This window comes from Haliotis rufescens, unplaced genomic scaffold (genome assembly GCF_023055435.1).
Source record: "Haliotis rufescens isolate VD_foot unplaced genomic scaffold, xgHalRufe1.0.p SCAF_31, whole genome shotgun sequence".
Lineage (NCBI taxonomy): Eukaryota > Metazoa > Mollusca > Gastropoda > Lepetellida > Haliotidae > Haliotis > Haliotis rufescens.
In genome coordinates, this window is record NW_025964013.1 from 5,469,116 (window position 1) to 5,530,063 (window position 60,948).

The 60,948-nt window shown below is 41.1% G+C and overlaps 7 protein-coding genes and 1 long non-coding RNA gene across 13 annotated transcripts in view; 5 read left to right on the forward strand and 3 right to left on the reverse strand.

The window, feature by feature from the left end:
• LOC125371785 overlaps nt 1-5,117 on the forward strand; it is a 9,574-nt gene extending 4,457 nt beyond the window's left edge. Inside the window, exons 2-4 of one of the 2 annotated variants that reach the window (XM_048380554.1) lie at nt 106-172; nt 661-776; nt 3,037-5,117. In XM_048380554.1, the coding sequence (XP_048236511.1) occupies nt 674-776; nt 3,037-3,860 (927 nt within the window). In that variant the 5' untranslated portion in view covers nt 106-172; nt 661-673 and the 3' untranslated portion in view covers nt 3,861-5,117. Of the gene's footprint in view, nt 50-105; nt 173-660; nt 777-3,036 lie in introns of both variants that reach the window. The other variant, XM_048380555.1, reaches the window with a different exon arrangement.
• Nucleotides 5,118-7,921: 2,804 nt separating this feature from the next.
• On the reverse strand, nt 7,922-9,801 carry LOC124126491 (vegetative cell wall protein gp1-like). Its single transcript, XM_048380557.1, has 3 exons — nt 9,223-9,801; nt 8,738-8,876; nt 7,922-8,209 (listed from the first exon to the last, which is right to left on the reverse strand). The coding sequence occupies exons 1-2, from the start codon at nt 9,782-9,784 to the stop codon at nt 8,743-8,745; spliced, it is 696 nt and encodes a 231-aa protein (XP_048236514.1). The 5' UTR covers nt 9,785-9,801; the 3' UTR covers nt 7,922-8,209; nt 8,738-8,742.
• A 5,961-nt stretch (nt 9,802-15,762) lies between these two features.
• LOC125371777 lies at nt 15,763-16,704 on the forward strand. Its single transcript, XM_048380500.1, has one exon. It carries the CDS (start codon nt 15,763-15,765, stop codon nt 16,702-16,704), a length of 942 nt encoding a protein of 313 aa, XP_048236457.1.
• A 1,599-nt stretch (nt 16,705-18,303) lies between these two features.
• On the forward strand, nt 18,304-27,028 carry LOC124128682. 2 transcript variants are annotated; one of them, XM_046492119.2, is made up of 4 exons: nt 18,304-18,631; nt 22,711-22,854; nt 24,787-24,928; nt 26,240-27,028. In XM_046492119.2, the coding sequence occupies exons 2-4, from the start codon at nt 22,725-22,727 to the stop codon at nt 26,925-26,927; spliced, it is 960 nt and encodes a 319-aa protein (XP_046348075.2). In that variant the 5' UTR covers nt 18,304-18,631; nt 22,711-22,724; the 3' UTR covers nt 26,928-27,028. The 2 variants fall into 2 exon arrangements, with proteins under 2 accessions (XP_046348075.2, XP_046348076.2); XM_046492120.2 differs by having other exon boundaries at nt 18,304-18,626; nt 22,708-22,854.
• A 3,981-nt stretch (nt 27,029-31,009) lies between these two features.
• Nucleotides 31,010-42,956, forward strand: LOC124126487. 2 transcript variants are annotated; one of them, XM_046489930.2, is made up of 3 exons: nt 31,010-31,211; nt 40,298-40,424; nt 41,381-42,956. In XM_046489930.2, exons 2-3 carry the CDS (start codon nt 40,316-40,318, stop codon nt 42,214-42,216), a joined length of 945 nt encoding a protein of 314 aa, XP_046345886.1. In that variant the 5' UTR covers nt 31,010-31,211; nt 40,298-40,315; the 3' UTR covers nt 42,217-42,956. The 2 variants fall into 2 exon arrangements, with proteins under 2 accessions (XP_046345886.1, XP_046345887.1); XM_046489931.2 differs by lacking the exon at nt 31,010-31,211 and adding an exon at nt 39,045-39,422.
• On the reverse strand, nt 32,869-38,779 carry LOC124126488. 2 transcript variants are annotated; one of them, XR_007217774.1, is made up of 4 exons: nt 38,245-38,779; nt 37,594-37,766; nt 36,832-36,960; nt 32,869-36,040 (listed from the first exon to the last, which is right to left on the reverse strand). It is a non-coding gene; the product is annotated as an uncharacterized LOC124126488 (long non-coding RNA). The 2 variants fall into 2 exon arrangements; XR_006859787.2 differs by lacking the exon at nt 32,869-36,040 and having other exon boundaries at nt 36,588-36,960.
• Nucleotides 42,957-44,710: 1,754 nt separating the features above from the next.
• On the reverse strand, nt 44,711-51,504 carry LOC124126493. The gene is made up of 2 exons (XM_048380553.1): nt 51,396-51,504; nt 44,711-50,733 (listed from the first exon to the last, which is right to left on the reverse strand). The coding sequence occupies exons 1-2, from the start codon at nt 51,496-51,498 to the stop codon at nt 49,823-49,825; spliced, it is 1,014 nt and encodes a 337-aa protein (XP_048236510.1). The 5' UTR covers nt 51,499-51,504; the 3' UTR covers nt 44,711-49,822.
• Nucleotides 51,505-55,640: 4,136 nt separating this feature from the next.
• Nucleotides 55,641-60,640, forward strand: LOC124126498. 2 transcript variants are annotated; one of them, XM_046489941.2, is made up of 4 exons: nt 55,641-55,836; nt 57,926-57,993; nt 59,275-59,392; nt 59,526-60,640. In XM_046489941.2, exons 3-4 carry the CDS (start codon nt 59,290-59,292, stop codon nt 60,332-60,334), a joined length of 912 nt encoding a protein of 303 aa, XP_046345897.2. In that variant the 5' UTR covers nt 55,641-55,836; nt 57,926-57,993; nt 59,275-59,289; the 3' UTR covers nt 60,335-60,640. The 2 variants fall into 2 exon arrangements, with proteins under 2 accessions (XP_046345897.2, XP_046345898.2); XM_046489942.2 differs by lacking the exons at nt 55,641-55,836; nt 57,926-57,993 and adding an exon at nt 58,570-58,583.
• The last annotated feature ends 308 nt before the right edge of the window (nt 60,641-60,948 follow it).

Below are 60,948 nucleotides of genomic sequence, written 5' to 3' on the forward strand. Positions count from 1 at the left end.
CTATAAAGTTCATTATCACATCCCATCCTGTTTACTGGCTTGAAGTATGGTAAGGGTTAGAAGATATATGTTGAAACTTGCGATTTAAACTTTGTATTTTACCAGTTTCAACGGAGCTCATGTGTTGCACGTCTGAACCCGACATTCGCTAGGTGGCGCCCCCTCTTTCAGGGTGAGTTGTATTGAACAGAAAATCAGCCTGGAACTCGAATAATTAGCAAATCAGATTGTAAACATCATGTTTAAAAATCGAGTCTTGATATATCAATTATGTTGTACAATGCTCCGTATATTGTCCTCAACCCAAATGTTCAAATCAACTTATAGAAATTAGTGATGATCACTCCAGCAAATCCTCAACTTGATGTTTTGCTACTAGACGATTGCAACGCCCCTCTCTGGCAAGGGAAGTAAGTCGTCATAGCTGACCTAGGTAATGTGTAACCACCAGGGTTACCTGCAACTCATCGTTTACTCCCCGGGGCGGTCGGGTAGCCTAGTGGTTAAAGCGTTCGCTCGTCACGCCGAAAACCCGGGTTCGATTCCCGATATGGGTACAATGTATGAAGCCCATTTCTGGTGTCCCCCACCGTGATATTGCTGGAATATTGCTAAAAGCGGCGTAAAATCAAACTCACTCACTCACGTTTACTCCCCAAGGTCTGGCCACACAATGAAGGATGATCACGCCACCAGATCGGCTCTCCACGCCATCGTTGTCGTGGTCTTCATCTCTGCAGCGGTGTTCGGTGCAGCGTTTCAGCAAGGTGTACCAGGTAACAACAGTAGCCACAGCACAACACTTCCAGTTCCACATGACCAGTTTACAGATATGATTGCAGAATTATTCAGAATCCTGCTTGTATCTAGCAAAGGCAGTATTACTAACAACAAACCTTCATTTTCCCTAACGCTGTTATATACCTTAGAAACGGTAAACAGTCTTGAAAAGGACTTAGATTTGAAAGTAATTGCCAAAGCAGTATATTACATGAAAAATAACTCTTTTGAATTCTTTATATAAAGTAATCAATACTTGCATTACAAACAGGCTAAAAGTTACTTCTGATATTCTTGTTCATGAAAATCAAACTGGTTTTATTCCTAGGACAACTATTAGTGAAAATACGCGACTTTTTTATGATTCGATTTTTGAACAAGAAAAATAATGTTATTACTACTTATTGATTTCGAAAAGGTATTCGACACTGTCTCTAAACAGTTTATTCTTAGTACTTAGGAAATATAGAATACTAAACGTGCTCCCGTGTATGTCTTGGACCATTTACAAACATCCTGAAGGACATATTCAGGGTTGAGAAATACATAGCAATGGATAATAATAGCATTCCCAATTTCAACAATAGGTGGCAAGCACTGATGAACAGATTATAATGCCTGAGTATATATCTAGTATAAAACAACATTCTATCATGCTATAATTTAACATCTATTGCACTAGATCGTATAAGATGATGTCTACAATGTACAGTATCACATGCCATGCTTGTTCTGTAAATGTAACATATTGCTGGAATGAATAAACAAAGTGAAAATAACCTGTAACATAGCTGTAACAGACCTCAGGTTAAAAATCAGACATGATCACTCACTGAACTTTTCTTTACGTTATGTCAGAGTATTCGGTGTGAACATTTAACACATGAAGATCCGGGTCAGAATAGGTCTTCAGTAACCCATGCTTGCCGTAAAAGGCGACTATGCTTGTCGTCAGAGGAGACTAACGGGATCGGGTGGATAGGATCGGTGACTTGGTTGATGCATGTCATCGTATCCCAATTGCGAGTATCGATGCTCATGATGTCAGTTAATGGATTGTCTTGTCCAGACTCGATTATTTACAAACCGCCGTCATAGAGCTGGAATATTGCTGAGTGCGGCGTTAAACAACAAACAAACAATAAACAAAAAAACAATTGCATAGTTGTGAGTTCCCTTATAGGTGTGCAAACTTTGCCGTCTGTGTGCTAGGGCATCACGTACGCGTGCTGTTCATGCATGATGTGTAATTTCATTGTTATTGGATGATGAGTTCAGTTGCAATGCCACGTTTTTATATTGTAAATGTACCCCTTAACGAAAGTCACATTCAAATAATTTTTCCCTTAGTCTTTGTCTGTAGTTTGCATAATAGTTACTGAATACACAAACTGTTCCAATCACAACTCGGACAAAACACAGATACACATAATATGAAATGAAATATATACAGTCATTTATTAATTACCTACTGTGATTTATATATCATACTGCATAAATACAACACAATAATAACTTAAAAATACTGATCTTGTCTCTTCCAAGAGTGCGTGAGTTGGATTGAACGCCGCTTTTAACTGTATTCCAGTTATATCACGGCGTGTCAGCTTAATTTGGGAGGAAAGCCCGAAGTGATGCAGGTCTCAGACGTTTACCACTTCGGTGAAACCCACGGGCACGGGTATGGTGCTGACAAACCTAGAAACATAATCTGGGCGAACCGGGATTTGAACCCACAATCATAGGTTTCTGGCGTGCCCAAGGGACGCAACTCTGCACAGCGAATCGCGGCGCCTTAGACAACTGGGCCACCAGTGCCCCCCTCTTCCAAGATGAGCGTGTGGTGTGAGTGGGAGGTACAGTGAATCTACTCCACCAAACTTCAAGATTACCACGAGCAGAGCTTAAGAAAAGACTTCACTAATGATGCTTAGGTAACAACCACTCGAACATTTACGCAGCCTGAATGAGAAATACAGTTGGTGTAGGTTCATCAGTGAAGATGATTGCTTCATAAATCTGAAATAAATGCAATAAATAAGTTTTTGCATTATCTGAAATATACATAATAGCAGTATTTACAACATACTGAAGTGAAACAACTAATCAATAAATCCAGAAAATACTATCTTCCACAATATCACACTGTCAGGGAGAAAGCGGCAATACTTGGTGTACTTGTGCCCAATCCCCTTGTCTTTATGAACAATAAATTATGTTTAATATAAGACTGTTGACAACCTTTCTCGGTTATAGGCTTATTCCTGGCGCCCTTCCAACCTGAAATGTTCCGGACTGAGTTGACACAGGGAACGTGGTCAGCGTACATCTTCATCGCTGTCTTTGCCTGGCAAGCTTTGTGGATCCTCTATTCTCTAACCCTCCACTGCAGGAAGGGTCCTAACGGTTCACACATCGACCACCCTTACCTCTTCTCCACTCTTTTCCTCCTAGTCTACATACTGGGGCTTCTCCTCTACATCAGCTGGCTCTTCCTCCTGGATAGAGAAGCTTTAGAGTTGGCCTTTATTGTTATTTTGGGGTCCACTGTTTGTTTTGCTATTTGCATTGGAAGGGCCCACCTGCAACTCTACAGATCCAGGTTTGATCTGGCGAAACAAGGCAGGCGATATGATGATGTCCTGTTCCGATTGTTTGTAAGCAATGGAGTGTCTGCGATGTTTACATGGAGTCTTAGTCATGCAGTTAACTCGTTGAGTAAAGTTATTGCTTTCAGGTCCGTTTCACCTCTTGGTCCTAGCACCGCCTCGACAATTGCATTTAGTATTATGATACTGACAGTTGTCGTCCTCAGTATGATTGACGTTGCTTGTAATGAGCTGTACACCCGTTATACCTTTGGGTCAGATATCACAAGAATAATTATATACAGTGCCATCACCGACAACAATTTCGGTATTACAAAGGTAAACACTATCATGTTTATTCTAATTCTCGGGATCACATTGGGAATTGTAGCAATTAAGATCGCGCTCATATTACTGAGGTACAAGACTGACCCGGTATTCCCATCCGAGAAATATGTCCTCGAGAAGGATACATCCTTGTGCGAGATTTAAACTTTTGAGACATGCATCACTTCGGGCTTTCCTCCCACATAAAGCTGACACGCTGTGATATAACTGGAATACTGTTAAAAGCGGCGTTAAACCCAGCTCACTCACCATCTTGTCCTACAGGAAAACTAAGGAGAATACAACATAGCCTTTCTTAGCCAGCAGAAACCGAATAAAAATTACTTATGCTGAAACACTACATACCGCCACGATTGGTCAAACATTTGTTCATACGGAATGGCATGGTCCAAATCAATCTTCCAATGACAAATTGAGAGAGTCCTGTCAACTCCTCTTGCAGCGCCTGGCCAAGTTCTGCTAACGTAGCGGATGGCCTTTGACATCACCGCGCACGTCTCCGGATCATGTCCCAGGCATACTCTGTTTGGGAAAGGTGAGGACTCTGGCTGGCCATTGCATCCTAGTAATGTTTCGCTGCTGGAGGTACTCAGTTATTTGCGCCTTGTGCGGAGCCGATTGTTAACATATTGTAACTGCAGAAACCTGTTCCAAATTCCAAGGATAGAACTAATGTGTTGCTGTGTATAATAAAAGTTTACAATACCAATTGCTCAGAGCAATTGGACGATTTTCTCTTAAGTGTCAAAATTAAGAATGACCGCCTAACAGGGTGCACGGAGGAAGTGCATGGTCCATGTGTAATGTTAAGATTTGGTTCCGAAACCGTCCTCTGGTAGTCGTTTTTCAAAGCCGATCTTCCTTCTGATGACTGATCATAAAATTTATATCTGAACATCCCCTACATTTTGTAGGAGTATATGTTTAGCATTCTATCTACAATCTAAACACATTATCAAATCTAAATGTGTTTAAAACTTAAATAGGACTCCGTAGCTCGGTGGTAGAGCGTTTGTCGGGAGAGCGGAAGGTCGGGGATCCGAAACCCGGACGCCTCATTCCAAAAGATGTTAAGAGATGGTACTTGTTGTTACCCTGTCTGGCGCTCGTCATTAAGGGACTAAAACAAGGACTGGCTGCTTGGAGTCAGTATACTGTGTCTGAGTGGGATATTATGTTACACTGCGGCATGGTATCTCAGTGGTCTAGCACTATAAAACCGGACTAGTACAAGCAGCCACACATACGTCATGTAAGTGGCTAAAGTCAGAAATCAGGAATGCGACGTTACACTCCATACCACCTCACGTCTTTGTGTGATAGCATTTTCAGTGATTAATCGGATAACCATATGTTAATCACATCTTCCAGTCGAAATACGTTTATGCATTAAAACTTAAGACACTGAATGTGTTTGGTTTTTATTTCGCTTTGTTAACTACAGATGCACGCACGTGTCATGGTTCACTGAAGTGGTACATGGTGAAACTCTTATTGTCTTACACAACCTAGCAGAGAAAATATACGTGTCGGTGACGTCAAGTGCCATTATATCCTGGTAGTGTTAACAAACTTTACACTTATCACGTCAGTGTTATATATACCTGGAGAACAACACAGGCGCCGGGACCCCGTTTGACGACGCGATCGCAGGGGTAAGTTAGTCTATGTAAGCCTGTGTTGAGCTATGGGAGTAACGGCAGCCGTAACTTTACGATTGCTTCGTGAAACGGGCCCAAGGCCGTTGGTTCGTTGGCCTTGAGTGGATACTGAAAAGTGCCGTTTGTTCGAGTTGTTCACAATATACACTGATATAATATCCACGGAACTCCAACATTCGGCTGTGATTTGAGACAGAGAGAGGACTCGTGACAGTACGTCATCAAATGGAACAACTGTGACAACAATAGGGCTCGGCCTTGCATCGCCCTTTGATCTCGCTCTGCACCTTTGTCAAGATAAAGTATTGCTGCGGTTACCGTGTCACTGTGCTGCTGCCCATAGACGAGTTTGACCTGACTTGTTGCTTCACAGACCTTACGATTGTAAGGATAAAATATATAGATGAACAGCTTATTTATTACAATTAGGAGCGAGGTTTTTGAGTAGGTTCTAACACCATTATCAAGCATGTACATGTACAGAGTATATTACGATTGTGAATACGTTGAGCCTAAACACGTTTAAATCCTAAGCACATTTATGAACGTGTCATTGATTGACATTAAACATCACAAGGTGTGTATGTTTGTGGTGATGTTGATCACTTCCATAGCTCGATGTCATCTCTCACAAACGTTGAGTGACTCAACAACACAGAGTATCCTTGCTCGGGAACAACGTTTTTTTCCAGTTTTCTATGAATACACGATGCCGTTTAGAAAGTGGTCAGATGTAACTGATGTTACATTGGGATAACACTTCCTTAGTAAAGTACAATCCTCAAAAGTATTAGAGTGTGTACTTTACTAAGGAAGTGTTATCCCAATATAACATTTGTTACAGTTTTCTTTGTTCACAAGAAACATTCAGAACAGAACTGTATTTTACTCAGGTCGAGAATCTCGGTATTTGGCAGACATTCATGTCCGTGATTGGCAGACAGTAGTTAACAGGAAAGTATACATATTACATACCAAAAACATCAGAATTTACCTTATTTCTATTAATTGAAATAGGTGTTGAAATCATACCACGTTAGCATGTCGTCGCCATTGCCCCAAACTGCACATCAAGATACTCGGGTGAACAATTGACTTGCCTTTGCATGTGTTTGTGACGGGTGCCACCGGTGGGGCAGGATACGCATACCTTTTCGCGAACACCTGGTATCATTACTCTTTGATAGTGATTAATAAACACATGCTCATGATATAGTCGGAATTTTACAATCGACTCTGCTTAATGCAGTGTTTTCCATTGATTATGGAAAGGGTTTTGTCGCTTTATTTTTATGAATATGGAAATGGTTTTGTTGCTGCTTTTTTTTTATATGGCGACAAACAATTATAACCATTATAATATATTAAGTAAATAAGTAAACAAACTTTGTGTTATATAACACACATTGTTTTTGTTACTCACTGACACAACCCCTTTACTTATCTGAAAGTGACAAACACTTTCCAAATATGAGTCCATTGTTTGGTTCCGACTGTGCCTTGAGCATGTGTTTATGAAGCATAATCAAATTGTGAGGATACCAAGTGTTCGTGAAAAAGTGAGCGGGCACCGGTCACAAACACAAACAGTGGCAAATCAATTGATCACGGAAAAATATCAGGCACCAATGATTAGTTCACAGGCTGTTTATTTAATCATAAACACGAAACACAATGTAGACAACGAAACGAAATGAGTGACGTTCAGTGCAGTAATCTAATTTTATCAATTTATATAGCGCTGAAGTTTCTGAGTACCTGTTCACAGGCGCTTTTAGTTCCCCGACCAGTGAATCCGTTTGTATTACCGCCTCCGTGGTCTAGTGGTAGAGCGATCACCCGGAGAGAGCAAGGTCCGGGGATCGATCCCCGGCCTTGTCATATCGAATATACGTTCAAAGATGGTACTTGTTGTTACCCTGTCTGGGGCTCGGCATTAAGGGGCAAAAACAAGGACTGGTCTGTTCGAAGTCAGTATACTGTGTCTGAGTGGGGTATTCATGTTAAACTGCGACATGGTATATCAGGGTGCTAGCTGTATAAAATCGGCATTTGTATATAAGTGCAATAATCTTGGACGCGACGTTACACCTCACATCCAGTTATCGTTCTCAACTCCCTGGGGAGTATGCACACCTGTGCAGTCAGTCGGGTGCTAGACATTTGCACGCAAATCACCATCTCTTGCCTGCGTGGACGCCTCGCTATCAACACCGTCACCACGTGACCATCATGTGACAGGAAGTTACTAAACGGTTTGATGTGAGGTTCCTATCAACAGAGTTAGGAACGTCATGATGACATTGCTTCATCAACATAACTGCTGATCAATCAAACACGGCTTCACTTCCACAGCTAAATGTGCTCAGTGATGTGTGGATTCCAGAAGCGTGAGGGTATCTTGGATTACTGCTTGTTTAGCTGGACATAATCCAACATGAGATTGCACATATTGTACCCATGTGGGGAATAGAACCCGGCCCGCGAACGCTTTAACCTTCAGGCTACCCTACCGCCAATCACGAAGTGAAGACAAAACACAAATTGCTGGAACATCAGTTTATTTACATTTAGGTATAGGAAGGAGAAGAATCTATATCCAACTGATATGTAACATTTTGTGTACAACCGTGATAATTGATAATTGTGCATACTATTAATATTGACAGTACCTTCGCAGAGAATCTTAACTAAACTGTTACCAAGGGCAACTGATGCCCTGTTAACCATTATAATCGATCTACCACACACAGGGGTTGAACTTGGATTCCCCTCCATACCAAGACACTATTTCACCGAGTTCCGTATGCAGTGGAGATGTTGCGACGTCCGCTAAAATATAAAAACAAAACTGTGTCTGAAATTACGCTGGTGGTAAGTCATGGATTGTTGTATACCTACTTGATTGGGCACAAAGGGCCCATGTCGTGGCGTCAGGCAATAAATACTTACATTTCTATGCAAATTGTTTGAATGGCGGATGCTTACCCTTTTCGGTAGCACCAGTGGTCATCCCTAATTTTCAATTGTTCATTCATATAATTTTCAAATGGAATCTGTTTCGTTGGATAATCCGGTTATTCTCTTGCATTGACAATTTATATTTGTGAACTAATTGAATTACTCTATATGGGCATCAACATATTGGTGTTAAATTTACTGGCAAAGCCATAAATACTCTATAAGTCGTTGTTTAACATGGCGCTATTTCAGCTGTCTGAATTGTTTGAACTGATACACTGATGCAAGTATTGTTTAGATAATGTGTTGAAACAGAAACAGTTCTATCCAATTTACGAAAGGAATGTGTTTGCCGGCATCACAATTATGTAAACATTTGCAATAAGGTCTGAGGCTTACCTGTATTAACCTGAACAGCAGGTATACGAGCCCACATAGTCTGCAACAAGAAGATTGTCACATTTCGCCGCCAGCGTCCCAGTACTACACAGTGAAGCCACTAGGTCGCTGCGGACACATCGTTGCGTGCACCCAGTTACTGAAATCAAGATAAAAAACAATTCAATAAACACCAGTATGCATTCAACATTCTCACTGTAAGACTTCTACCTCTCAAAGGAACACTTCTCTATTGTGAAATACCTACAGGCCTACAGTTCTAAATAAGTGTCATGAAACCAAAACCATTTATAAGATTATATTTGAGATTATGACCTGTCTTATTGCACCACACCAAGGCTCTTAATATCATTACACGTGGAACAAATACTAGTGTATCGAAGACCGACCCAACACAAACGTCTCCACGTTTCTAAGGACTCAAACCATCTGACATAATGTCTACATGTACAGCATTGATATCAAGGGAAAGGAAAGGTTCATACAGAAGGTTTTATCCGCGACTGTCGGCATTGTTGATTCTGCTGGTGGTGGGGTCGGTGGTGCTGTGGTCGGTGGTGGGGTCGGTGGTGCTGTGGTCGGTGGTGGAGTCGGTGGTGCTGTGGTCGGTGGTGGGGTCGGTGGTGCTGTTGTCGGTGGTGGAGTCGGTGGTGCTGTGGTCGGTGGTGGGGTCGGTGGTGCTGTTGTCGGTGGTGGGGTCGGTGGTGCTGTGGTCGGTGGTGGGGTCGGTGGTGCTGTGGTCGGTGGTGGAGTCGGTGGTGCTGTGGTCGGCTCTGGTTCCTTTGATTTGGGTTTCCTTGATTTGGGTTTCCTTGATTTTGGATTCCTTGACCATGGTTTCCTTGGTCCTCGTGTCTGCTTCCCGGGGTTTCGGACTGGTGCGGGTCCTGACGCTTGGTTGACTTGACAGTAGTCAGAATAGTACTTTTTAGCCAGTGTACACATGAAGTTAATATCGTATTTGTCGACGTATGTCGGACGTCCATGCGAGTACGATAGTTGGACTGAGCACGCGAACAGCAGGAGAACAAGCACGAAGGACGCCATCTTGGATCCAAAGAACAAGTAGTGATATTCTCCTGTCGACATTCTCTTTTATAGACGTGTCCTGAAACACATTTGTCTTATTGCTGACACCGATACAAGTGATAGTCTCTAATCTGTTATTGAATGTATCTCACATGTCTTTAATATCAGAGAATTAGAATATTCGGTTACAGAGGTAACCTTCTCAATGGCAAGCACCCAGTAATAGATGCCTATGCGATTAATTCATGCAACTTATTAAAAATACAGGAAATTAAGTTAATATGAGAGGATTGTCTTTTGACAACCGATTGAAGATGAGTTAATCGTCAGCATTTGCTCTTGATGGTAACCTCAATGTTTGACACTAGTTCATAGTTCTCAAAACGAGATACGTCCCTCCATGTGTAATAAAAAGGACAATCAGTCCAAACCCTTCCACAATGTCAGCTCAAACGCTAAAACCACATTTTGGGGTTTAGTATTGACTTCGTCGAGCTGGCGGTTCATTTTATCCACATAGTGTCACGTGACACCTGCCATACTCTACATTCATTTCAAATTAGCTGAATTTCATTTGAGTTACAGTTCAAATTAATATTTCCAATATGTAACTCATTCTAACAAATGATGCGTATTTGAACCAACTTCAACGTAGCAAAAAGAGGACATAAGATAATCTGGGCAGCAAAAGAAAGTATAGGTATAGGTCGAGTTCCATGATCAACCAGAGTTTGAATGAAATTGTGCAATCACAGGTAATGTAAGCTCGAGCAAAACAATGGTGGGGTAAGAAAATTCATTTTCAAAAGTTGTCTGAAATGTCACCAAACAATTGTCAGACACACTACAAGTTCATTGCCAACACAGTTGCCTTTAATAGCGTGTATGACCTCCAGCTGCCTCAATGAATGCTGTGATACGCCGCCTCATCGATGACGTGGACTGTAATCCGTTGCCACTCGTCTCTAAGGACCTGCTGCAATTCTTGTCTGTTGACGGGAGACGGATGGCGTGCTCTAATCTGTCTTTCAGATAGTCCCACGGCATTGTCGTGTTGAAACAATGTCCCCTGCTGTTGGTTTTGTAAGAACGGAAGCACAACTGGCTGCAACACTTGGTCTCTGTACTGCACAGCGTTCAGGTTTCCCTGTATAATCACCAACTCAGTCTTCTGATCTCCACAAATACCGCCCCACACCATGACACCTCCCCTGCCGAATGGATGGACCTCTAGAATACACGCCGGAGCCAAACGTTCCCTTCTGCGTCGATAAACTCGTTCACTGCCGTCATTTCGAAACAAGTTAAACCGACTTTCATCAGTAAACAGCACCCGACGCCAATTTCTCACTTGCCAGCGTCGAACCTGCCTCGCCCATCGTAGTCTCAGGCGCCGATGTTTAGCAGTCAGTACCATTCCTCGGAAAGAAGTCGTCGTAGTACTGTACGTTGGCTTATGGGATTTCCAAACGCTGTTGCTGCCGTCGCCGTCGCCGTTACGAATCGGTTTCGCAGGTGAATGAGACGTATCTGACCGTCTTCCGGTGGTGTTGTCACTCGGGGTCGTCCGGTTCTAGGCCTGTCCTCCCTGTCTGCCTGTACCGTTGAATCAGCCTGGCTACTGTCAGTGGTTTACAACCAAACCTTGCAATTTGGACCTGTGTTGCCCCAATTTCGGCCATACCGATGGCTCTCTCTCTCTCTCTCTCTCTCTCTCTCTCTCTCTCTCTCTCTCTCTCTCTCTCTCTCTCTCTCTCTCTCTCTCTGCTCCTGTGACAGTCGTGGTATTTATTTTGTGTGCTTTCGTCAAGTGTGGTTTTACCCTGCAGACGAACGCATTTATATAGCTAACATGCACGTGCAGTTTATGCCATAGGCGGGAAACCTGTTTCACCACTTTATTGTCAACGCACGAGCGCCGTCAAAAGTGACGCGCACGGGTGAGATGTTTTTTGGTACCCGTTCCTAGGCAGTCATATTCCCAATACCCACTTTCCACCAGTTATCGCTGTTTTTTTGGAAAATTACAAATTGCCAACCTATACTTTCTTTTGCCGCTTAGTTTACTTAAATGTTTCTACATAATTGTATAGATGCAGATGAACACGCTGATACTGAGATGAATACATAACAGCTAACTGTTAAGAACGTGAAACATAATTCTTTTACTCTGTTTCTGAACGCGGCACTCGACATTATTCAAGAAACAGGAAAATTTCATTAAACTTAAATAAAATACTGCGTTGGTTCATAATTTTGAATTATGTTCCAAGATTGAAAGTATTGAGGGAAATTAACCAATGTCCAGATACATACGTTAATTAGTAATATATAGTAGTTTGGATAAAACACTTTAATTGTCAAGCGGGTTAAATGTGTTCTTATTTTCCTGTCAATGATCCAAGTCACTTATTTGAGATGACTTCATGATCAACTGTACGATTAATCCCTGGTAGAATGTCAAAAACGGCAGCTTCAGCTCTTTCACAATTTCCGAGGTACAATCGAGCATGCTCCTTGTACCAAGATTCCAAAGAGCCTGAGACGTTGTTTAATCAAGATTACAGTAAGGCCTCAGTAAAGCTTTCAAAACGTTTTAGTGTTGACATGTTTGTCACTTTCATTCACGCCACTTTGAACAGCATTTCATTTTTGTCACGGAAAGGTCTGCGTAATGTGGGAGAAATGCCTGAAGTAATGAAGGTCGTAGACGTTCAGCATTTTAGTGGATTCCATGAGTACCGTTAGGCACTGGAGAACTTCCCTGGAGGGATGTGACCCTGTGATGATCAGATTCTGAAATGACTGAGGGATGCACCTGTTCACGCGATCTACCAATCAATAAGCGGGTATAGAGTTTCTTAATAATGAAAGGTTGTCCAGGCGAACACTGTCCATAGACCTAGTTTCCCTTTGCACTTAAGATTAAATAGTTTGTTATTTGTTTTCTATTTATAACTTATTCACTAATTAAGTACTGGGTAACTGATAGCGAGGTCGGGAGCGACATGACAATACTGGTGAGTGACACACTCATATGACTAATCTTGTCATCTCATTCTCGCTCACAGTAACGCGGCGAAGCCAGGAAACGTCCAACCATCCTAAAGTAAGTTTATTTATTTAAAATTGGAAATGTCGAATCGCCAGTTTGTTCATTATGTACTGACAGTTGTCGTCCTCAGTATGATTGACGTTGCTTGTAATGATCGTGTTTATTCTAATTCTCGGGATAACAAATTAGATTGTAGCAATTAAGATCGCGCTCATATTACTGAGGTACAAGACTGACCCTATATTCCGATCCACGAAATATGTCCACCAGATGGATACATCCTTGTGCAAGATTTAAACTTTTGAGACATTCATCTCTTCGGGCTTTCCCCCCACACAAAGCTGACACGCTGTGATATAAGTGGAATACTGTTAAAAGCGGCGTTAAACCAAACTCACTCACTATCTGGTCCTTCAGGAAAACGATTTTAAAATAGTTCCTTTGATGAATGTATACATCCAGCGTGCTTGCAGGATACGTCCGGCAATTTCGGACAATACATTAAATAAGGAAAATACAACAAAGCCTTTCTAAGCCAGCAGAAACCGAATAAAAATTACTTATGCTGAAACACTACATACCGCCACGATTGGTCAAACATTTGTTCATACAGAATGGCATGGTCCGAATCAATCTTCCAATGACAAATTGAGAGAGTCCTGTCAACTTCTCTTGCAGCGCCTGGCCCAGTTCTGCTAACGTAGCGGATGGCCTTTGACATCGCCGCGCACGTCTCCGGATCATGTCCAAGGCATACTCTGTTGGGGAAAGGTGAAGACTCTGGCTGGCCATTGCATTCTGGTAATGTTTCGCTGCTTGAGGTACTCAGTTATTTGCGCCTTGTGCGGAGCCGATTGTTAACATTTTGTAACTGCAGAAACCTGTTCCAAATTCCAAGAAAAGAACTAACGTGTTGCTGTGGATAATAAAAGTTTACAATACCAATTGCTCAGAGCAATTGGACGATTTTCTCTTAAGTGTCAAAATTAAGAATGACCACATAACAGGGTGCACGGAGGAAGTGCATGGTCCATGTGGAATTTTATGATTTAGTCCCGAAACCGTCCTCTGGTAGTCGTTTTTCAAAGCCGATCTTTCTTCTGACGACCGATCATGAAAACAACACAGGCGCCGGGACCCCGTTAACAGGAAAAGTATACATATTACATACCAGAAACATAAGAATTTACCTTATTTCTATTAATTGAAATAGGTGTTGAAATCATACCACGTTAGCATGTCGTCGCAATTGCCCCAAACTGCGCATCAACGTACTACGGTGAACAACTGACTTCCCTTTGCATGTGTTTGTGACGGGTGCCACCGGTGGGGCAGGATACGCTTACCGTTTCGCGAACACCTGGTATCATTACTTTTTGATATTGATTCATAAACACGTGCTCATGATACAGTCGAAATTCTACAATCGACTCTGCTTTATGCAGTGTTTTCTATTGGATATGGAAAGGGTTTTGTCGCTTTATTTTTATGAATATGGAAGGGGTTTTGTTGCTTATGTTTTATATGGCGACAAACAATTATAACCATTATAATATATTAAGTAAATAAGTAAACAAGCTTTGTGTAGTATAACACACATAATTTTTGTTACTCACTCACACAACCCCTTTACTATGAAAGTGACAAACCCTTTCCAAAATCATGTCAAAAATGAGTCCATTGTCTGATTCCGACTATGCCTTGAGCATGTGTTTATGAAGCATAATCAAATTGTGAGGATACCAAGTGTTCGTGAAAAAGTGAGCGTGCACCGGTCACAAACACAAACATGGGCAAATCAATTGATCACGGAAAAATATCAGGCACCAATAGTTAGTTCACAGGCTGTTTATTCAATCATAAACACGAAACACAATGTAGACAACGAAACGAAATAAGTGACGTTCAGTGCAGTAATCTAATTTTATCAATTTATATAGCGCTGAAGTTTCAGAGTACCTGTTCACAGGCGCTTTTAGTTCCCCGACCAGTGAATCCGTTTGTATTACCACCTCAGTGGTCTAGTGGTAGAGCGTTCGCCCGGAGAGCGCAAGCTCCGGGGATCGATCCCCGGCCTTGTCATATCGAATATACGTTCAAAGATGGTACTTGTTGTTACCCTGTCTGGGGCTCGGCATTAAGGGGCAAAAACAAGGACTGGTCTGTTCGAAGTCAGTATACTGTGTCTGAGTGGGATATTCATGTTAAACTGCGACATGGTATATCAGGGTGCTACCTGTATAAAATCGGCATTTGTATATAAGTGCAATAATCTTGGACGCGACGTTACATCTCACATCCAGTTATCGTTCTCAACTCCCTGGGGAGTATGCACACCTGTGCAGTCAGTCGGGTGCTAGACATTTGCACTCAAATCACCATCTTTTGCTTGCGTGGACGCCTCGCCATCAACACCGTCACCACGTGCATAAAGTGTCAAACGTGCTCCTGTATAGCAAATTGCAACACTGAACTTTCTTCACTACATATCATCAACTTACAGGTAGTCTAAAGACCCGCTATTTATGGTGGGAACCGCTGGTCATGGGGTAGGACGATAGGGTAGTCTGTCGCCACCATACCTTTCGTTGTAGGTTTCATGGCATACACTTGTACTACTCCTAGCGTCCTTCCAGCTTTTCCTTATCACTTTTTAAGGACTTGTAACTCATCACTTTGAACAGTATTTTAGTTACATCACGACGTGTCAGATTAATGTGGGAGAAAAGCCCGAGTTTACTTACACGCCACGTTTCCCCCTTGTCTGACAACCCTTAAGACTGGTATTTTGCTGTCAACCCAAGGAACATTGCCACGGCGCAGGGGTACCTCTTACCGAAGGTAGCCATGACAGCCAGTGTCCGGCACTGATGAATTCACTTGGATTTGTAATATATACTACACAAATTAGATATTCGGGGGGTGAGGGGAGGGGGCTAGTATGTTTACAGCTAGTCTAAAGCATAATTACTTTTTTTCTCGACGGGCCGAGACCAAAAAGTTGTCAATATTGAAGCAGAAAACTGACATTGTGCTGTTGCTGTATATTTTAGAGCTCTACCCAAATACGATTGCAAACATCTCGGACAAGCTAATGCTCGAGATCACGCCCTCTGGTCCCACCTTTAGCATCTGGGGGGCCATCTACGTGTGGCAGGCTATCTGGACTATCTACGCCCTCGTCAACATCTGCCGCCGTGCCCCCGACGGCTACGTCTACAACAGCCCCGCCCTGCTCACATCGACCTTCTTCAGCCTCTCCATCCTCAACTGGTTTATCGTCATTTCTTGGACCTTCCTGTGGTGCTGGGAGCTAGTATGGGCGTCGTTTGTGTTTCTGGCTCTCGCCGCTATTTCCATATACACACTCATTGGTCTTTCTTGCAAAGCCCTGGCTGAGCACTCCGAGACACTCATCAAACAAGAGCGGAAAAAGGAGATCTGGCTCATCCGGGCATTTGTTCAAAACGGACTGGCGTTTTACGGAGCCTGGTGCACCATTGCTACTCTCCTGAACGTGGCCACTGCCCTGACCTACGGCGAACACCCCAGATTTGACCAGAGCACGTCCAGCACAATCGCATTAAGTATCCTGGCCGTGGAGCTTGTGGTATTCTCCATCTCAGACTGGACCGTATTGGACAGGTATACGAGGTATATATTCAGCGAGTACATCGTCGTGATTATCGCCCTTTCCGGGAGTATCATTAACAACTGGAATCCCGAGAAGCGGAACTCGATCTTCACTGCTGTATTGCTGGGTATGGCGGTGTTTTGTTTAGTCGTGAAGATGATCGTGATGTTGTGGCGTCACTTCCGGGACACAGGCAGACAGAAAGTGTTCATTCCAACGACAGAGTCAACGCAAGGCGGAACAGCGTGAAGTCACCAAGTTAAAACACACATGATGACAATATCTGAATATCTCCCTTTACCTCAAAACGGGCATTATCCCTTATGAGCGAGTACATCACCATGGACTTTGTTTTTTGTGCACTTCTAGGATTGATACAATCCCCGGCTGGTTAACCTTCTATGTTATAGTGAGGTTGCTATGGTGACCCATTGGACAATGATGCTCACCCTGTTGGACACTGGTGTGTTCCTGCACCGCCATTCCAGCCTCATTCACACTTCAAAAGACATTACTGCAATTACTGACTTTGTAATACTTGACTCAACACTCATCCATCCTGTAATGTGTGCCTGTAACTTGCCTGTGTTATGTGTTTTTCATGGTATTATTTTTTTTTCATTTTAATGTAAATATTACGTCAGCGTATATCACCTACCTTTGATAGAAATAAAGGTCTTATTTTTCCAAATGTTTCACAATTTGCGTTGTGGTGTTCTTCGTGGTAAACCCGTACTGCTTCCCTCCACTTGCGAGCCGCTACGGCCGATTACACATCACGGTTGTATATCAATTCGTACCAGATATAATCCGATTATAGATCTTTATGTAAGAACACACATCCTTCCGTTGCATTTAATTTGTACTAAAATCTCGAAAGCAAAAGGAAGGAAATGGCAACATACAGTTTAGTCTTACAAAGGGCCGTGTTCTGCATCGCTCCAGTGAATGCGATCAACCCAATTCCACCCAGAACAGATATTGTATTCAACTGCTACGACTGTGAGCTTAATGTCCTAGTTACATTATTGTCATATTGCAGGGTAACTTATTGTTAAACAATGTTACAATTGTAGTATATAAGTTACATTTACTGGAAGTTTACGGCATTGTGTTTGGACAATAATTAGTTGTCAGGAATGTAGCACTACGTAATCAGCGTTGTGGAAGTTGCTATATTTAGATGGTTGTGTGGTCAAGAGTGATCTAGAATCTTCTGTAATGTTCCAGTGCCTCTAGACTGGTCTGGCACTTTGTGAAAATTTCCAGATTGGATTTTTGGAAATAAGAGAACAAGAACGTGCTTGACCACTGTTGCTGCTTGGTTAATATTATCATCACTGATATTTTCTATCACCACTGCTATCATATTTAATATTGCTATTGTGCTTGTACTGCCATTGAATTGTGTACTGTCTTTCAATTGTGTATAGTAGTTTTGTTCACGATGGCTGTCCATTATTACATGAACATAACATTGTTGCACTGTAGCAAGTACATTGTGTACGCCAGACAGTATATTGTGAATGACACAAACACTAACAAGGATCTCTCCGACAGTTTGCATGGGCGACAAACATGGCTATGTGTTGGATGGTGTTCACATTTGATGTTGATAAAAGAATATTAAAATTATGAACAGAGGGTTGCGCAACATAATTATTAGGTATACATATTTTACGAAGAGAATCATACTAATAAAAAAATAATGATCATCTTCTACATGATTATTTTACTATTGATACACAACCCTTTTTCCCGTGAACGAAATCTTTCTTGTGCAAATGTATATTTAGAAAGAGTTATACATTTTAAATAGAGCGTAAACACCAATTGAAATTGGCGAGGTTTAACGCTGCAGATATAGCTGAAAGGTCAGAAGTCTTCCCTTCGGCAAGTATCCTCTCCCTGGCAGACCCACGGGTGTGTATGTATGTTACAGCGGAGCATACTCCAAGACAACTGGCATCCGGTTTACTACACTCTGGAAATCATTGCTGGATTGAGAATATTCACAGTACACAACCATACCATATTCATACGAAATGTCCACTAAAACCGGTCGCAAAACAGCTTGTTTGATTCTTCAGTCGTAAGCTGTAATCCCCACCTCAAAGCGAATGTTAGACAGTCCATCTGCCACCTGCTTCTCATCGTCTGCGGCCAGCAAACACAGGTAAGTTCCCAGTAGCCTGGTTCCCTGTCACGTATTGAAATAACCACAAACACAAATTTAGTTTTTAAAGATTTATTACATCCCTTAAGTTACGTTTAAACCCCAATAACAACACTTAAATGCAAACTAATTCTAAATTAACTAACACAACTAACTAAACTAGCTTAGTGGGAAAGCGCCGGGCTAGCAACCGCCAGATGCTGAGATCAATCATATCCCGCTGGTGGCCGGGTTGTTATTCAGCCTGGGCAAGTGACTTAGTTCAAATGTGCCTCTGTTCCCCCAGCAGGGAATGGGTACCCGATATGTGAGGTGGATGTAGAAACCTTCTGGCGATCCTGGCCAGCATGGGCTGATTTGTTTTCATGTGCAAGCAATAGCTGCAGATATTCACTCGTTCGGGATAATAACTTTCCTCACTTTATACACGATCCGTGAAGATTCCGGGGTAGAATAGGTCTTCAAAAACCCATACTTGCCGTAAAAGGCGACTAACGGGATCGGATGGTCAGGCTCGCTGACTTGGTTGATACATGTCATCGATCCCAATTGCGTGGATCGATGTTCATGATATCAATCACAGGATTGTCTGGTCCAGACTCGATTATTTACTGACCTCCGTCATATAGCTGGAATATTTCTGAGTGCGGCGTTAAACAACAAACCAACCAACCACTTTATACACTGTGTACAATTGAAAAAACATTGAGTAGAAATAGTCTTGCTCGGTGAGGAAAGTAATTATGGAGAAATGGGAGGAGAAAGAGAAGGAGGGTCGTAAGCAGGGCGAATATAAGATTTAAACTATTAATCAGTTGATCCTTGGGACCACTGTCCTGGTCACCTCTTCGTATGAGTCCACATTTGGAATAGTATATCAGTATATAGTATATTCCTGATGATAGTGATCCGGATGGCGGACTCGTTCCACCTTTCACATATACCCGTACTCTAATGTATTTCGTTTTAACTTACTTACTTACTTACTTTGGAGATTTAACGTGCGCTTTCCGACTGATGCGTATTTCGCACACGGGCCCGGCCAGGCCATTTAATGTGTTTCCGAAAGGGGCGAAAGTGGTGTGTGCAATCCAATAGGGGGCTTTAGGGGTTGCTTATATAGAATTTGGGAATTTTGAGATTTGGAATAGATGTCGATGGGATTGGGGAGGAGAACTAAGGGAGCTGGGTATGGTGGATGTTTGTTTGTTTATGTATTTTTGATTTGGTAGATTATAGTGTTTTTAGATGCGTTATATTAGTTCCGTTTTGATTAAGAATACGCCTAAGGCCTTGAAGTTTTCTAGTTTATTTTGTGGGTTTAGTATTGCTTCTAGAGTGAGAACCTTGTTTAGATTGAGGGTGGTTTGTAATGCGGTTCGATGTGTTAGGTAGTGTGTGCAGTTTTAAACGTTGAAGTCACATCTGTACCACCCGACATCTCGCGTTCACAAAGAATCGGAATCCCGGGCTATTGTTTGTACTTGATGTTTACACCGATAAACAATGACAACAATATAAACAATGTGGGTGTTTGTTCAAGAGGTGCTAATTAAGGAGATTACTGTGAGGGGTCCAACTCCACGAAGACAAGCTTTAGTTACTGTTGTTATTATACACAATTGTTTGGGAAACAATGAACTTACTGAAAAGGAAGTAAAGCGATTAAATACGACAAAGTGGGGCCAACCCAAATAACAAGGCACACACAAAAACGTAACTTAGGAATACCTGAACAAAAGAGTCTTAACGTCATTGTCTAATGACACTGTGTTGTTGTTCTGAAGACTCGCATACACAAACCACTAATTGACCTGGCGGGCCCGTGTGAGAAATACGCATAAAGTCGGGAAAACACCATCTCTCTCTAGCACTGGTCCATGACACCATACAAGCAGACACAGGTGACTAGTTACACAGTTTGGTTTGACGACCCGTGAAGATCCGGGGTAGAATTGGTGTTCAGCACCCCATGCTTGGCATAAGAGGTAATATTCTTGTCGTAAGCGACGACCAACGGGGCCGAGTGGTCAGACTCGCTGACTTGGTTGTTGCATGTAATTGTATCGCAGTTGCGTGGATCGATGCTAATGATGTCATTCACTGGATTGTCTGGTTCAGACTAGACGGGGGCGGTCGGGTAGTCTAGTGGTTAAAGCGTTCGCTCGTCACGCCGAAGACCCGGGTTCGAATCCCGACATGGGTACAATGTGTGAAGCCCATTTCTGGTGTCCCCCGCCGTGATATTGCTGGAATATTGCTAAAACCGGCGTAAAACCATACTCACTCACTCACTCAGACTAGACGATGTACAGACCGCCGACATATAGCTGCAATACTGCGGAGTGTGGCGTTCAACAACAAACAAACAAATATACCTGGTGCTGACGTTTTATATTTCATGATTATGGAAAAAAAAGATTTTTGTTACTAAGTTATTTGTTCGGTTACTGCTTTAGGATGTTGTTTTCATTAATAGAGAGAGCCAAACACAGTGTTCAGGACATCCAGACAATCATTATTGTTATCGTTGTTGTTATTAATAAACCCGAGTAATTTTGCCATAAAGCACCATGTAAATATACTGAGTCAAATTAAAAACTTCACATTTTAAAAAGTAATCCCTTATATGATATACAATGGACAAATGTATCAGAGAAGGTAATTTTTAATCATTAATGTCCAAAGAAGGATTTTAATTAACGGTGGTAACCATAATTTGTTCCACGCACCTACGGTATTCGGTAATAACATCAACAGTTTAAATCATTAGTCCCAAGCACGAGAATCTGATGGCACACAAGTTCAGTAGCGTGTATGGCCACCATGTGCGTTGACAACTGCCACACAACGCCTCCGCATGGACCTTGTGATGCTTTTGAACACATGATTGGGAAGACACGCCATCGTTGCTGCAAAATGGTGTCAAGATCTTGCAAATTCTGTGGTTGGTTCTGGAGAGTACGCAGACTTCTGCCAAGAGCATCCCAGACGTGTTCGATGGGATTGAGGTCGGGAGACCTTGACGGCCAGTCCATGACGTTGACTCCCGCATTTTGAAGGAAATTCCTCGTCAAAATTGCTGTGTGGGGTCTGGCATTGTCGTGTTGGAAGATCGAACCGGGTCCATGTACTGCCATAAAAGGCAGAAGTTCTGGTGCCAGTACCTGGTCGCGGTAAGCAGCAGCGTTGAGGTTGCCACGGATGACAAGAAGCCTGGAACGTGCATTGCCACAGAAAGCACCCCACACCATTATGCTTCCGCCTTCGTCTGTGTAATTGAGTCAGAATCGGCCCGCAGTATGGCCGTCGTGCTTGAAGGTGAACAGTTCTCAGACGGTTTCGAACAGTTTGCGCACTCAGTCTACCCCTAAACAGTTCATTTCTGGTTGATGTAGCCGTCAAAAATCGGTTACGGGGGTGGCGTAAGACAATCTGACGATCCTCTGCATGTGACGTCACACGTGGTCGACCTGGCCGAGGGCGATCAGCGTTGGTACCCGTTTGCTGTAGACGCGTCTGTAAATCATAAACAGTCCGTCGACAGCCCATCGTCCTTGCGACTTCAGCTACGGACGTTCCCGTCTGCAACATGCCGATGGCACGTTCACGTTGCACATTTGAGAGGCGTGGCATGACAAATGGCCGTAAAGACTTTTGTTTTCTTGTGTTTTTCTTTTTTTGTTAATGACCGCTAACAAGTGTGGCTGAAAACACGTGCGGTATTATGGCCACGTGACCAGTTGCACGTGAAAAAACACCTTTGCCACTATAGTGCTGTGCACATGATTTTGATCGATTCACCTGCACAAAAACGGGTGTTATCTGAAGACAATACGTGGCCATTACTGTTTAAATACACAATAAGGGTCCACAATGATCACTGGTCAAAATGTTAAAATTTTAGGATTGTGAAGTTTTTAATTTGGTTCAGTATACATCATGCTTTAAAATAATATAACATAAATCTTTCCTCCGTCAGATTTCAAATCGAGAGCTTTCCTTTCAAACGTGTCAGTATTGGTAGCATAATATATGATTCTAAGACAATGATATGATATGTTTCTGTTATCTTCCAGGGTATCCAATTACCATGGTTACCGAGACGCGTGGACACTCTCCTGTTCTTATCATGAGCTTGCTGCTCAACTGGACAATGCTTATCCTCAACTTGTTGATTTTCTCCCTTGGACGGACGCCACAGCTGGTGGGTGGCTCCTATAGTAAGTAAACACTCCCACCTGTCTGGGTTGACAGCGACAAGAAGAGGGAAACACTCCCACCTGTCTGGGTTGACAGCACCTATAATAGATAAACACTCCCACCTGTCTGGGTTGACAGCGACAACAAGAGGGAAACACTCCCACCTGTCTGGGTTAACAGGCCTGTAGTAAGTAAACACTCCCACCTGTCTGGGTTGACAGCACCTATAATAGATAAACACTCCCACCTGTCTGGGTTGACAGCGACAAGAAGAGGGAAACACTCCCACCTGTCTGGGTTAACAGGCCTGTAGTAAGTAAACACTCCCACCTGTCTGGGTTGACAGAGCCTGTAGTAAGTAAACACTCCCACCTGTCTCGGTTGACAACGCCAACAATAAGTAAACACTCCCACTTGTCTGGGTTGACAGAGCCTGTAGTAAGTAAAAACTCCCACCTGTGCGGGTTGACAGAGCCTGTAGCAAGTAAACACTCCCACCTGTCTGGATTGACAGCGCCTGTAGTAAGTAAACTCGCACACCTGTCTGGGTTGACAGCTCCTGTAGTAAGTAAACACTCCCACATGTCTTGGTTGACAGCGCCTGTAGTAAGTAAACACTCCCACCTGTCTCGGTTGACAACGCCAACAATAAGTAAACACTCCCACTTGTCTGGGTTGACAGAGCCTGTAGTAAGTAAAAACTCCCACCTGTGCGGGTTGACAGAGCCTGTAGCAAGTAAACACTCCCACCTGTCTGGGTTGACAGCGCCTGTAGTAAGTAAACTCTCACACCTGTCTGGGTTGACAGCTCCTGTAGTAAGTAAACACTCCCACATGTCATGGTTGACAGCGCCTGTAGTAAGTAAACACTCCCACCTGACTTGGTTGACAGAGCCTGTAGTATGTAAACACTCCCACCTGTCTGGGTTTACAGCACCTGTAGTAAGTAAACACTCCCACCTGTCTAGGTTGACAGCACCTATAATAGATAAACACTCCCACCTGTCTGGGTTGACAGAGCCTGTAGTAAGTAAACACTCCCACCTGTCTGGGTTGACAGAGCCTGTAGTAAGTAAACACTCCCACCTGTCTTGGTTGGCAACGCCTGCAGTAAGTAAACACTCCCACCTGTCTGGGTTGACAGAGCCTGTTGTAAGTAAACACTCCCACCTGACTTGGTTGACAGAGCCTGTAGTATGTAAACACTCCCACCTGTCTGGGTTTACAGCACCTGTAGTAAGTAAACACTCCCACCTGTCTGGGTTGACAGAGCCTGTAGTAAGTAAATACTCCCACATGTCTTGGTTAACATCGCCTGTAGTTAATAAACACTCCAACCTGTCTGGGTTGACAGAGCCTGTAGTTAATAAACACTCCCACCATTTCAGGTATACATCGCAAGTAGCGCCTTGTAAGCCCATCTGCATGGGTGGGTGATGCTTGTAAGATGTGAACACACATGGGAATCCCACCTTTATGGGTGTTAAATGCTTTTCTAGATGAACAACCACTGTGAATCCCATATTGCCTTCAGCAATGTTCAGCCTTCAGCAATGTTCACAGTCCTATCGCTTCATACAGTGTACCCATGTGGCGAATCGAACCCGGGACTTCGGTAAGAAGATCCGGGATAGAATAGATCTTCAACAACCCATGCTTGTCGTAAGAGGCGGCTAACGGGTATCCTGTGGTCAGGCTCGCTGATTCGGTTGATGCATGTCATTGTTTCCCAAATGCTTGGATCGATGCTCATGATGTCAATCACTTGATTGTCTATTCCAGACTCGATTATTTACAAACCACCATCATATAGCTGGAATATTACAAACAACACAATTCGGTATGATAAAGAATGCTTCAACCACTAGGTTAGGTTTTCATTTGTAGAGCCAAAATGTACCTCCTGTTTATTCACACATGACGATCTAATCTTGTGTGATGTTCCATAACAGAACTACTGATCTACGACATCAAAGACATATCTGACAAGTATGCTGTAGAGATTACTCCGGCCAGTCCGATGCTCGCTATCTGGTGGGTCATCTTTGTGTGGCAGGGACTGTGGATGGTGTTCGCCCTCATCAACATCTGCAGGTACGTCATCCCACGCGCTCCCAGAAATACACGCCCCATGACAGGATCCGCTGATAGGGGGTTCGAATCCAAATCTGTCCCAATTCAAAATTTGACAGTACCATACCCGTACTCGGGGGTTTCACCAAGGTGGTAAATGTCTGAGACCTTCACCATATTGGACCGTTTTCCTACATTAAGATTAAGTAATATTACTTAAATAATACAGTGATATTACTTAATATTACTTAAATAATGCTTGACAGATTTAAACTCACTCGCTCAGCAATACAGCGTAAATGTGCTACAAGCTGCCCTCTGCAATATACACCGTGTTAATGGAGGCACTATTGTTACGAGGCGATTTCCAAATTGAAACAGGAAAAGCCAGATTCGGTTCGTACAGAACTAAATTGTGAAATCAGTAAAGGATCACACAAGATCAATGAGAATCAGCACGTGATATTAAAACACAGGTTTAGGGTGACAATACAAAGGCAATACAATGGGTCCATTAAGTATAAGGGGCGGTCGGGTAGCCTAGTGGTTAAAGCGTTCGCTCGTCACGCCGAAGACCCGGGTTCGATTCCCGACATGGGTACAATGTGTGAAGCCCATTTCTGGTGTCCCCCGCCGTGATATTGCTGGAATATTGCTAATGGCGGCGTAAAACCATACTCACTCACTCACTCACATTAAGTATAATTACGAATGTTCCTGGGTTTTTTCTGTGGAATGTCTTGAACCTGACTCTTGAGTCCCAAATAGTGTTGGAAGCTTGCAGGAATTCGAGGTTTTCTTATGAGTATCAAATCTGCACTTGAAAAGTACTTGACTCAAGTCGGGTCGAAAAAGACCTGGGTTCAGTGTCATGTAGCTCCTATCGGTACAGCCAGTCTTCTAGAACCACCTTAAACAAACCAGCAACAATCGCCACACCACACTATGCATTCATGGTCAGCAGTAAAGCTGATAATAAACCTGGCACAGCAGAGTGCTGTGCAAAGACTCGGTTGTGGATGGACTGTATTATAGCCGTGGTGTTGGCTCTTTTAATAGCTACGAAGACACAACAACAGTCTATGTACGATAACCTGGCCACATCTGGCCCCGGCAACACCTATTTTTCTTTTTTCTCATAACAATGATCGTCTAATGTATTTAAAATTCATATTATCTGTTTCGCCTGAATACGTCGCTCACTCACTCATAGCGGAAAACGCTTATACGAATATATTAATAACTTTCAATGAACATAAAATAATACATCAGTAAGTTGTTTGGCGCATCTACTCATGCACTGGAAATGAAACCGAATCTTTATTTTTTCAGGAAATCCCGCCACGGCCCAGTGTACGTCAGCCCGGTATTACTGAGTCCTACGTTATTCCTGACCTCCGCCCTCAACTGGGGCGTGGTCCTTGGGTGGAGCCTCCTGTTTGACCGGGAGTACCTATGGTTGGCCTTCGCGTTCCTGCTCCTCACATGCCTGTCCACGTACATCTGCCTGGGTCTGTCCTACCGGGACATGGCCGCCCACAGACCCACCCTCGTCAAAGAAGGCAGGAGGGTGGATGTCTGGCTGGTGCGGGTGTTAGTCCAGAACGGCCTTGCCATGTATGCAGCTTGGTGTACTTTTGCCACGTTGCTTAACCTTGCAGCAGCACTCGCCTATGCAAGAGACTTCGGAATCTCACCAAGAACGAGCTCAACCATTTCGCTTGGCATCCTCGCTGGTGAGCTGGTGTTATTTGCTATCTCTGACTGGACATTTCTTGATAAGTATTCCCGTTACACCGTTTCTCCCTACCTTGTGTTGATAGTGGGGCTCACTGGTAGCGTGGTCCAGAACTGGCAATTAGGGGCAGCTAACTCTATATTCACCGTGGTGTTGCTTGTCGTATCGGTGATCGCATTTTTGGTGAAGATTGGACTAACAATTCTCCGACATATTCGAGAGACCGACAGAAGAAAGGAAGCAGTGACAACGCTTGATGATAACTTTACATTTCGCTTCTGAACGTCAACAAGCTGTGGTACATTTTCATAACAATTGTCAATACGTGTTCATTTTACCTGTTTTTGTACGCTTTTGTAATAAAGCACATGATTGATTTTCCACCACTGTCCTTATGTCCTCCTGTAGTATCAAGATCTTAAATCGTTTTTGACTGAGCTCGTTGTTGTGGTAGATAAAAGTTAACTCTTCGTTTACTTGCCTTCAATCGTTGGACCAGATATATGATATTATGTATTGAGAGAGAGTCTATACAATTCTGTCAAGAGCTGAACCTATCTAAAAGTATAGCTCCTCCTTGTAACATGACAATCTGTACCATAACATATTACATAGAGGGTGTCGATACTTTTCAACAGCTGAACGTGTTATATTGAGGATATCGACCCTTGTCAACAGCTTAACGTATTATATAGAGCGTGTCGTTCCGTGTCAATAGCTGAACATGTTATATAGGGGGTGTTTGTCGTTGACAACGACTGGACACGTTATATTGAGGGTGTCCATCCTTGTCAACAGCTGAACATGTTATGTAGGGGGTGTCTGTCGTTGACGACGGCTGAGCAAGTTATATAGAGGGTCGATCCTTGTCAACAGCTGAACACGTTATATGGAGGGTGTCAGTCGATGTCAACAGCTGAATATGTTATATACAGGGTGTCAGTCAATGTCAACAGCTGAACACGTTATATAGAAGGTGTCAGTCGATGTCAACAGCTGAACACGTTATATAGAGGGTGTCAGTCGATGTCAACAGCTGAACACGTTATATAGAGGGTGTCAGTCGATGTCAACAGCTGAACACGTTATATAGAGGGTGTCGGTCGATGTCAACAACTGAACATTATATAGAGGGTGTCGATCCTTGTCAACAGCTGAACATGTTATAGAGGGGGTGTCTGTCATTGTCAACAGCTGAAGACGTTATATAGAGGGTGTCAATCGATGGCAACAGCTGAACACGATATATAGAGGGTGTCAGTAGATATCAACAGCTGAACATTTTATATAGAGGGTGTCAGTTGTCAACAGCTGAACGAGATAACAACACGTCTTCACCTAGCACAACAATAGCGTCGCACTGTCTCTGTCGCCAACCTGTCTCTTTGTGTTAAAAGAGTCGGTGTCAACACAAGTGAATAAATGGTGTGTAAATTACCTATTAAATATTTTCGTAAATTCGCATAATCCTTAAAAGCTATAAAATAATTCATAGCTCCATATCAGAATGATTAGATCTGATTGGTCCACATGATCTTGATAAAATACTGTGTAACCCGCCTTGGAGGGTAAGAAATTTCTTATCGGTGAAATAATTCTTTTATAACCCACCACGAGCAATGCAGACTGCACTGCATTTCTGAGAGACCGAATAAATCCCTTACACCCCGGGGGGCACCGGTGGTCCAGTCGCCTAAGGCGCCGCAATTCGCTGTGCAGAGTTGCGTCCCTTGGGCTAGCCAGAAACCTATGATTGTGGGTTCGAATCCCGGTTCGCCCCGATTATGTTTCTAGGTTTGTCAGCACCATACCCGTGCTCGTGGGTTTCACCGAAGCGGTAAACGTCCGTGACCTGCACCACTTCGGGCTTTCCTCCCACATTAAGCTGACACGCCGTGATATAACTGGAATATTGTTAAAAGCGGCGTTAAACCCAACTCATTCACTCACCTTACACCCCGCTTCAAAGCAAAAAGCGTGTCACGTCACATCGCACAAGTTAACCTCAGCTCAATCGAAATCCGCGGTAGGATAATCCCCGTTTTTACATGGTATAAAACCTAACGAGGGAAGCATAAAACTCCATGTACCCGGAGTGATCTTCCTACAAAGAATTTATATTACCGACAAGATTTAATGTGATATTGTAAAGGAACTAACACAAATTTTAAAACTGAGAGAAAACAGCTGTTCGATTTTACATGGGATTTACCGCGTCCCTCGTTAGGTTTTATACTACTCGCCTCCGGCTCGTGTTATAAATCCTACGCGGGACGCAAAACACCGTACCCATGTACCCCGAGTGATCATGCTACAACTTATAATATATATAATGCTGTGTTACAGAGGGTTACCTATAACAGACTCACATATTTATATTAGTAGATAAACCTTTGGCGAGAAAAAAAATCAGGTAAACATAATAAAACATTATGTATCCTTGTTCAGGGCTGATATTTCATAGAGTCATGTGCCATGTATTGTAAATATCAGCTCGCGGCGGAGCTTGGTGCACGTGCAACCGCGATAGAGAACGCATTCCTCGTGCATCACGCAATGACGACACACCTCGACAAATACATTTTTCAAACATTTTCTACAAGATAATGTTTTGTCAAAGTATAAGAGTTGGGATGTGTTTTAAATAGGGGAATATCCTCGTAACTCACCATTATTTGTAAGGAATGGAGAGCTGCTCGGACATTTCCCTCAACATACAGTCTGTCACGGTGACTATTGTATTTTTTGCCCTGACGAACGCTCTGTTCTGAACTAGCGCAGTTAGGTAACACGGCTCGGTGGTCACGTGATCTCGTATGCCGCTGCTTCTACCCTGTTTGCTTGTTTGTATCCACCTCGCCCAACTTAACCCATGTCCAACCAAGATGTAGGTCAGTGCACTGGGTTATGCAAGATCGGTTTTATAACTCATGTTGAAAGCACGTGCAGTATAATGTGTAAAACTCTTGTCCCAAGTGAATATGTAAAGATAAGCTTTGTTAAAACACAACATACAAATACATGTAAATAGGTATTTAATTTGACGATTTTCGGTTTAGCTGTAAACCAGGTGTTCGCGACAAGGTGAGCATATCCTGCCCAAACGGTGGCACCCGTCACAAACACTTGAAAATCAAGACAAAATAAAGAAATGCATCGGACATCATTTTCGTCACAATTGAGTCAAATTTGGAAATGCCCTTTACATCACTTCCATTAAACGTTTTGAAAGCTTTATTGAGGCCTTAAATGTTATAATCCTGATCCTATAAAGTTTTAGCAAAAGTCATGTGACGTACACGTGTGACGATGTTATATAAGCTGTATTAACCTTGTAACAATGGAGACGTTTAGGGAGTCAAACGCGTCAATCGTTCCTTGAATCGAGACGGGCACAAGACAAATGTTTTCTGACGTTAATATAAATAGTATTACTTCAATTTTGGGACACATACTATTAAGAAATGTACAGACACGAGAACGTTGTGTTGCGTTCGCCATCAAGACACACTTATATTTGGATTTATGATACCCTGATTATTTGCATGAATATTTTTCCTTTCAGTCTCATAGGTCTTGAAACTGTGTTTATTCTACACATGTGAGGACACATGTCCTTATATCACCAAGTGACCTGATGTCGTGACCCCGTTTCTCCAAAAGTAAATACAACATCAAGACTGTTGCTGGCCCGGGCAGTGGGCGTAACCTGGTGCGTTTGGGCGATCTGCACACACACACACACACAGAACAACGCAAGAACAGGGCAAGCGACGACGCCTAGTGATAACAAAACACCCTCTTTCAATAATAATGACGTGTAAGTATTGAATTAATGGTGCATATTCTTGTTTGTTGTGCTAGTGTCTGTTCATGTCGGACAAAACATGAAGTGAGATTCAAAGACGTCTGATGAAACTTATGGTTAGTGAACTTGGTTCAGTTAATACTGCCGTGTAAACAGTTATAATAATAATTTGTACTTCACTGATCAATAGAAGGATAATGGTGGCAGGCATTTAGCACAGTGTCATCCATGAACATCCATCATTTTAGCATGGACTACCATATATAAGAGACGAACAATGACGAACACACACACACACACACACACACACACACACACACACACACACACAAATACCGAGGAAAATGCATGTACCTGATATTTTGTTTAATATTTTATTTTCATTTACATCACAAAAGACTTCTTCAGATGTATATATAAATATTTAAAATGTACCTGGTGTAATAAAGAAGTTGCTCATCCATAACAATTTTGTCTTATTTACTATGTATGTTAGTGACACGCGAACAGCTCACCCAAACGCAGCCCATAGAAGCTGAATTCTTCCCGAATTGGCTGTGACTGAACTAGGGGTGGGCTTGTTCAACAGTGCGGATCACACACGAAGTCACGTTGCATCTCGTGCTCGAGTACATGCACCGACGGAGGTTCAGAGTTTAGGAGCGTTGTGTAAGCGCTGACTTTAAGAACGCAGGACGCCACAAGTCGCCACAATTGTATCAACACTGCTGCATGTACAACGTTGATTAGTGTGAAAGGTGAGTAGAGTATTTCGGGGCTACTTCAGAGGGATAATGTAAAGCGACCAATTTAATATTGAGTTTATTCGTTTAATAATGTGGCCAAAAAAGTTCATTGTTACTGCCCCCAACAATCACCTGATGTGATTAATTACCACTACCGATATTAGTTAACAGATGGTTTTCCAGTATATGTGACTATGCGGAATGATGTCTGAGAAAGCAGATGTGTTGTAATTTCTTCTTTTAAGTCAGGATAAGAATTTATGGATGAACAACTTCTTTATTACAATTGAGAGCGACGTTTCGGTGTAGGTTCTAACACCGTTATCAAGCAACACACAAATTCTTATCCTTACTTGGTACTCCAACTTCTAAATGCCCATCAAAGAAGTTCTTTTAAGTCATTAGGATTCCGATGTCTTGTCAGTCAAGCTGATTACTTCACTTAGGTTTGGTTGCAAAATAAGATACATAAAATCACTCCGATGCATGTTGGTAGCAATGATAAAATCACTACACTGATAACGACTTTGTTTACAAGGTAAGCGTCAGTATGCTGAGATCAGGGCGGTAACGACACACTTCACTGCATACACTGGATGCATCGCGTCAGTGATGTTGTTCACACCCAGTCAGTAATGGTGTTCACACCCTGATAGACACGTGTATAGCAGGTAAATACTGACAGATAAATAGTTTATTTATGTCTCAGGTTACATAAGCTAGGTATATGCCCAAAATAGAATGGACATGTAATTTAAAAGTAACATTCAGCCACAATATCCTACATACATTGTAATATACATGGTACGCCAGTATACTGTTCATGAATTAAATAGTTGTTTTCATTTATAAATTTTATAAAGCGTTCTTGCTTATAATACTTGACTTAAATACAAGTTGGTTTAAATCAGTCAATAAAAGTAGGATGTAATAACATACATTATTACTCTGTCGCCGAAATACCTCTGTTCAGGTATTCCCTGTATAATGGGCAGTGTTGAATATCATGAAACACTTTCTTTTATTATATCATCTACATCCTTCCCTGGATTTAATTCTAAAGTTTTATCAGTATTTACCTTTCAGTTAATCTGTTTCATTAAACAGCAGGGAAACCATGTAAGTTTATAAATATAAGCAGTAAATTCAATGCAGAAGTAGTTTATTGAGGCATTCAACATGTGAACTTGTATTTAGACTTTAGAAATGCTTGTTTTTTCCATGTCTATCTTCAATTGAGACAGTGTTGTTATTGCTCTGGAAGTACAAACAAGACACAGAGATATGAAAACACTTCTCTAAAAACGTCTGAAGTGACTATAAAATAAAAACAAGACATAAGAAAAACAATTTACCATTATTTATTAGTATTATGACCCCAATCCTAATAACCCCCCCCCCCCCCCCGTGTGTTTGCAGCAGTTCACATAAAAAAACACACCAAGTCTCGTGTGTCATTTCACCCCGGAAATGTTATAATATTGCAGCATGGAATGAAGATAAAGATTAAATGAATAATACATGTGAGAATTACATATTATTTACTTCAAATAAAGAAAATCTCTCACAAAGCACTTGGATTTTCCCCCTGTATTCTCAACTTGTGAAAAATTGTCCTTTACGATAATGACAATACTACTCAAGAATGTGAAGTTGTGGGGATTATTTTGGAAAATTACACAATTGAAATGTCAAACCCATGTACATGTCAACGAGTTTTTTCTACTAATCGAGATAAAATGATTAAACTTAACTTTGAAAGCAAAATCTTTGAAATTGAACAAACCACCAAGAGATGGATGAAAAGAATTATAACCCCATTAGGCAAAATTACAATTATCAAATCAATGCTCATTTCAAAACTTAATTTCCTTTTCCTTACCCTTCCTAGTCCCCCAGATGAATTCCTTAGAAAGATAAATACTATTCTTTTCAAGTTTTTATGGGATAATAAACCAGACAAAATAAAGAGAACAGTTGCTTGTAAACCTATTTCCCTTGGAGGACTTGGTATGATAAATATTTTTGCATATGTTGATGCTTTGAAAATAATCTGGATAAAAAAGGTTACTAAATGTTGATTTGGAAAAGAAATGGAAAATTTTAATGACTAATACTACTCCTGAATTTCCTGATTTACTATTTATGGGAAGTGATTTTCCACTTAAGCTTGCTAAAAAAAAAAAAAACAATTTTGGAAAGATTGTTTTACTGCCTTTTCTAAATATAGCAATAAAATAAAACCCAATAATTATGAAGAGTTCCTGAGGGAACCTCTGCTATACAATAAAAATATTATTATAAATGGCAAATCATTAGATAACAAAACCTTTCATCTCAATAACATACACAGCATACATTGCTTGCTAAGCAATGATGGAAATTTTATGACATTGCAACAATTCTGTAAGAAATACTTCAATATAAATTTTCTTGAATTTTATGGTATTACAAGATCAGTAAATACATACAGGATACAATTAGGCATTAATAAAGACCTGCATCTGGAAACAACAAACAATACAAATATATCTATTGCCAATCTCTTTTCATGTAAAAAAGGCTCAAAGAAATACTACTATGTAATAAGTCAAACCGATGAAAGCTTAAAAGTTATTGACAAGTGGGAAGAGGAACTTTTAATGGATATGAACTGGCCTAGCTTATTTATCAGAGCACACAAAACTACTCCAGGCCCTAAACTTAGATGCTTTCAGCTTAGATTGCTCCACAGAATTCTACCTGTTAATACTTATCTACTCAAGATGCATATTGTTGACAACTGTCTATGCACTTTCTGTAATGCCGAGCCAGAATCTATCCAACATCTGTTTTGGGACTGTAGGCTAAGCAAAAACTTCTGGAAAAGATTTTCACAATGGATTGAATCCAAGTGTCCACATACTGGCAAGATAAATCTTACTTCAGACCTAATTCTTTTTGGCTTTTCAAAACATTTCCATACCGATGATATTTTTTATCTGATACTCTTATTGGCCAAATTTCACATTTATAGATGAAAAATAACCAACCAACCATTACACATTTCCAAAATGAGGTTAAATATTATTACCAAATAGAAAAATATAGACACTTTAATAAAGCCAAACAGACTGAATTCTATACGGAATGGGCTCCTTATGAAAACCTTTTGAAAATATAAACATTTGCTATTCCAAAACGTTACTAAATATATATCCTGCATTCTGTCTTCATAAGTACTAAAGCTTCTAGTGAGTGTGAATGTGTGTATGGATGTGTGTGAATGATATGTACTTTCATAAAAAACCCTGGTCATGTATTTTGACTCTTACCAAAACATGATGTACTTTTACCAGTAACAATGAGTCATCTCTAATAAAGATATGAATGAATAAATACATTTCTGTATTACTAACAGATTTGAAAGTGAAGATGATAGATAGACAAATACACTCTTTACAACACATTATCTATATTACGTGACCATATACACTGAAAGCATGCAATACAGTACTCATGAATACACAATTTACAATGTACAAATTGGGAGCAGAAGAGCGTATGTGTCTAGTACATATATATACATAAGGTGTTTCTCTAAAATTCAAAGAGACAGTATCATGTATTCCCAAGTATCATAATCACCTTTTTTTGGTCATGAACATCTGCACCCAGAGACAACAAAAGCATGTCGTCAAGCATTTCTATTTTCACATATACATCAACATCAAGTTTATCAGTCAGACCTGCACAGAAACAATTTCTGACTAACATAACCATCAGAAGATGACAAATTTGAAAGAACAAATCATCTGTTTCCATTTAATGTGTCTGTCCGTATAAAAGAGTAGTTATTGTGCTATCAAAACAATAAGATGGAATTGGGATTCGGAACTTTGTATTTCTGTGTCAGGTACACACCACTATGAGTCAAAATCAAACTTGTTGCCATGGAAACAAAAAATATATAAAAAAATAAAAAAGGTTTATTAGAAAAAGGCACCTGTTGACAACCTGGTCTTTGTGTGTGCACAGTTTTAAGCCTAGTTTTTTACCTATTAGTTTTAGAGATATGGGCTGCACAAACAAACCACCATAAACCATGCTAAACAGAGTCAAAGTAAAAAAACGTGAAAACAGGAACAAAAAATTTTTTAAAATAATTATTCCCTAAATAGCAAAAGGCAGCACTTAATCCCCTTGTTAATACTTGAACCAAATTCGAATAAAACATATCTCACAGTCTTCAAGTATGCTCCGAAAATATGGATGGACAGACAGATCAGATGACAATATCCAACCGCATTATATGCAGAGGGGATAAAAATGAATATGTGTACTATAATGAGAACAATACATGTATCAAATGCATGTCACCAAACCATCCCTTACACACAACCAGATTGTAAGCTTGGTATAGTCCTTGTTGAGAAAGAGGACTAATTTCGGAATGACATCCGCAAGGGTTTTCTTTACATCTGTATTGCCAAGACCATCTTCTCTATCACGCTGAAAATTTTTGCGCAGGTGACCAAGATTCAGTCCTGATCTGGCAATTTTCTCGGCAATTGACATTTTCATGACCCCTTCGGCTAAGAGAGAATGGAGTGTTTTGATGTGTTTGGCCTTTTCTTTGTTGAAGAGAAGTAGATTGTGGACTGCTGATGGTGGGAAACTAAACCTAGCAAGTTCCTGAATTTTCATCTTTGTATGAGATTCAAGCTTACCAAGGACCTTTACATCTTCTATGGCATTGTGTGCTTCATATGATGAGTGCAAAAAGGTCTTGGCTAGATTTTCTTGCTTGTATGATGATTGTCCAGGAACGGCCTTGAAGACAGGTAGGCTATCAATAAGACCTGATACAGTTGAAAAATTGTGCTTCACACTGGATGTTTAGCAATGCAGATGAAAATACAGGAACATCAAATCTTCTTCCATTATGTGCCACAAGGAATACATTGGGAAACCCACTGAGCCATTTACAAAACTTGTCAACTGCAAACTGAACAGTTTCAGGCTGAACTTGTTTCCTATTGACCGTCATTGTATACTACTCAAAAGAAGTTACGGATCAGCAGATTCTTTCAAATTACTATAGTTAATCTGTAATGGCATGAGAGATTAACTATAGTAATAGAAAAGAATTGGGTGATCCTTAACTTCTTTTGTCTAGTATACCACTATACCAGTAACCTGTTGAGATTGGTACTTTTGGAAGTACATTTCATTAACCGAGCACTACCGAAGTGATTTAGGATACATCTGTACTTTCGGATTGGTAGTCTAGGTCTATTCCTCATCCACCACCACTTGCATGTGCCCCATGTTTTGGTGATTATACCTGGTTTCCATGGTGCTAATGGGATAAGGTCCTCCCGCTTGGACGTTACACCAGTGCACCATTGCACCATTGCAGGTAAACCTGCAGTCTAAGTTGATGGCTATATACAACGGGCTGGGCTGGGCTGGGCTGAGACAATGCAGATAAAGTGACTTGTCTTAGGACACAACAAGCATCATCAAGTGGGTTTGCTAGGATTCGAACTGGCAACTTTTTGATTGATTGCCTAGTTGGTTAAACTCTCAATCATGCACTTGGCTACATGATCAAATAAAACTATTAGTTGAATTTTTTCAAAATTCTCACCTGTTTGAAGATGAGACTGGTAGACTTTCAATGTTAGATGCTTAAGGAGTCTGGTCAGAATGTCCACTTTCATCATCAGAACTAGCATCAGCTACTGGTACAGTAGAGGAATGGGATGACATCAATCATCTGAAAAATGAAAAATTGAAATCCAAATTGTTTTCATGTATTATACCCGAATTAATATTGGTTCTTTTATGTGCTGAAACAATTTCAGTCATGGAACAACTTATTCTACAGTCCCATCTGATGGATTGATCTTCCATGTCCCACAGAAATATTTAACCTATGGAAAAGTGTCTTGTTGTTTCTAAATGATATACAATAGTTGCATATACATTGTACAATGGAATATTTTCAAAATAATCTTATTTCCATCTGAACATATCTCCCACTATTCAACACAAGCTATACATGTACATACTAAAAATATATAGAAAAGAATAAACCTAATTTCAGGAGGTGCATCTGGTAGAGAAATAAACCTGATGGGTTAAAGCCAGACCAGGAGCAACAATGAGAAACAGGAATTCCAAATTCAATTTTTTTTTTTTTGAATATCCGACACCTATACAAGATGATATTCTTTGTTTATATTTGACGATTTCCAGTATCTACACACACGGTCGTCATTAAACAATGAATTCATTTGATTCAGAGTATCCACCATGTCTATTGTATCATTGTGTTATTAACAATTGGTTTGAACACAAATGACTAGTTTCATAAACAAACATTGTTATGACATTGTATAGAACTTACTCCATCTCCATTCTAAATGAATCATTTGCAGCCTGTTGAGTCGACTCTTTGGCAACAGCTTCAACATAGCCTCCATCCCTCCGTTCCATGCTTTTTAAACTTCTCTGGTTTGATATTTAATGTTGAAAGGAGATTATTCATCCTGTCTGGTCCCCCAACGCTATCGATCATAGCTGTAAATAGATATTAGCCACAATATAATCATGATAATTATAAGAATGTATCTAATATTATTTTTAGGAATGAGGGAGGGATGTGTGCCTGTTCATATAGTTGGCAGTAAAAATTCTAAGTTTAATCAATACTTTTTATAAATCGGGCATAGCTGTCTGGGAGCAATACTGACTTAAATTTCACCCCCACCCCCTAGACACAAGGACAACTGTCACAAGCGTGCAATGTCTGACCCTTTTCCCATGTTGAAGCATACTGGAAAAAAGCCTTACTATACTTACTTACCTTTTGTTGAAAAAACAAGACAACATAAGACATTAATAAAACATGATATCGTGACATGAACAATAAGAAAGGCATGACGCTGAAATATATGATCGAAAACAGGACAATATTTGTGCTTTACATCATCGGAATGCCAAAACTTTGAGAGCATTTTATTGGTCAATTAAATGTAAAACAAAAATAAAAATTTACCTGTTCCAAGCTTTGTGTTGATAACAAAACATGGCATCCCTGACTTCCCCTTCTTCTCCCTGTGCGTCTTCCCGTATGGAACCATGTTTATTTGCCCACATTGTCTGACATTTCACGCACAAACAGCCGCTAAGTCCTTTCCTCATCTCGCCGACAATATTCCCATACGTTAATGGAATAGGGCCCAATTTGCAAGCGACGAGATTGGAGAGAAGTTCCCCGAGCTCGACCATCCTTCGCTCTTCCTTCCATCTCTGCTTGCGTATTTGCCGAGTTTGGTGTTTCGAAAAAGAGGACAGTCGTCGTCCTTGCAAGGATCACCAAAGTAAACATGGCAAGCTGGGTAGTTGTGGTGGATGAGCACGTTTGATTTTAATATTTTGGTGTGATTACCGGTCTTTCACCTTTTTGAATCGACCACAGCTGTCTGCCAGTCGCCATGATTGTTTACAATAAGGGGCGTAATTCTTACTCGGTATTACATCACCCCAACATTGCCGATGTTGGAAACATCGGCAAAAGTCGTAGTTTTCACCGGAAGTGTCCCATTATACAGGGGATACCTAAATAACAATAAGCTGGTTTTACACATTGTTTAATCCCAAAGCGCGTGTATATGTACCACCGGAACTAGGTTAACAAATATAGAAAACTCTCAACATCGATGTTATACGTGTAGAGATGACAGATAAGACCGTTATGCACGCACACTCGATGACTCCACGCAGGCTGACGTCACATGGCATTGTTCGCCTATGTATCTTTCAACAAACTGTAACAATTTACGTCATAGTGTATTGTGACGTTTCGGGGCGGAAATCTAAAGGTGTGTAGGCCGTTGTTAGGTTTGTATGTTTGATGTTTACAATGGTCACGTTTACGATGGTCTGTTAATAATCGAGTCTGGACCAGACAATCTAGAGACTGACAACACTAGCATAGATCCACGCAAATGGGATACGATGACATGCATCAACCAAGTCAGCGAGCATGTCCATCCGATCCAGCTGGTCTCTTTTTCCGTTGTACAGTAGTAATTGAAGACGTTTTATTCTGATAAACTCAAATGGAGTATGCCGTGTGTCACACACTATGGATACATACTGTCATCCGCTTGACCTAGTTAAGACGGGGACTCCCACAGTTCCATCAAATGAAGTTTTAAAAGGTTATAAGCGGTAAGTAATAAATGAAACACAAAAACTCGCCCCTTGTAATATCAATTTTAGAAAACTCGATTAGTATTCAGCATATAGTTAAAATGCGTGTGTTAAATCTTCATAGAATGTCGTACTCAAAATGTTTATTTTTCTTTGTTCCACTTCAAAACATTCCAGAAACTATCATAAAAATGTTAACGTGTATACTTACGAGGAGCCGAGTCATACCGCAACGAGTCAAGTGAAGAAGTATCCTGCTCAGAATTACATAAGAAAACAATCGACAGGTTATGTGGATTACGAAATGTACCGATACCGCGATACCATAGTCATGCTATAATTCGTTTTCAATATTACTGTTATTTAACTGTTTAACCCATTCTAGACTAGACAAATTCATATACTAACCTGTCAGTCCTTGTGTTTCCCAGAGAATAAATTAAAAACAAATTTGGCAAGTCTTGACTGCCTCACCCCTGAAATTAACCATTGTCCCCGGCTCCATTTTGATTATAGTTTGGATTTTGTACATATATATTTTTAAATAAGATCACCTTAATTCTGGGACTAAATGTTTGTTTACTGATCTATTCGTTACTATAGTTACCTCATTTAGTATAATTGACCTCTTACTCCAAATATGCTATACAGATACATCCCAGGATATACATCGGAGTGAGGGAGTATGGTTTTACGCCGCTTTAAGCAATATTTCCACAATATCCCAGCGGGGAACACCAGAAATGGGCTTCACACATTGTACCCAAGGATATACATGGATGTAGACAGATAGGTGTACGGGATTTCACTAGCTAGATGGACCGATCATTTGGCTAATGTTGCAGCAAATTGTATGATAAAGCTATACATAATCAGAAGGTGTTGTGTTTCAGGTGTGGTTGTGATCGCCCATGATGAAGTCGGTCCCGCCAATGTTGTTGCAGGCCCTCAATGTAGGGGCTCTCCTCGCCTTCATACTCACCGCCGCCTTCAACGGACTGGCGTCAGATACTAGCATAGGTAGGTCAGTGACGACTGTGGGCGCATGGTATGTCTTTCCTATGTGCTGTAGACAAGCATGAGTCTTTGGTGGTGATAATTTTGGACTATTGGGATTAGGGGAAATTTCCATGAGAAATATATGCATTTGGTAAATTTGTTTGAGTGTGTTTATCTTTTGATTTAACGTGAAATGTGTTGTATAATAACGCTGATGAGGAGAGTAGGCTATTACTTCTGACAAGAACATTATAAAGATATTCTACGTCCGCTTCAGTGACCATTGAAGAAATAATGTGGAAAGTTATAATTTCTTGAAATGTTGAAATGTCAAATAGCAGTTGAGCAAAATTTGTATTTCTGTGTTTACACCAATAAATGTGGTAGTATGTCCATGTTTATTTTACTATGTAAGTGGTATGTTTAATGTTAGACCTGCATCACTACGGGCTTCCCCCACCCCCACCACCCCCACCACCCCCACCACTACATTGCTGAAACGTCATGATATGACTGGAAAACTGTTCAAAGCGCCGTTAAAATCAACTCACCTTTACAGGGCGAACATATATCACGTATTATGAAAATATAGTGATGTGCGACTCTTTAAGATTTGTCTCTAATTTTTGTCTTTAATCTTTCACTCTCTATCGCTCCTAAGTGGGTCTTATATTGTGCTGATGCCACAGACGGGTGATGTGGCTGCGTGTTGAAGCCTCGCATCATGGATTTCTGTTAATTTCGTTGCCATCAGATATTAGTCATCCGACTGAGACGTAAAAAGCGTCCAATGATCATCTCATCTGATGTGGCTATTTGAAGTAGTTAATCTTTCGGATAAAGCGTTAAAGTAACAAGATCAGTATTTGTTTGAATTGTGCTCAGTGCACTCCTGTGCGAACCCGTTATGGGTTGTTATTTTGAATATAAGACTCATTAATCAAGCTGTGGATGTTTTTACTTTGTGTTTCTTGCAGGCGTCTTCCTAAATTCCACAGGGGACATCTCGGACGTATTCTACATCGAGATCACTCCCGCCGGCTGGACCTTCAGCATATGGGGCCTCATCTATGCCTGGCAGGCTGTCTGGATTGTCTACTCATTGGTCCGCATCTGCAGGAAGAGTCCAGAAGGACCTCTCTACCTCAACCCCGTTCTTCTGCCCCCCGCCTTCTTCGGAATGTACATCCTGAACATGTTCCTCAACATCAGCTGGCTCCTGCTGTTTGACCGCCAACTCATCGAGCTGGCTTTCAGCTTCCTGTTCGCCATTGCCTTCACCCTGTACATCTGCCTGTGGATCTCCTACACCTCCCTGGATAACAACATGGAGGTCCTGGCTAAACTCAATCTTAAGATTGAGGACACTTTAGTGCGTGCATTCGTCCACAACGGGCTTGGAATCTATGCGGCTTGGACCACCATTGCTTCCTTCCTCAACATGGGCTTTGTGATTGCCTACAGAGCTAACCCCGCCATCGACCAGAGCACCGCGTCCTCCATCTCCCTCGGCTTCATCACCGCCGCCTTGTTCCTCTTCGTCATCACCGACCTCTTCCTATTCGACAGATACAGTCGGTATACCATCACGCCTTATGGCGTCATCGTGTGGGCTCTCTCAGGCAGCCTGGCCAAGAACTTTGACGCTGCTCGCGGGAACTCTATCTTCACCATTGTACTCATAGTGATAGGCGTGTTAGCTCTCATTGCCAAGATAGTCTTCGTCATCATCAGAAGCAAGTCCAAACCTGTGTTTACCTCATCCACGAACATTACCATGCCGGAGAAGCAGGACACTGTCGGCATGGCCTGACGTCATCAACACGTTTCATAAACTGGTGAAACCCGTGAAGATCAGTATCAGTATTGGTGTTCAGCAACCCATGCTTGTCCTAAGGGTCGACTATCGGGATTGGGTGGTCAGGCTGTCTTACTTGGAGGATGCATGCCACGTATCCAGTAGATCGATGGTCATGAATGTAATCACTGGATTGTCTGTTCCAGACTCGATTATTAACAGACCGCCGTCACATAACTGGACTATTGTTGAGTGCAGCGTTAAACAAGAAAACACTCATAAGCTGGAGACGATGTATTTAAACATTTTTATGCTGGCGAATTGCCAAAGTCGCATTTATATCATATTCCCAGTGTTGTGAACACATTGTTCACAAGATCGGATTCGTTTCGCATTTGTCCCTATTAACGAGTAACGTGTCAAATACAAATCTCAACAACACGAGTTATCGCCCTTCTTTGAAGCATGTTCTGTTATCAGAACAAGCCTGACAACACAATAACATATACATGGTACATATTTAGATGTGCGTAATATGCAATGCAGTCAATGATTTGAAGTGTGACTATCTCCCAGGTGTTCAACTCATGATCAAGAATTGATTTTCTTGTTTGATTTATTTCTCGACATTTTTACATATTGTATTGTATTTTGTAATAGAAGCGTGTTATTATTTATATTTAACTTTGAAAAGCAATGATGCTCTAATCTGTATATATAAATATAACTTATTTGATTAAAATCTTAACTCATAATATTCTGAGTCTTTTCTTCATTGAACGTTTCGTGAGGAAAAATGGGGTTTAACGTTGCGTCCAATATCATTGCACTTATATAGCGATGTGTGCCTCTGTGCCTGTGTGCGTGCGCGCGCTATACCGGAAGTATGCTGAATTGAAAGTGCTAGGCCACTGAGATACCATGCTACAGTTTAACATGAAACCCCACTCAGACACAGTATACTGATTCCTAGCCGACCAGTCCTTGTTTTAGCCCTTTAATGCGCCAGGCAGGGTAACAAGTACTATATTTTAATGTATTTTGGTATGATGCGGCCGGGGAAGTGTCAGGTTAAGATTCAGTGAGTTTAAAAAGAAGATATCCCAACATCTCAACGTTATGAGATCGAAACTCAAAGAACGCAGATCATAGACGTTACGTCTCTGGTAAGGTTTGATATTCAGCTGCAAAATCTCTGATGTTGGATTCGGAAGAACGGTCAGCGAGCCAATAAGGTAACTCGGCACAACGAATGTGTCACCCTCAATCACTCGGCAATCCCTGCTCTATGTTCAAGGCCACAAAGACATTGCCGTTTATCAGTTGTAACAGTGCTTACGTCGAATATAAACTACAAAGGACATTCATATCTAAATACACAAAAGCTCACATATACATAAGTGTATGACCGTTGTTTTTCGCCCCAATCAGCAATGTCATAGCTATTTTGCGGGGGTCTGTTATGATTAGTGAGTGACTGAATACATCAGCAACGACTTGTGGTCGTACGATGACACGTTTTGAACAGCCACCGAAACTGACCAGCCGATCCTCTCTTGTAGTTGCGGCCTCCTCCCGTGACGCGCATGGGAGGGAGGGGACTAATTCTTCCCTGAATCTCAACCGGAATGAATACATTAAGGGACACAAATAATGTTTAAAAACAAGTACAGTCCGTTTGATTCTATCTGAGACCGATGAATTGCTCACTAACTCAAAATCAATAATTGCAACAAAACCAAAATGTGCACAGCGACATGAATTGGACAGACCAACTCTGATGGTTTGTCTCATAATTTTGGACAACCGAATAAAACAACTGTTCAACAAACGATCATCATATTGTTGACATTTATCGCCATCCCACACCAGGGAGGACCAGTCGCTCATGGAGCAGCCAGGTAATGAACAACCATGTGCACCGTATATGGGGGTCATCTCAAAAGACGTTTTGGGTGTTCAATCTGAGTCACTGTTGCAGGTTTCTGAAGCCGTGACAGTGCATTCGGAATCGGTGTCGCTGTTGTCCGAATCGCTACCGCCGCTGTCCGAGTCTACCCTGATGATCACTGGCTTGATTGTGGCATGGTCCAATCCACTATGATCCCAATATTGTCTCTCTATTTCATTCTCAACTTTCTCAACACACTTTTGCCACGTTTCCTGCGTGATGGTGTCTATTGATTGTTGAACCAGTTTCTGTACATCCCACAGTTTGAATGTTGTATTTTGCCTGGCAACATCCGATTTAATGGTACCCCAAATTAGTTCTATTGGGTTTAAATCGCAATGATAGGGCGGCAATCGCAAAACTGAATGGCCATGTTCTTTAAGATACTCGTCATCTTTAAAGACAGGTGAGGTTTTATTAGACTTTATAATATCATACAGAACAGGTTTCGTTGCCTTTTGTGGATACGGTATTGCTTTGTGTGTCAACCATTCTATCATATCATGGAGATGGAGATGAAAAGGCCAAGGCACAAGTTATAGTATTCTCAGTTGGAATATTGATGGATTGTACAAACACGCGAGCTCTTCATTTAGTGATTTTAAACAGTTCTGCAGTAGATGCGACATTATTAGTTTCTGTGAGTCGTTTGTTAAGCAGGAAGATGACTTGATCTATTGTCCGTTTTCAATCATTTAACTTTTGTCGACCTAAACATAAACAACGTGGCCGTTACAGTAGTGGTGTAACCGTATTGGTGAAAGATAATTTAATCAAGAACAATCTTATTCGTCGAATATGTCATTCATTTATCGACTGTGTTGTGTTGCACTTTCAAAGAAGTTATTTTGGATTACAAAAAAGATTCAGTTTCAATATGTGTTTATATCTCGCCTGAAAACTCCCCTGTTAATAATGAGGCTAACATTGATCCAATAAGTCGTCTTGAGGGATATATTGAGACAATCAAAAATATCTATAACAATCATAACCCACTACTTGCTGGAGATTTCAATGCAAGGATGCGTACATTTCTGGATTATATCCCAGCTGATGACCTCAACTTCATCCATGAGAACAGTGATGACTATCCAACTGCTGGGTTCGATATTCCCCGTAAAACAAAGGATGACACTCGACACAACAGTTACGGTGTCAAACGAGCAAAATTATGTTGCACACGTGATGTCCATGTACTAAACGGGCGGTTATTTGATGATATGGATTAAAACTTGACTTGTATCACACATTAGAATGATTTTATTCCAGTTTGGATTTGGTTTTGTTTGGCTAAACCAAGACATTGGTAATATTCAACATTTCATGACATATTTTAAACGAAGATTTTACGACTGCCTCAATCAATATTGGCACTTTTCCCTGTCATCATCTACGAAATGCAATTACTACTCACAGTTCAATTCATTACTAAATGTGGAATCATATATTACTTGTGTTATGTCTTCTTACCAACGTAGACTTATAGCCATGTTCCGGTGTAATAATTTCAGACTTGCTGTTGAACTGGGGCGTCACAACAACATCCCATATAATGAACGTGTATGCACTTTCTGTTTTTCAAAGGGACATAACCATGCTGAAGATGAATTCCATGTTCTCATGATTTATGACCAGTATTCTAGAGCAAGAAGAAACTCTTTTCCCAAGCGTCTCGTTACCCCTCCCTCTATTGAGAATTTTATAAGACTTTTGTCAGCTGAAAACGAACAAATTATAAAAAAGCTTAGGTAAATTTCTCTCCCAAGTCATGAATATCGAAAGGAAACGGTAAATCATTATTAAATCTATTCAGCATGCAAATATATATACAGTATATTTCCATTGTATTATGGGCCGGTGGCCTAAAGTATCGAATAAATTTATCTGTCTGTCTGTCTGTCATATCGCCCTTCCTACTGTTAGACGTTGGGGCTTTTGTGTTAGGTACCTGAACGCCATGATATGGAGCATTGTCCATGACAACCAGACTCTTGGGGAGCAATACCGGTAGCAGTTGAGTTTTAACACATTCTAGGAATACCGCTCCGTTCATTTCGGTATGATAGTCTCGGTTGTCCTTGGATTTTGCCTTGAAGACTAGCGAACAGCCTGGTAGGAATCCCCGACTCTTGCAGCCAGCATGGAGCACAATAAGCCGCTCACCCTTGCCAAGTGGCAATTTCCTGCACAGAAATCAGAGGAGGAGCTAGGGAACCATTGTGTTCCTGTGGTATGGGAAGCGTTTACCCACGTTTCGTCCAAGTATACGGGCTCATAACCCTCGTAACGTTTTTCTCGTATTGTGCGTAAGAAATGGTTCCTTAGGCGAACAATCAGACCTCTCGCATAATGCATGTCTATTGTCGGAGCCTACTTTTTTGTAACGGAAACCAAATTGGTGTAGCAATTTCCATAACTGATATTTTGAAATGGTCAAAGAATGATTTGTCTCCATATATGTTTTTAGAGTACGGAGAGATTCATAGATATTTTGTTTATACAGAGTCTTAATGGCGTTTCTAACCATCTCTTGTTGAAATGAATCGACTTTAAAACATCGCATGGGTTTTGAGATGGTCCCCTCAGGTGTGTCACTGCAGGTTGAAGAAAGTGGAGCCTCGGTCCTAAATTAAATATTAAAACACCTGGCTGAAGTTATTAGTAAGTTGATAGCAGTATTCAGACACATCCTAGAACATCGATATGTATCTGGTATCGCCATGTATTCCCGCTCAAAACAAGAACAAGACTACGTAGTATTCCGGAGACTATGAACGGGGTGGGGGTCCGGCATTTATGGGGAGGTGGATATTTGGTAGAGACAGAAAACGGTTCGGGAAAAACCAGACACTGAACTATAAATGTACTGGTTTTGGGAACAGAATCAAATTTTCAGGGTGGTTACTTTGTCCCCCGTCATGTGTGTACTCGTCATATGACTGTTTACAAAGATGTCCTATTGACCACCTGACTGTCTCCAAAGATGTCCTACTGAACATCCGACTGTCTACAAAGATGTCCTACTTACCACCCGACTGTCTACAAAGATGTCCTACTGACCACCCGACTGTCTACAAAGATGTCCTACTGACCACCCGACTGTCTCCAAAGATGTCCTACTGAACATCCGACTGTCTACAAAGATGTCCTACTGACCACCCGACTGTCTACAAAGATGTCCTACTGTCCACCTGGTTGTCAACAAAGATGTCCTACTGACCACTCGACTGTCTACAAAGATATCCTACCGACCACCTGACTGTCTACAATGATGTCTTACTGACCACCTGACTGTCTACAAAGATGTCCTACTGACCACCTGGCTGTCTACAAAGATGACCTATTGACCATCTGACTGTCTACAAAGATGTCCTACTGACCACCTGGCTGTCTACAAAGATGTCCTGCTGTCCAAATCACTGTCTACAAATATGTCCTGCTGTCCAACTCACTGTCTACAAAGATGACCTACTGACCACCTGACTGTCTACAAAGATATCCTACCGACAACCTGGCTGTCTACAAAGATATCCTGCTGACCACCTGACTGTCTACAAAGATATACTGCTGACCACCTGACTGTCTACAAAGATGTCCTACTGACCACCTGACTGTCTACAAAGATGTCCTGCTGTCCACCTGACTGTCTACAAAGATCAAAGATATCCTACTGTCCACCTGGTTGTCCACAAAGATATCCCACTGACCACCTGGCTGTCTACAAAGATATCCTTCTGACCACCTGGCTGTCTACAAAGATATCCTTCTGACCACCTGACCGTCTACAAAGATATCCCACTGTCCACCTGGTTGTCCACAAAGATATCCTACTGACCACATATGGCTGTCTACAAAGATATCCTTCTGACCACCTGGCTGTCTACAAAGGTATCCTTCTGACCACCTGACCGTCTACAAAGATGTCCTGCTGTCCACCTGACCGTCTACAAAGATATCCTACTGACCACATGGCTGTCTACAAAGATATCCTTCTGTCCACCTGGCTGTCTACAAAGATATCCTACTGTCCACCTGGCTGTCTACAAAGATATCCTACTGTCCACCTGACCGTCTACAAAGATATCCTACTGACCACATGGCTGTCTACAAAGATATCCTTCTGTCCACCTGGCTGTCTACAAAGATATCCTACTGTCCACCTGGTTGTCCACATAGATATCCCACTGTCCACCTGGTTGTCCACAAAGATATCCTACTGACCACATGGCTGTCTACAAAGATATCCTTCTGACCACCTGGCTGTCTACAAAGGTATCCTTCTGACTACCTGACCGTCTACAAAGATGTCCTGCTGTCCACCTGACCGTCTACAAAGATATCCTACTGACCACATGGCTGTCTACAAAGATATCCTTCTGTCCACCTGGCTGTCTACAAAGATATCCTACTGTCCACCTGGCTATCTACAAAGATATCCTACTGTCCACCTGACCGTCTACAAAGATATCCTACTGACCACATGGCTGTCTACAAAGATATCCTTCTGTCCACCTGACTGTCTACAAATATGTCCTTCTGACCACCTGGCTGTCTACAAAGATATCCTACTGTCCACCTGGTTGTCCACAAAGATATCCCACTGTCCACCTGGTTGTCCACAAAGATATCCTACTGACCACATGGCTGTCTACAAAGGTATCCTTCTGACTACCTGACCGTCTACAAAGATGTCCTGCTGTCCACCTGACCGTCTACAAAGATATCCTACTGACCACATGGCTGTCTACAAAGATATCCTTCTGTCCACCTGGCTGTCTACAAAGATATCCTACAGACCACCTGACTGTCTACAAAGATGTCTGACTGGCTACAAAGATGTCCGCCTGTCCACCTGACTGTCTACAAAGACGTCCTACTGACCACCTGGCTGTCTACAAAGATGTCCTGCTGTCCAAGTCACTGTCTACAAATATGTCCTGCTGTCCAACTCACTGTCTACGCAGATGTCCTGCTGTCCACCTGTGCTTCGGCGACCACAGACAACGTTAAAAAAAAAAGCTTCAATCTCCTGATGAATCACTGGTGACACTTTGATTACATTGCAAATCTGTGCAACACTAAAACAACAGAATGGTAATGAACTGTCAATGAAAATATCAGGCTGAATTACCAGGTGAGCTACAGCACCGTCGGCCATTATTATTCATCTGCAAAATAAAGGTGTAAAATTGCTCGAAAATACCGATCCATTATCATAGCGATATGTTTGTTAATGGCATTCATATTTATCATATATTACGATAATATATTTAATAAATGCAAGTGAGTGAAAATGTCTTTCAAGATGGTGGCAAATATAACTATATAATCAACATTAAAATATCTATATGCAGAGCCATATTAAAGAAAAAGCGTAGATCTAAATGTGAGGTTCATTCACGTGAGCTATCACCACTCATGATGGCAACCCTGTCAAAAAGAACGTCCCCGTTCGTGTTCACTTGATCAAGACTTAGTGTCTTATCTTATCGTGATATCAAAGGGCACCTGCACTGAGAAACGAATATATACCACCACCCGACACGACTGGTCTTGGGACTATTTTAGTCATCTGAATCGTGAGACTTGGATGTTGCCGAAGTCAAGTTAGCAGAAATTGTCATGGATAATCCTTAAAACTGGTTTCAAGTCATCAGTTCCATGTTCACTCTACTCATGTTCAACCTCATTCGTTGTGACCGAGGGCTCCACAGTGGTGGTCGCCTTCTCCATGTCTTCCTCCGGAGTCACCTCTTCTCCCTTGGTCTCATCGGGCCCGGACCCAGGAGGAGGAAACAGCGGCTGTGTCATTGCTCTGTAGATGGCTAATGCGATCTTCACAAGGAAAGCCACCACAGTCAGCGCCAACAGGACAAAGATAAAGATAGTATTAGCGTCAAGCAAATTATAGCCTCTTGCAATGATGCCCACAAACGCCCAGATGACGACAGGATAGGGCGTGAAGGTGTAGCGGGTATACTTGTCAAATACGGAGAGGTCGACGACCACGTAGATGATGATGACAGCAGCCAGGAAGCCGAGAGCAATGGTTGAGGCAGTACCCGGGTCAATTGGGGGCAGAGACTGGTAGGTGATGACGATGGCCATGTTGATGAAGGTGGCCACAGTTGTCCATGCGGCGTACAGGGCCAGACCATTGTGGACAAATATAGAGATGAGGACAATATCTACCCTCCGACTTTGATTGGACAGGATGAACCTGTTCTTGTACATAGCTAGGTAGGACAGGCCGAGGCAGATGTAGAGAGTGACTGAGATGCCAGCCAGAACCACGAATGCCAGTCCTATTAACTCTCGGTCGAACATGAACAACCAGAACACATTGAGGACGAGGCTGAGGATGTAGATGCCGAAGAATGCTGTCGTCAGGAGGATCGGTTTCAGAAAGAGGGGTTCCCCCGAGGCCGACTTCCGGCAGAGAAGGGTCAGCTCGTAGATGATCCACACGAGCTGCCAGACGTATATCAGGCCCCAGATGATGAATGTGAAGCCGGCGGGGGTTATTTGTGAGATGAACCGGTCAGAGATTGCGGCAGTTGTGGTCAGAAACACGAAAGCACCTGAAATTGAGGTATATTGGTTACAATCAAAGTGATATAAGGAACGTATTTACGTGTTTCTTTGATGATGTAATTAATTACATATCACTAGTAAATCATATAACATACATTATGTCTGTAAAGGTTTGGCCCATTTGTAAAAGACTAATATTGAATATATGAACACAAGGTAGCAAGAGGCAGAAGTAGGTCTACTAGATCGTGCTTCACAACTGCATGGCACTGACATCTTAATGTGGAAGAAAATCCAAAACTGACAAAAGCCAAAAAAGTAAACGGCCGGGGAACAAAAATTCAGCACCTGAAAATTGGATTTGATAAAAAATTATAAACGTTATCCAAACGCTGCTGGGCATCGAGTCGCCGCAACACTGCCAACATGTCCGAAACAAAACTGTAATACCCTGTCATATACATCATCGTCGAATAACCATTTGTTGTTTGTGTCAGCTTTAGCCACCATCAAATATTGGTGTATACTTTCTTTTGCCCAGCAGTTTCGTAGACCACACACTTTTTGTCCCGCGGTTGCAGTTCTAACAGACCACAGATCAAGATGAGGTCGAATTTGGAATTGGAACCAATGAACATCGGATCCCGCCAGGCCTAGGACGCAACTCTGCACCCTGCTCACATGCCCTGTTGTGATGCCCCATGTTTACCTGTGCCTGGGAGACCGGCGAGGATGTTGAAGATCACTGTCACCAAAAACACCGGAAGCACCAGAATGGCGAAGGCTTGGAGGAGAGTGGTCTTGTTCACCATCTTCAGTCTACTGTATAACACAGAGAGTATCAAATACACATCAAATACTCACAACTGATTTGAAATACAATTACATGCAGCCGCCATATATTTCCATGTTTGGACTAATCACAGTTGACCTAATTCGTTTTCATAAAAACGTTGAGGCTGTGTTTACGTTTCTCATTTTCATCCAAACATTAAACAGCGAAATAACTATCAAAATCTAAACCAGTTTGTATTTACCTTGAACAGCATGCAACGTACCCTGTAGTTGTAGACCTAACCAGATATAATACTTTTCGACTCATTAATATATTCTTCCAGTCACCCCCTCCCCTGAAGCCGAACACAGGACACCTCCGTGGTCCAGTGGATAGAGCATTTGCCCAGTTCCCTGATTGTGTAATGCGACAGGACTTTAACAGATGTACTTGTTTTACCCTGCCATACAACATACCCTTAAAGACATACAACAAGTCTGAGGTCTGAGTAGAGGATCCATGTTAAACTGCGGTGTGGTATCTCAGTGGGTTTGCACCATAACACTGGCATAAGTCCGGACTAGTACAAACGACAACAAATATTGTTATGTTTTCAAGTACTATGAAGGTTCACATTTGATCAGTCAGTTAGTAATATACTGTGAGAAATGGAAACTTAATGTTAATATGGATAAAACTGGTCTTTCGAAGGAAACAATTGTAACTGTCACATTATATAAATACCTTGGGGTTTCATTTTCAAGCAAGTTATCCAGGAATACTAGTGTACTTGTCATGCAGCACCGTAAGCTTAGAAAATATTATTAAGAATATTACAAAATTTAAAAACCGGAGTGATCTTTCTAATAACACATTATTAAAGATAAACGATGTAAAACTATGTGCTATACTTTTTAATTATGCCTCAAAGTGAGATTGACCAATCAGAGAGCAGAACGACTAACCCCCATATGAGCCCGTATACCGTCAGTAACAGCCATTTTAGATTTTGCAAAACCTGCCTGATATATTTCACATGAAAATTCTGGTACAGAAATTCTTTATTCGACACTGTCTTTTGTTTTACTATCATAAATTGTGATGCACAAGGACATTTGTGTTTAAAGAAACCACGTTCGTGACTTTATTAATAAACAGTATAAAGAAAAAAAAATTACAACGGAGGTCACTGAGTTACAAATAGCATAAACATAATATTGGATGACGTCACAATCAAGAAACGTGACGCCAATGACTTCACATAGCAATAGAATTGATAGCAGCCCGTCGTTAGAGGTAAGCGGACTGCTGTAAGTTACAGTTGCCCGCAGATTTCTGTTAACATGCGAGTATTTTTATGAAAATTCGATACATTTTACCTATAAAACTTGTTTAAACATTCACATAATATCTTCCATTGTTAACGTTTATGTTTACATTAAATCGGAAACATATGAACTGGTCCTGTCGTTTGTACCGGTTGTACGTTTTGACTTGACATGTGCCATAAAGATACCAAATAGTGTACACTTTTCGGAAACATATGGCCAAATATTTTTCTTCTAACCCAATATAACACCGTATACGGCCACTAAAGACCCAATAACTAATGATATGGCTCAGAGATACGGGGCTTCTATGGGTACAGGGCGATTGGACTAGTACACTTGTATGCATGTAAAAGATTTCTTGGTGTCAAACAGTGTACTGTGTACAGTGTAGTGTTATGATCTATGGCGAAAGTGGGCGGGTACCTTTTTGTGTTTCAGTACATTAGAATAAATAAAATCTTGGTTTAAAATTTTAAATATGCCTTTTACAGATTGACAAGAAAATGTGAAAATATGATGTTGTTATATTAAAGCCATGGAGTTCAAAATTTGGTTTATTAATATGTAAAACGTTTGTTAAACGAATGTGGATACAGTTATGTATGGAATGAACAATGTGTACCAGAAAGCCCAGATAAAGTATTGTTGTCCATTAGGCAAACACTTAAAGATATATACCTTCACAAAAACGCTTTCTATTGTAGACTCTTCTAGTAAATGTAATTGCAATAAGTTTTTAAAATCTCATACACACACCAGCTTATTTATTTATTTCAATCTTAGAAAATATAGAATTACATAATTTCGATGAAATTCCCACAAACTAATTGAATGTACACAATTAAGATTTTGTAATCAGTGTAATCCAGATCTTATTGAAGATGGATATCACTTCCTGTTAATTTTCCATACATGTCATAATCTAAGAAGTCTGTACTTAAAAAATGAGAGCTTTTTGTGTACCAGTACCACAGACTTGTCACTCTAAAAGCTTCAGTTAAACTTGATGTCATACGCAATTTGTCAATATATATATCATGCTATGTCTGTTAGAAATAAGTTTATGTTGTATAAAACTGCTTCCTAAACGCTGTATACTATGGGCCTGTGGCCTCACAGTTTTGAACGAATAAATTATCTATCTATCTAACTGAAAAAGTTAAAAATACCAATAAATTTAAGACCACGCGAGCAGGCGTTGATGATGTCAACTGTTTGGTGTGACACCACGTCCTGCTACACCTGTACCGTGTCTTAAAGTGTGACCTTACATCAGTGTTAACTGGTTTCAATGAGTCGATGTCTAATTCTACGGTTCGTTAAGTTTAGATTTGATGATAATGCGTTTGGATGACGTTCAAGTCCCGATGGCGCCGATGACTGAACGAGGCAGAGACGAGGATCACCCAACTCGTATCTTCTCAATAGTTGTCGCTGATCCCCAGGCGCTTGTGTGTACTAGAACGAATTCTGTTCATTTTCAGTACCATTTACACATCTGTAATATTCAATAAAAAGAAACAGGTGCTTACCTTTTGTGTTATAATCAAGCATTGAAGGTACCGGAGAAAGCCGGACTCAGTCAGTTGGTAAACGTGACGTGCCTCTCAAACGTGCTATGCGGGGTTACTGTATATGTGTAATTCGTATCCCTCGTTAAGCATCGCCTCGGTACATTACAAACATTCATGTCACAATCAACTCGAAATCCACAGTAAATCACAACGTACAGTGTTTTATGACGAAAGCACTATTATAGTAGTTGTTTATAAAACCATAAATACTCATGTGCGTCGTAGTGAAAATTACATTGTCTAAATCTGTTGGATTTTGTTAAATGGAAATAATAACGTCAATATTTTGTAGTACAGATGATATTGGCGTCAACGGTTTCCAGTACAGATAATGTTGACTGTCAATGTTTTCTTGTACAGATACTATGGACCGTTAATGTTTTCTTGTACAGATAATATAGACCGTTAATGATATCTAGTACAGATAATATAGACCGTTAATGTTATCTAGTACAGATAATATAGACCGTTAATGTTATCTAGTACAGATAATAAAGACCGTCAGTCTTTTCTTTTACAGATAATATGGACCGTCAGTGGTATCTTACAGAGATACTTTGGACCGTCAATGTTTTCTCGTACAGATAATATGGACAATCCATGTTTTCTAGTACATATGATATAGACCGTCAATGTTTTCTCGTACAGATAATATGGACAATCCATGTTTTCTAGTACATATAATATAGACCGTCAATGTTTCCAGTACAGATACTATGGACCGTCAGTGTGTTCTTGTACAGATAGTATGGACTGTCAATGTTTTATTGTACAGAACATATCACAATACGATTTCAAAAACAGGTCAAGCAAGTGTAGCACGCAAGGCACATCGCTGGCCCTGGACTTTCGCATGACGTGAATGTCTACCATACGTGCTCGGCATCAAGTATGTTACTGATGTTGGTATGTATATCTATATTTTGCTCTGATTCACCTCAACTTCCACATCTGAGAAAATCAACGCCCAGCAAACTTACTAACATAACAAGAAACTGTATCGGAGGGGCAGTACTACTGAAGCAGAAAGATTCCTGTTATAGAGAAAAAAAACACGGGACTCTGTTGATCCTGAAGATGAATCATCTAGCCTTTTTCATATTCGAGTCATTCCCCCCATGGTTGATTCATAATTTCTGTATGTTTCTGCATACAGACCTATAGCTGCGTTAGTTTTATGTGTTAGAATACACGTTCGGAATGGCCAATGAGTTCCTGGCTCAGAATCAGCTGCATCAACAATAACGAGATGTCGACATTATGTTTAATTCAGGCGAGATCCATGGCATGACAGTTTATCCAGCGTTTGGCATCACCTGACAGACGCAGTCCTACCGTCACAGATCTAACGTTGATGATTGGTCGATGAAATTATCCCCGGGATAGGCGGTGTCACCTGTTTATACCATAGCACTCGGCAGCCACGAGGTTCTATCTATCTTCAATCTTCATGACAATTCATTGTGTGAGGTAAGCCATAGTTCATTGATACAATTTGCAACATCTGTGTACACTGTATACATACCTCTATAAGCTACCTGTAGATGTAACAACATCTCTGTTAATTAACTGTATCTGTTACAACATCTCTATAAACTATCTGTAGATGTAACAACATCTCTGTTAACTAACTGTATATGTTACACAATCTCTAAAGACTACCTGTATATGTTACAACATCTCTATAAACTACCTGTAGATGTAACAACATCTTTGTTAACTAACTGTATATGTTACAACATCTCTATAAACTACCTGTAGATATAACAACATCTTTGTTAACTAACTGTATATGTTACAACATCTCTATAAACTACCTGTAGATGTAACAACATCTTTGTTAACTAACTGTATATGTTACAACATCTCTATAAACTACCTGTAGATGTAACAACATCTTTGTTAACTAATTGCATTATGTTACAAAATCGCTATTAACTACCTGTATATGTAACAACATCTCTATAAAGTACAAGTGTATGTACAATCTCTATAAACTACGTGTATGTGTTACAACATCTCTATAACCTCCCTGTATATGTTAAAACATCTCTATAACCTCCCTGTATATGTTACAACATCACTATAACCTCCTTGTATATGTTACAACATATCTATAACCTCTCTGTATATGTTAAAACATCTCTTTAACCTCCCTATATATGTTACAACATCTCTATAACCTCCCTGTATATGTTACAACATCTCTATAACCTCTCTGTATATGTTAAAACATCTCTTTAACCTCCCTATATATGTTACAACATCTCTATAACCTCCCTGTATATGTTACAACATCTCTATAACCTCCCTGTATATGTTACAACATCTCTATAACCTCCCTGTATATGTTACAACATCTCTATAACCTCCCTGTATATGTTACAACATCTCTATAACCTCCCTATATATGTTACAACATCTCTATAACCTCCCTGTATATGTTACAACATCTCTATAACCTCCTTGTATATGTTACAACATCTCTATAACCTCCCTGTATATGTTAAAACATCTCTTTAACCTCCCTATATATGTTACAACATCTCTATAACCTCCCTGTATATGTTACAACATCTCTTTAACCTCCTTGTATATGTTACAACATCTCTATAACCTCCCTGTATATGTTAAAACATCTCTTTAACCTCCCTATATATGTTACAACATCTCTATAAACTACCTGCAGGTGTTACATAGTTATAACCACACTATGTATTGCGTTGACATATGCCGATTTATGGACATGTTTATTTTTGAAATGATGTTTTCAATGTGGTTTGTGTGGGGTCATCTTTAGCCGAGCTGATCATTACTCACGTATGTTTATTGCCGTTTCTCATAATCTGTTCTACGGTGACCTTGCCCTTCTTTTCAAGGCGTTGCCAGCAATGTCCAAGCGTTCGAGAAACATTAACGTCATAGATGATGAAACCGATTTTCCTTTATGAACCGCCAGACAGTCCTATGACAGTAAATAAGAGCGACCAAACCATACAATCCACACCAAAATAGGAACTTTTCCGACTATTTGATAAGAATGAGTTTACAGACCGCCGTCATATAGCTAAAATATTGCTGAGCGCGGCGTTAAAAAACCAACCAACCAACAACCAACTAAGTGGAGGATGTATCATCACCCCGTTTAATTAAATTACAGTTACAGAATTCAAACCGTCAACGTCAGATACAATCCGACTCGGATATCCTATTTTTAACTCTCTGCCTGCAATGTCTATTGATGTTTAGAATAATCTGTCACATGTCATTACGTGGTTATATTGATTTCCCATTTCGAAAATGACAAGGACAGACAGACTCTTGCTCAAAATATTTTTTGGTCGGGGTTATAGCGTACAATGCCCCAATATAGCTTTCAAAAGGATACGCTCAAATATATTCGAAAACATGTTGTCATCACTGTTTGATAGTGATTCATAAACACATGTTCATGATATAGTCGGAATCGTACCATCGACTTTGCCTTTGACTGAGATTTCTATGAATATGGACAAGGGGCTTTGTCACTTATATTTACGTACAGAGTTGTTGTTTTCAGTATCACACAGTGCTGACGGCGTCGCCACTGTAGACTCGAATACGTGGCTTCAAACCAACATGTTTCTTGTAAGTTCCTCAGTCCGCACACTTTACCAACATGTTTCTTGTAAGTTCCTCAGTCCGCCCACTTTACCAACATGTTTCTTGTAAGTTCCTCAGTCCGCCCACTTTACCAACATGTTTCTTGTAAGTTCCTCAGTCCGCCCACTGTACCAACATGTTTCTTGTAAGTTCCTCAATCCGCCCACTTTACCAACATGTTTCTTGTAAGCTACTCAGCCCACTCACTTTACCTTGTAAGTTCCTCAGTCCGCACACTTTACCAACATGTTTCTTGTAAGTTCCTCAGTCCGCCCACTTTACCAACATGTTTCTTGTAAGTTCCTCAGTCCGCCCACTTTACCAACATGTTTCTTGTAAGTTCCTCAGTCCGCCCACTGTACCAACATGTTTCTTGTAAGTTCCTCAATCCGCCCACTTTACCAACATGTTTCTTGCAAGCTACTCAGCCCACTCACTTTACCAACATGTTTCTTGTAAGCTACTCAGTCCACTCACTTTGCCAACATGTTCCTTGTACATTCCCCAGCACACTCACTTTACCAACACGTTTCTTGTACATTCCCCAGTCCACTCACTTTACCAACATGTTTCTTGTACATTCCCCAGTCCACCCACTTTACCAACATGTACCTCGTACATTCCCCAGCCCACTCACTTTACTAACATGTTCCTTGTACATTCACCAGCCCACTCACTTTACCAACATGTTCCTTGTACATTCCCCAGTCCACTCACTTTGCCAACATGTTCCTTGTACATTCCACAGTCCACTAACTTTACCAACATGTTCCTTGTGCATTCCCCAGTCCACCCACTTTACCAACATGTATCTGAAACAGGCCCCAGCCCACTCACTTTGCCAACATGTTCCTTGTACATTCCCAAGCCCACTCACTTTACCAACACGTTTCTTGTAAGTTCCTTAGTCCACTCACTTTGCCAACATGTTTCTTGTACATCCTCAAGTCCACTCACTTTGCCAACATGTTACCACTTCACTTTACCAACGGCATCTAATTGAAGTCTCTCTTTTTGGAAGTTAACGTGATTGTGCCTCTGTGTGACATGCAATACCTATCATGATCGAGGTAACTATCGTCAGCTATTGTTTTAATCCAACGCACTGGTGAGCTTTGTTGTACTGAAATATTGTTATTAAATCAGTGATGTATCTTTTTGGCGTGCTTTGGATATTGAAACGTGTTGTCGTCGCTATATGACTGAATTTAACTCACTCGCTCACTTAAATGTTTGTTCCTCTACGTGTTCTCTTTTGTTACTTAGTGAGCCTCAGTTACAATGAAGTGGTCGGGCACCTCCCTGATTCTTCTCAACGTCTTGACCCTGCTGGTGTTTGTGGTGACAGTCATACTCACCTTCTTTGCCGAGCTTGGAGGATCAGGTAATTGCACTCATTCCACCCATTGTACCATCTCTTGGTACTTGTAAGAAATTATTATACCGTATACTCAAGGATCCCATGCATGCTGTACATTTTTGTGTAAAAAATTGAATTCTTTGATATCAAATTTCAGACATTTTCCTGGATACAACAAACAATGTGTCCAACCTTAATAACAACGTGTTCAGGAAAGCCCGATGGTCTATCTACGTCTTTGCCTTCATATTTGCTCTTCAAATTCTCTGGCTCATCTTTTCGCTGACCCTGATCTGTAGGAAGGGCCCCGAGGGGCCTCTCTACCTCCACCCCGTCCTCTTCACCCCCGCCTTCTTCTGGGTGCACATCCTGGGTGATCTACTCTACATCGGCTGGCTGTTTCTCCTCGATAGACAGGCTCTGGAACTAGCCTTCGTCTTCCTCCTAGGTTCGGAGCTCTGTTACTACGCGTGTCTCGTCCTCAGCTACAGAACCAGGTTCGAACACAAGCTCGAGCTACAGAAGCAGGGACGGCATGTTGACAACGTGCTGTTCATACTATTTGTTGAGAATGCCATTGGTGCCTTTGCGATCTGGATTCTTGGTAATGCACTGTTCACCCTAGCTATGGTGATGACCTCCCTGTCCAGTACGCCACTGGGCCCAGTTGCAGGCGGATGTGTATCATTAGGGTTTCTTATTGTCCTATTGACAACGCTTGACATTGTTGACATTTTTGTGGTCAGGAAGTTTAGTGAGTACACCTTTAGTACTTACATTGCAAAATTAATTATTATTGTTTCAGTAGTGGATGCAAACATTGGACGGACAAACCTAAACACAATCTTAACGTTAATTCCCCTTGGGATGGAGATCAGCTTTTTTCTTGTTAAGATTATCATTGTAGCTATGGACAAAATTAAACATTCTGTAGTGCCCAACACTGAGACTGAACTGTTAATGTAGAGCCATATTGCCTGTAGGTTTGATGTTGTGATTTTTATTGTGTAATCAATAGTATAATGCAAGCTTTAGTTTTCAAAAAGCTTCTTGGGTAATTTGTGCAACTGCACAGATTGGTGGACTGACTGATTTTTCACTCAATCCCTGAAGCACGTCCAAGTGTTGTATTTCTTTGGCCAAAACATTGGTACATTTTCCTTTTTTACAGATTTGCTTGAATATAAAAACAACGTAACACTTATTTACAGTCCACGGTTCGTTATGTTTTCACATTCTACCTCGCTCATGCATTGTTTACAACTAATAAATACTGGCAGTATTACCAGAGCTATCATTATCGTTATTCCACCCACACATCGAAAAAAGACTCAAATGACAGGTAGTTGTCATTAGGTGAAATTCAGCCATATAAGTTTAGATTGAGAATTGTTTTATCCTTTTTGACAAATTATTCTTGACTTGAAACGCTGTAAACACTGCATCCCATACACGGAATATAACACGGTTCAGTTGTTTATGTGTTACGGATCACTTGCTGTCAAAACAGTACATACATGTAGTTTAGATTTTGTGACAAATAGATGTGTCTATCCCAACTTACCGATTGGTAATAATAC

Coding starts and splice junctions, on each gene's coding strand:
- LOC124128682 (XM_046492119.2), top strand. CDS start 22,725: ATGGTTACCGAGACGCGTGGACACTCTCCTGTTCTTATCATGAGCTTG. Junction 22,855..24,786: donor GCTGGTGGGTGGCTCCTATA/GTAAGTAAACAC, acceptor GTTCCATAACAG/AACTACTGATCTACGACATC. Junction 24,929..26,239: donor GCCCTCATCAACATCTGCAG/GTACGTCATCCC, acceptor TTATTTTTTCAG/GAAATCCCGCCACGGCCCAG.
- LOC125371777 (XM_048380500.1), top strand. CDS start 15,763: ATGTTTACAGCTAGTCTAAAGCATAATTACTTTTTTTCTCGACGGGCC.
- LOC124126498 (XM_046489941.2), top strand. CDS start 59,290: ATGAAGTGGTCGGGCACCTCCCTGATTCTTCTCAACGTCTTGACCCTG. Junction 59,393..59,525: donor TGCCGAGCTTGGAGGATCAG/GTAATTGCACTC, acceptor ATCAAATTTCAG/ACATTTTCCTGGATACAACA.
- LOC124126493 (XM_048380553.1), bottom strand. CDS start 51,498: ATGGTGAACAAGACCACTCTCCTCCAAGCCTTCGCCATTCTGGTGCTT. Junction 50,734..51,395: donor CGCCGGTCTCCCAGGCACAG/GTAAACATGGGG, acceptor CCTCAATTTCAG/GTGCTTTCGTGTTTCTGACC.
- LOC124126491 (XM_048380557.1), bottom strand. CDS start 9,784: ATGGCGTCCTTCGTGCTTGTTCTCCTGCTGTTCGCGTGCTCAGTCCAA. Junction 8,877..9,222: donor AGTCGCGGATAAAACCTTCT/GTATGAACCTTT, acceptor TCTTGATTTCAG/TAACTGGGTGCACGCAACGA.
- LOC124126487 (XM_046489930.2), top strand. CDS start 40,316: ATGATGAAGTCGGTCCCGCCAATGTTGTTGCAGGCCCTCAATGTAGGG. Junction 40,425..41,380: donor GGCGTCAGATACTAGCATAG/GTAGGTCAGTGA, acceptor TGTTTCTTGCAG/GCGTCTTCCTAAATTCCACA.